At 38.7% G+C, this 72,089-nt stretch overlaps 3 protein-coding genes across 5 annotated transcripts; 1 reads left to right on the top strand and 2 right to left on the bottom strand.

The window, feature by feature from the left end:
• The first annotated feature begins 30,659 nt into the window (after positions 1–30,659).
• LOC121781150 (E3 ubiquitin-protein ligase RNF144A-like) lies at positions 30,660–32,209 on the top strand. Of its 2 annotated transcripts, none has more exons than XM_042178853.1 (2): positions 30,660–31,542; positions 31,910–32,209. In XM_042178853.1, exons 1-2 carry the CDS (start codon positions 30,737–30,739, stop codon positions 31,986–31,988), a joined length of 885 nt encoding a protein of 294 aa, XP_042034787.1. In that variant the 5' UTR covers positions 30,660–30,736; the 3' UTR covers positions 31,989–32,209. The 2 variants fall into 2 exon arrangements, with proteins under 2 accessions (XP_042034787.1, XP_042034788.1); XM_042178854.1 differs by having other exon boundaries at positions 31,870–31,938.
• A 355-nt stretch (positions 32,210–32,564) lies between these two features.
• LOC121782260 (conserved oligomeric Golgi complex subunit 3-like) lies at positions 32,565–52,739 on the bottom strand. Of its 2 annotated transcripts, none has more exons than XM_042180018.1 (26): positions 52,565–52,739; positions 43,381–43,579; positions 42,924–43,007; positions 42,719–42,826; positions 42,256–42,300; positions 42,096–42,170; positions 41,902–41,997; positions 41,559–41,636; positions 39,142–39,227; positions 38,812–38,878; positions 38,625–38,687; positions 38,430–38,531; positions 38,206–38,310; positions 37,988–38,080; positions 37,107–37,195; positions 36,650–36,869; positions 35,824–35,910; positions 35,419–35,535; positions 35,264–35,296; positions 35,006–35,092; positions 34,861–34,923; positions 34,036–34,152; positions 33,686–33,778; positions 33,206–33,325; positions 32,993–33,093; positions 32,565–32,901 (listed from the first exon to the last, which is right to left on the bottom strand). In XM_042180018.1, exons 2-26 carry the CDS (start codon positions 43,474–43,476, stop codon positions 32,772–32,774), a joined length of 2,355 nt encoding a protein of 784 aa, XP_042035952.1. In that variant the 5' UTR covers positions 43,477–43,579; positions 52,565–52,739; the 3' UTR covers positions 32,565–32,771. The 2 variants fall into 2 exon arrangements, with proteins under 2 accessions (XP_042035952.1, XP_042035953.1); XM_042180019.1 differs by having other exon boundaries at positions 43,381–43,515; positions 52,598–52,733.
• A 6,730-nt stretch (positions 52,740–59,469) lies between these two features.
• Positions 59,470–62,980, bottom strand: LOC121781083 (pectinesterase-like). Its single transcript, XM_042178776.1, has 3 exons — positions 62,628–62,980; positions 61,294–61,860; positions 59,470–60,477 (listed from the first exon to the last, which is right to left on the bottom strand). The coding sequence occupies exons 1-3, from the start codon at positions 62,920–62,922 to the stop codon at positions 59,780–59,782; spliced, it is 1,560 nt and encodes a 519-aa protein (XP_042034710.1). The 5' UTR covers positions 62,923–62,980; the 3' UTR covers positions 59,470–59,779.
• Between the last annotated feature and the right edge of the window lie 9,109 nt (positions 62,981–72,089).

Here is a 72,089-nt window from a genome sequence, read left to right as displayed (position 1 = left end):
AACAAAATAATTATAATTATTTCAATTACGTGAGTGTTTGGTTTACCACAACTCTTACCAGTAGCTTGCAACAAAGGTTTTCATGAAGTGCAAAGACTAGGCTCAATTGGGCTCATTATGCTCACTACTTCCAAAAAGAGAAAGATACAACTTCAAAGGGCTTGAGCTATACCCATAGACCTTGGAATTTTATTGTGGGAAGAGCTTGCCAGATGGAATAATTGCAAGAGTGAGGGTATGATGAATAGAATGTAGATGTCAATAATAGGTTGCCAATAATATAATCAAAATGAACATGAAGTAGAAAAGTTTCAAGTATCCCCCATATGATAACAGGAAGACCTGAGATGATTGGTTATAAATGGATTTGAAAAGAATAGGAAAAACAAACAATTGCAATTTGCTCGACACACTGTGATAGAAGATCATATCAACGAAATTTTTAGAGTTTATAAGCAGTTCAGGGAAACTAACTAATAAAGAGGGCAACAAGAGGAAACTAGCCAAGGGAGAAGCAATATGTCAGCTTTAAATATGGAGCTGCAGAAAAGCTCAAATTAAGAGACAATAGTCATATTTGAATTTAGAAGATGAGAGTACTCATGTAAAACAAAAAGCTTATCAATAAGTATGTCTGAAACACAAAGGGTCAAATTTAGAGGTTTAAAGTCTCACCATATGGCTGCTCCAAAATAGTAAGACTGAAAATGATTGGTCTCAAGTGGATTTGAGAAAGAAGAATAACAAGGAACTACCCTTTTGGGTCAGCAACATCGTGATACTATATCACGTTAATGAATTCACAAGGTTTATAGCCAAATCACGGAAATAACTTGTAGAGAAGACAACCAGAGCAAACTAGTTCGGGGGTAGATCAAATTACTTTAGACTTGGAGTTGCTGAAGAACTCAAAGCATGATGGAATAATTGTCGTGGAATTAATAAGAGGGAACTACTCATATAAAATAAAAAGCTTGTCAAGATGCACTTTTGAAAACAAAAAGGTCCACTAATGATCTTTGAGGAATATATCATTGAAAAGAACAATTGTAAACATGTTCATTCTGAAGGCTATAAATAAAGCAGCTCCGAGTATAAGAGTTTGCTGGCAAGAATTCAGAGAGTCAAAGTATTGCTTTTATAAAGAATGAGTAAAGAAGGATTGTAGTCACGGAGGTTATCAGAAAACATGAGGGAGCAAGCTCAAAACTGAAAGTGATTCACAACCTTGACATAGAAGAGGGAAAGTAATGACACATTACCTTGCAAAAGGAGTCATTTAAGTTCTTAATTCAACAAAAGGTATTTTGATCAAGAGGGGTGCGAGAAAAAATGGAATTCATGGGATCCAAGTAAGCGTTGCTGATGAATCTTCTTGGTTAACTACAATGGTGATACTCCCTTATTTAATTCTTTATAGAGGATGGTAAATGAGTTAGGGGAAACTTTGGTCACAAGCTACTTTCACTTTACGATCACGTCAGATGACCATATGTGGGGATTACGACTCTTTGGTACTCTCTATTCGTCATAACGCTCATCCTCGTAACACGTCGTTTCTGCTTACTTATTATTTGCAAGACGACTGGATTCTTTGTCTATGTTGCAGTCATTCTCTTGCTAAATATGTATATATCACTTAGTTGGATCGAAGGTACGACCCTTTGGAGTGATTGGATTGTCAAGAAAGACAATGGCTAACCCAGATTATTCATGTCTTTGGGACGTAGAAAATGGCATCCAACTTCTATCAACTTTCCAGAAACATCGTTTTGTTCTATGTTAGATTGCTTTTATCGAAGTTTCTTTCTTATCGCGCCCTTTTCTTTTCGTCGCTCGGGAAAGCGAGAAATGTTCATACTGTTCTTCTTAGTTCGAGTTCATATTTGTTTCTAGAAGGAACGCATAACTAAGTATTCTAAGTTCTGGGAAATTTCGATTTCCCCCCATACTAGCAACATGATTCGATGACTAACTCAAAAAGAGATGTCATTTCACACAATTGGTACCAGACTTGTATACTTTATACTTTCATATTTCAGTACCTTTTTTCCATTTAGGAAAGTTACTTATTTTATTCATGCATTCACAGTCTTTAGCCAAGAAAAGACATACTAACTCTTTTTTTAAGCACGCTACCAAATCAAGAAACATCAACTCTTTCTTTAAACTCAGTATTTATCTTTTCACTCAAATTAACTGCATGAGCTATTTGTCCATTTCAAACTTTTAAATATCTTGACTTTCTTTTGAAAAAAAAAAGTTACCTTTTTCCTCATTGAGCGCGATGGGAGGGAAGTGCTAAGAGCATTTTCATCGATTAGACAGTCTAGTGGAACAAGGCAAACCAAAGATTTCAAAGAAGACTCCCGGTTCAGAGCGAGGAAGAATGCTCTGATACCACTCTGTCACGACCGCATTTTCTAAGGATAGAAAACACGGTTGATCGCTACTAGGGGAGGGTTAAGAAGCGGGGAAAGAAATAAGGGGAAAATAAAATCAAGCATTGGTTGTGATACATGACTAATCAAGTGCTGATACATAGAAGAAAAGATACTCGATCATGAAAACTCGAGTAATTGTTTGTAAGAAATTTCAAAATATCAGAGTTTTGCACAAAATAGACTTGAGTCTTTTAAGATGCACAACGGAACCAAATGAACGCGGTTCCATGTATGAAGACATGAACCTCCGAGAGTCAAAATCTGACTGAATTAAATGTCTTGTCTCAATAGCACTTCCTCCACCACTTCGCTGCTCAACCTGCACATTTAGAAATATATGCAGGGCTGAGTACAAAAGTACTCAGTGAACACCGAAAATTACACATATACATTTGAAAATATTGTCAAGCCGTCATCACAGTAACACTCGGGGGTGTTATTGAAAAGACCCGAGCTTACTAAAATATTCACATTGGGTTACGCAACCCCTTTTTCCGGTACTTAGCCATATCTGATCACATTATGCCGTCGAGATGGTGTTCTCGCACGGTCACCTTCTCTGCCCATCATGTCAGGGGTTTCCATGTGCCGGGAAGGTGGCCACCTTCCACGGTCACCTGCTCTGCCGTTCATGGTCAGAGGTAGCTTGTGTACACTAGTCCGAGCGGGGACACCACCCACACTGGGACCCGAATTCGAGTTATATCGTCATTCATAATTCACTTGGACTTAGCCAAACAGATAGGCACCATACAAAAAAGTTTTGGCAAGACAACATCTTTAAAAAAATCACGAACATGTGTTCGCGTTCTCATAAAATATGATTTGTATTTTTAGTATAAGAAAGCTCACCTTGAATGTTTAGTTCCCTTAGCTTGAATCTTTCGTTCCGACTTTACTTGTGGACGTACCCTTTTGAAATATCACATATATAATAAAACACTAATTAGACTCAAGGACAAAACTACTTAAATTAGAATGCATGCACCCTCATTAAAGTCTTTTATCTCGTTTCTCGATTTTCACATATTTTTTATATTCGGTCGGCGGCCGCCCAAGCGTCGCTTGAGACTCCGGTCGGTCGCTTACGCCCATAATTACTCCATTGGCTCCTCGTATTTCCCTCCACGATATCGAATTAAAATCCCAAAAATTATAAAAGTGCACAATTAAATTATCGCAACCATTTCCCCTCGAAAATATATTTATTTCGGACTTAGAATAAAATTATTCATCCTTTGAAATATTACGTGATTATTTAAATAATTCATCACAATTAATTATCGACCCAAAACTTAATTAGAAGCCCCAAAGCTTAATTATTTCCCCACTTTATATCTCTAATTAAAAGTTTAAAGCCCAAAATAAAATAAATGGAGTCCAACTAAACAAATCATCCACTTTAATTTAATGAGGCCCAATTCTTTTAAAACCAAAGGCCCAACATCTAATTAGAGAAAGAGACCAGCCCATTTCAAAAACTAAATTAGTCCATATACTCCCCATTCCACCACACGTATCACTCTCTCACTCTCTCCCACAAATTACTATTCATATTCTTCCCCAAATTGCACAAATAGGGAAAAATCTCTCCCAGATCAGAATTTTCGTCGACCAGCCATCCCACCGGCGCCGCCTCTGCCTCCGGTGCCGCCATCATGCCACCACCACCTCCGTCTGTCCCTTCTCCTTTCTCTTCTCTCCCTCGGCTATGCTCACGCCGCCGCCGCTGCGGATCCGCCGTCGTCGCGGGTCCGCCTCCCCCCAGCCGCCGACGCCACATCTGAGACCCTTCCCCTGCCGTGCGTAGCTTCCGACAGGTAACGTGAGTTTTGCTTTCTTTATTTTCCTAGGAGTCAAATATCTTATAAGTTTTGTGTTTTAACTTTGTAGATTTGTCAAGATTTCGAATTCATTGAAAGTCATAGGGGCGTGGGGCTGCCCTCGTCGTCTCCGGGCGGCCGACTCGCTCGCGTCTGCCGAATCCGGCAATTCATAGAGATAAGTTTTTTTTCTTCTTTCTAGTTATTAAGGCATTGGGATTCTATTTATTTCTATTTACTGAATTTGGTGAATTATGAGTAGTATATGCCTTGCTATATGGAAGATTAAATGGTGAAAATAAATTATGTTGTTAAACTTGTGGTAGCATATTTCTATTTCCAAAAAAAAAATATACGTATGCTTGTATATATATGACTATGAAAGAAAAGGGAGGTTGGGGTTTACCTTATTGATATGAGAATAAAGTGTTGTTGGATTGTGGAGTATGATCCTATAATCATCTGCAAGACTCCCCCGTCTCTGATTCTTGTCTCCCTTTCGATTTGTTGGTGTGTGCAGAGAGAATAGATGGTGTGATTGTGATGTGGGGGTGAAGAAAACGATTGTCTATATGTATAAAAGATGGCGGTGAAAGTGGCGTGGGTAGGAAGTTTGTTGTGGCAAGTTGCCTGCCAGATTCCTGTCTCAAATCTCTTTTGTCAGAGGAGGGGATAAGATTTGCCTAATCTAATTAAATGCATCATTGAATGTTGGGTTAAAAAATGATTCTCCCCCCCCCCTCTCTTTCTCTTTTTCTTTTTCTTTGCTTTTATTTTATTTTATTTATTTATTAAAGGAACTATTTAAGTATTTATTCACTTGTTCATTTAATTTGGTGTAGGTATGATCGGTTCAAGTTTGTGGTTGTCCGCATTGAAGTTCCCGATTTTTACTAGAACGCAGGATGTATAGATTAAATTTTGTTGGACTTTTGTTGGATGTAACGGACATCAAAATTTTGATTTTGGGATCTTATTTATTTATTTATTTATTAAATTTATTATTTTCATATAGGTGTAATATATTTACGTGTTCTATTTACTTGCCATCGTCAAAACAAACAACGACGACAATCTATCGTGGTTCAGATTTAATCACATAAGAGTTACTTATTTAGATAATCGAGCTATAAATATTGATTATAATAATATCGGCTTAGCGGGTCGTTACATTCTACCCCCTCTTAAAAGAAATTTCGTCCTGAAATTTAGGATGTATTTAGACAAAAAGCTTGGATATTTCTCTTTCATTGTCTCTTCTAGCTCCCATGTTGCTTCTTCTTGTCCGTGGTTTTTCAACAAAACCTTCACTGTAGTAATCGACTTATTCTAAAGCTGCTGCACCTTTCGATCTAGTATTTCTACCGGCTTTTCTTGGTAACTCAGGTCAGGCTTTAGATCGATTTCTTCGTGGCAAATCACATGTTTTGGGTCGAACACGTACCTTCGAAGTTGGGAGACGTGGAATATGTTGTGTGCGTTCCCAAAGTTGGGTGGTAATGCCTAGCGATATGCTACTGGGCCCACTTCCTCTAGAATTTCATAGGGTCCAATGAATTATGGTTTCAGCTTTCCCTTAAGTCCAAATCTGGTTATTCCTTTGGAAGGTGATACTTTCAAGAAGACCTTCTCCCCGATGTTAAATTTCAATTCCGTTCGCTCATCGGTGTAGGATTTTTATTTTTATTTTTTGCCGGTCTTTCGCTTCCTTGAGGGTCTCACGCGAGGAAATTTAGATGTGGTCTAACAGTTTTAACTTTGATAGGAACTGAATTTGGGATTCCAAGAGAAATATTCGAATTGTTCTTGCTTTGTGTAGGCTCCAAGGTAGCCATGAAAACAAAATAATTATAATTATTTCAATTACGTGAGTGTTTGGTTTACCACAACTCTTACCAGTAGCTTGCAACAAAGGTTTTCATGAAGTGCAAAGACTAGGCTCAATTGGGCTCATTATGCTCACTTCCAAAAAAGAAAAGATACAACTTCAAAGGGCTTGAGCTATACCCATAGACCTTGGAAATTTTATTGTGGGAAGAGCTTGCCAGATGGAATAAATTGCAAGAGTGAGGGTATGATGAATAGAATGTAGATGTCAATAATAGGTTGCCAATAATATAATCAAAATGAACAGTGAAGTAGAAAAGTTTCAAGTATCCCCCATATGATAACAGGAAGACCTGAGATGATTGGTTATAAATGGATTTGAAAAGAATAGGAAAAACAAACAATTGCAATTTGCTCGACAACACTGTGATAGAAGATCATATCAACGAAATTTTTAGAGTTTATAAGCAGTTCAGGGAAACTAACTAATAAAGAGGGCAACAGAGGAAACTAGCCAAGGGAGAAGCAATATGTCAGCTTTAAATATGGAGCTGCAGAAAAGCTCAAATTAAGAGACAATAGTCATATTTGAATTTAGAAGATGAGAGTACTCATGTAAAACAAAAAGCTTATCAATAAGTATGTCTGAAAACACAAAGGGTCAATTTAGAGGTTTAAGGTCTCACCAGATGGCTGCTCCAAAATAGTAAGACTGAAAATGATTGGTCTCAAGTGGATTTGAGAAAGAAGAATAACAAGGAACTACCCTTTTGGGTCAGCAACATCGTGATACTATATCACGTTAATGAATTCACAAAGTTTATAGCCAAATCACGGAAATTAACTTGTAGAGAAGACAACCAGAGCAAACTAGTTCGGGGGTAGATCAAATTACTTTAGACTTGGAGTTGCTGAAGAACTCAAAGCATGATGGAATAATTGTCGTGGAATTAATAAGAGGGAACTACTCATATAAAATAAAAGCTTGTCAAGATGCACTTTTGAAAACAAAAAGGTCCACTAATGATCTTTGAGGAATATATCATTGAAAAGACAATTGTAAACATGTTCATTCTGAAGGCTATAAATAAAGCAGCTCCGAGTATAAGAGTTTGCTGCTGGCAAGAATTCAGAGAGTCAAAGTATTGCTTTTATAAAGAATGAGTAAAGAAGGATTGTAGTCACCGGAGGTTATCAGAAAACATGAGGGAGCAAGCTCAAAACTGAAAGTGATTCACAACCTTGACATAGAAGAGGGAAAGTAATGACACATTACCTTGCAAAAGGAGTCATTTAAGTTCTTAATTCAACAAAAGGTATTTTGATCAAGAGGGGTGCGAGAAAAAATGGAATTCATGGGAATCCAAGTAAGCGTTGCTGATGAATCTTCTTGGTTAACTACAATGGTGATACTCCCTTATTTAATTCTTTATAGAGGATGGTAAATGAGTTAGGGGAAACTTTGGTCACAAGCTACTTTCACTTTACGATCACGTCAGATGACCATATGTGGGGATTACGACTCTTTGGTACTCTCTATTCGTCATAACGCTCATCCTCGTAACACGTCGTTTCTGCTTACTTATTATTTGCAAGACTGGATTCTTTGTCTATGTTGCAGTCAATTCTCTTCTGCTAAATATGTATATATCACTTAGTTGGATCGAAGGTACGACCCTTTGGAGTGATTGGATTGTCAAGAAAGACAATGGCTAACCCAGATTATTCATGTCATTGGGACGTAGAAAATGGCATCCAACTTCTATCAACTTTCCAGAAACATCGTTTGTTTATGTTAGATTGCTTTTATCGAAGTTTCTTTCTTATCGCGCCCTTTTCTTTTCGTCGCTCGGGAAAGCGAGAAATGTTCATACTGTTCTTCTTAGTTCGAGTTCATATTGTGTTCTAGAAGGAACGCATAACTAAGTATTCTAAGTTCTGGGAAATTTCGATTTCCCCATACTAGCAACATGATTCGATGACTAACTCAAAAAGAGATGTCATTTCACCAATTGGTACCAGACTTGTATACTTTATACTTTCATATTTCAGTACCTTTTCCATTTAGGAAAGTTACTTATTTTATTCATGCATTCACAGTCTTTAGCCAAGAAAAGACATACTAACTCTTTTTTTAAGCACGCTACCAAATCAAGAAACATCAACTCTTTCTTTAAACTCAGTATTTTAATCTTTTCACTCAAATTAACTGCATGAGCTATTTGTCCATTTCAAACTTTTAAATATCTTGACTTTCTTTTGAAAAAAAAAAGTTACCTTTTTCCTCATTGAGCGCGATGGGAGGGAAGTGCTAAGAGCATTTTCATCGATTAGACAGTCTAGTGGAACAAGGCAAAACCAAAGATTTTCAAAGAAGACTCCCGGTTCAGAGCGAGGAAGAATGCTCTGATACCACTCTGTCACGACCTCATTTTCTAAGGATAGAAAACACGGTTGATCGCTACTAGGGGAGGGTTAAAGAAGCGGGGAAAGAAATAAGGGGAAATAAAATCAAGCATTGGTTGCGATACAAGACTAATCAAGTGCTGATACATAGAAGAAAAGATACTCGATCATGAACACTCGAGTAATTGTTTGTAAAGAAATTTTGAAATATCAGAGTTTTGCACAAAATAGACTTGAGTCTTTTAAGAAGCACAACGAAACCAAATGAACGCGGTTCCATGTATGAAGACATGAACCTCCGAGAGTCAAAATCTGACTGAATTAAATATCTTGTCTCAATAGCACTTCCCCCACCACTTCGCTGCTCAACCTGCACATTTAGAAATATATGCAGGGCTGAGTACAAAAGTACTCAGTGAACACCGAAAATTACACATATACATTTGAAAATATTGTCAAGCCATCATCACAGTAACACTCGGGGGTGTTATTGAAAAACCCCGAGCTTACTAAAATATTCACATTGGGTTGCAACCCCTTTTTCCGGTACTTAGCCATATCTGATCACATTGTGCCGTCGAGATGGTGTTCTCGCACGGTCACCTTCTCTGCCCATCATGTCAGGGGTTTCCATGTGCCGGGAAGGTGGCCACCTTCCACGGTCACCTGCTCTGCCGTTCATGGTCAGAGGTAGCTTGTGTACACTAATCCGAGCGGGGACACCACCCACACTGGGACCGAATTCGACTTATATCGTCATTCATAATTCACTTGGCCTTAGCCAAACAGATAGGCACCATACAAAAAAATTTTTGGCAAGACAACATCTTTAAAAAAATCACGAACATGTGTTCGTGTTCTCATAAAATATGATTTGTATTTTTAGTATAAGAAAGCTCACCGTGAATGTTTAGTTCCCTTAGCTTGAATCTTTCGTTCCGACTTTACTTGTGGACGTACCCTTTTGAAAATATCACAATATAATAAAACACTAATTAGACTCAAGGACAAACTACTTAAATTAGAATGCATGCACAAGTCTTTTATCTCGTTTCTCTCGATTTTCACATATTTTTTTATTCGGCGGCGGCCGCCCAAAGCGTCGCTTGAGACTCCGGTCGGTCGCTTACACCCATAATTCCTCCATTGGCTCCTCGTATTTTCCTCCACGACATCGAATTAAAATCCCAAAAATTATAAAAGTGCACAATTAAATTATCGCAACCATTTCCCCTCGAAAATATATTTATTTATTTCGGACTTAGGATAAATTATTCATCCTTTGAAATATTCCGGGATTATTTAAATAATTCATCACAATTAATTATCCACCCAAAACTTAATTAGAAGCCCAAAGCTTAAATATTTCCCCACTTTATATCTCTAATTAAAAGTTTAAAGCCCAAAATAAAATAAATGGAGTCCAACTAAACAAAATCATCCACTTTAATTTAATGAGGCCCAATTCTTTTAAAACCAAAGGCCCAACATCTAATTAGAGAAAGAGATCAGCCCATTTCAAAAACTAAATTAGTCCATATACTCCCCTCTTCCACCACACGTATCATCTACTCTCTCCCACCTAAATTACTATTCATATTCTTCCCCAAATTGCACAAATAGGGAAAAATCTCTCCCAGATCAGAATTTCCGTCGACCAGCCATCCCACCAGCGCCGCCTCTGCCTCCGGTGCCGCCATCATGCCACCACCACCTCCGTCTGTCCCTTCTCCTTTCTCTTCTCTCCCTCGGCTATGCTCACGCCGCCGCCGCTGCGGATCCCCCGTCGTCGCGGGTCCGCCTCCCCCCAGCCGCCGACGCCACATCTGAGACCCCTTCCCCTGCCGTGCGTAGCTTTCCGACAGGTAACGTGAGTTTTGCTTTCTTTATTTTCCTAGGAGTCAAATATCTTACAAGTTTTGTGTTTTAACTTTGTAGATTCGTCAAGATTTCGAATTCATTGAGAGTCATAGGGGCGTGGGGCTGCCCTCGTCGTCTCCGGGCGGCCGAGCTCGCTGCCGGAATCCGACAGATTCATAGAGATAAGTTTTTTTTTCTTTTCTAGTTATTAAGGCAGTGGGATTCTATTTTATTTCTATTTACTGAATTTGGTGAATTATGAGTAGTGTATGCCTTGCTATATGGAAGATTAAATGGTGAAAATAAATTATGTTGTTAAACTTGTGGTAGCAGATTCTATTTCCAAAAAAATATACATATGCTTGTATATATATGACTATGAAAGAAAAGGGAGGTTGGGGTTTACCTTATTGATATGAGAACAAAGTGTTGTTGGATTGTGGAGTATGATCCTATAATCATCTGCAAGACTCCCCCGTCTCTGATTCTTGTTCTCCCTTTCGATTTGTTGGTGTGTGCAGAGAGAATAGATGGTGTGATTGTGATGTGGGGGTGAAGAAAACGATTGTCTATATGTATAAAAGATGGCGGTGAAAGTGGCGTGGGTAGGAAGTTGGTTGTGGCAAGTTGCTTGCCAGATTCCTATCTCAAATCTCTTTTGCCAGAGGAGGGGATAAGATTTGCCTAATCTAATTAAACGCATCATTGAATGTTGGGTTAAAAAACGATTCTCCCCTCCCCCTCTCTCTTTTTCTTTTTATTTATTTTATTTTATTTATTTATTAAAGTAACTATTTAAGTATTTATTCACTTGTTCATTTAATTTGGTGTAGGTATGATCGGTTCAAGTTTGTGGTTGTCCGCATTGAAGTTCCCGATTTTTACTAGAACGCAGGATGTATAGATTAAATTTTGTTGGACTTTTGTTGGATGTAACGGACATCAAAATTTTGATTTTGGGATCTTATTTATTTATTTATTTTTATTTAAATTATTATTTTCATATAGGTTGTAATATATTTACGTGTTCTATTTACTTGCCATCGTCAAAACAAACAACGACGACAATCTATCGTGGCTCGGATTTAATCGCACAAAGTTACTTATTTAGATAATCGAGCTATTAATATTGATTATAATAATATTGGCTTAGCGGGTCGTTACAGTACTGCCTAATGGACCATTCGAACTCTCTGTTGTTACCCTTCTCTTGAAGGCATTCGGGGCACATGTTTTCTCCGTGTCCAATGATACCACATAAGAAGCAAAAGAGAGGGAGGCGTTCATATCGGAATTTTGCGAACAAAAAATGTGGTAGCAGGTCACCTGAACTTTTTTACGGCGGTTCAGTGGACGACGAATATCAATACCAAACTCTGATCTCATAAGCTGCAATAACATGGCTCAACTGTCTTGGGTCTAATTCAATATATGTACCAATAAAATTCCCCCAAAAGTCTTGCTATTGTATCAGCCATCAACCCAGATTGTAAGTCATGGAATTTGAAACCCAATATCAGTATGTGTGAGTGGGACTTCAAGTGGTAATTCCCGCTCTTTCAACCGGTGGCAAAACAAGCAGATGTCGATTAAAGTCCCATGGACACCCATTCAAGATTCGCTCAAGATCAACAATATGAAAGAAATGAAATAGATACCTTCTCGCTTCCAACTCTGTTATCGATATTCCGGCCCTTGAGGCTGCCACAGATCAGCTATGCTATCTTGAAATACATGAAAAACTGACTCTAGATGTGGTTAATAAGGTTCCAACCAAACATAGATGTAAGTTGCTGCTCCAGTTCTCCCTGCTGCAGATATGTCCCATTCTTCATCTTCTCCGCCTGTCAGAGAGAGATTGGCGATGTCTGCTTCAATACTCATCAGATTGGATAATGATTGGGGGCTGGATTGTGAGTAATTGATTTATTGAAGGAAGAAAATTGATTCACAAAGCTACAATTGAAAACGAGAGAAAACGGTTCATAGAGGCGGTATAATGGTTGCTATTTCTTAATTGCAAATAAGATTAGCAAATAGCTCTCTATCCTCATCTAATAATAGTTGATGTCTAGGATATATAAATTATTGTTAATGCAAAGGATTTGCCCCTCTTTGCATCAAGAATAACTCCCAAGCATTGTTTCAATTATGAATTTTTTAGAGAAATATAGAAGTGTTAAAACTTAAAACAGTAGCCGAAACCATAGCAAGATTTAGTTGCCTCAAACTTGGTTGTGCAGCTTCTGTCCAATTTAACATGAAATCCTTCATCAATTCTATTAAGGTCTAGCCATATCCTTTAATATATCGTCTATTGTACCCAGTTAACTCTTAGAAGCTTATTACTCGCTTGTCAGATCTAGGAATGGGCCATGTAGCCACGCCTTTTCCTGAATTAGATGTCCCAACTACTCCACAATCGAATATGCATTTAGATATCTTAGCAAGTAGTTTGTTAACCCTCATAAGCTGCAGAACCATTTTGAGGGTATTGTATGGTTCCTAAATTAAGATGTCATCAAAGAAAATCAAAATAACTTCCTAAAAAATGCCCTAAATACAAAATTCATCAAATTTGGAATGTTGTTGGTGCACTCGTAAGTCCAAAAAATATGAATACAAACTCATAGTCCCTTCATGAGACTTAAAACCTGTGTTTGGTATTCATTAGGAGACATCCACACTTGCCATTGTGTCCTGATCTGAGGTCGATTAGTAGAAACCTAGCTCATCTAAGAGTTCTTCTATTACTGGAATTAGGTATTGTCATTCACGAAGTGTGCATTTAGGGTCCTATAATCCACACACATTCTCCTTCTTCTTTACGAACACAATAGGACTTACATAAGGCTAGAACTGTGGTTGATACCTAGCCTCTAGCATTCCTTAATCATAGTTCACTTTGTTTGCTTGCATAATGTAGCCTTATAAGTATTATTTGTAAAGTATTATTTTGTGTAGTTAATAAGTGAGACTTTTACATATCCTACTAAATCTTGACATCTTGGGTAATCTTGAATAGCGGCGTTGGATTTTTAAGACTAGGATTTAGTAATCATTGACTAGCGCCTAGCGGGGTTATGATTGTTAAGAGTGGCAGCTTTAGAGAGAAGGGAAATGCATGTCGTTGAAGATGAATGTGATCAAGTCATTGCCCCCTGCAGCCACTGCCATCATCTCGAAACCCATGCACCACTTTACACCCCACTTATAAAATCTACACAATATCTTCATTGTTTCATATCAAGTCAAGCAAAGCAATCCAGATACTACTTAAGATGAAGAGAACGCTAGTATGCTGCCATGGCCAGCGGGTTTGGAGGGCCTCCCACATCATAAATTAACTCGAACAAAGGTTGACCCAAAATTAACCCGACCCCCCATTAAAATTGATTTGAAATTATTTAATTCTAATTATTTACTTTTAGGTTATTTTGAATATGTTAAAAATATATTTTATTTCGTATTATCAAAAACTATATATAACAAATAGAAAATGATTACTCTCCGTTTACGAAAATAGTCTCATTTGTACCATTTGCGATGTCCACAAAAAATAGTCTTATTTTCCAAAATAGAATAGATTATCTCTCATACTTTACTTACCTTTTCTCCCTCCTATCTCCCTTAGAGTGTCCACAATAGGGAGCCGCGGCTAGCTGCTCGGTGCGCGGCCCCCCATTGCAGAGAGCCGAAGAGGCGAGGCGAGCCGCTGCCCTCCACTGCAGCGGACCGCCATTCGCGGCTGGGCCGCGGAATTTTAATTTAATTTTTTTTTTAAATTTCAAAAATTATTTATAAAATACTACACTTCCATTCCATTTTTTCCAACTCCATTTTACTTCCATTTTCCTCCAATTCTTTCCAATATTTCCTTCCAATTTCGATTCAACCTTGCAACTATGGATTTCCGACGATGAACAATTCCAACAAGCGGTAGGATCTGGAGTTCCCAAAACCTTGTTGCAGCGGGTGCAACGTGAAGCCGACGAGGCGGAAGATGCGGCGGCGGCGGTGGCAGTCCCTCGGCCATTCTATCATCGGCAGGTAGTATTTGACCGTGATCATGCCGGGGCTGACCGCCGGTTGATGGAAGACTACTTCAACGAGAACGCCCCGTTATCCGCCAGAGGTTTTCCGTAGGCGATTCAGAATGTCGCAAAATCTCTTCGTCCATATAGCGACGTGTTTGGCGCAGCGGTTCAAGTGCTTCAACTTGCGATATGATGCCACCGGTCGACCCGGCTTGTCGACATACCAAAAGTGTACGATGGCAATTAGGCAGCTTGCCTATGCCGGGCCCGCTGACATGTTCGATGAATACCTACAGATGGGCGAAACGACTGCCCTACAGACGTTGAGGCAGTTTTGCAGGGGCATTAAGGATATCTTCAAAGGGGAGTATCTACGGAAGCCATCGGTCGATGATTGCCAGAGATTGATTGATATGCACGGGACTGCACATCATTTTCCAGGGATGTTGGGGAACATCGATTGCATGCACTGGGAGTGGAGGAACTGTCGGTGGCTTGGAAGGGACAGTTCACTTCTGGTTTCAAAGGCAGACATCCCACGATGATTCTGGAAGCCATTGCTGATTACCGCTTGCGAATCTGACATGCGTATTTTGGGGTCGCTGGATCGAACAACGACATCAACGTTCTACGATCGTCACACCTGTTCAATGACGAGAGCCGGGGTGAGGGTCCGCAAGTTAGATTCATGGCCAACGGCATCAGTACAACATGGGGGTACTATTTGGCCGATGGGATATATCCTCGCTGGCCCGTGTTTGTGAAGACGATCAGACAACCCGTTGGGCCGAAGCAAACCTACTTCGTGAAAAAACAAGAGGGTGCTAGGAAGGATGTTGAGCGAGCTTTTGGTGTACTCCAAGCGCGATGGGCCATTATACGGTGCCCGGCTCGACAATGGCACGGAAAATGATGTCGCACACATCATGACTGCATGTATCATATTGCACAATATGATCATAGATGACGAAAGGAGTTGCTGCAGAGCGATGGACACCGGAAGATGGTGCTAGTTCGCGCTCGGGTATTGCCATGGAGCCCCTGCAGATGGGTGTACCACGTAGTAATGAATACCTTGATCCAGCGGTACAACCGATATGCGGAGCCAAATATCGCATACATCACTGCAGGCTGATATGGTTGAAGAGGTCTGGAACCGTAGACGGGGCACCGCAGAGTGATATGGGTTTTCGGGTTGTTGTTTTTAAATTAGAAAACTTTCGTTGTATAATTTTCCTATTTTAATATAATTACAACGAAGTTCTTGTTATATTTTGATTTTAGGTTGTGAATTTTTTTATTTACGATCCAAATTATTTTATTTAATTAAATTTATAATTATCATAAATTTAAAGTTTAATAAATTTAATATAGTTAAATTAAAAATAACATTAAAAAAGAAAACAAATTAATTTTTTTTTATAGAAGGCCACATTTGGTGGCCCTTGTTAATTTTGTTAATTTTGTTACTTTACCATTGCGGAGGGCCACATGAGAGCCACGAATGGTGGCCGGGCCACATTTGGTGGCCTTCAAGGGCCACCACCATTGTGGACACTCTTACTCTTTCTTATTTTCTACTCCCCTATTTGTTCCACAGTAATAGAGCCATTTCATTTTGAGCACTAGTTTTGAAAAAAATGATAATAAATAATTAAAGTAAAGTAAGATAGAGAATAGTGTAGAGAAGAGTATTGTCTACCATATTCTCTATCTTACTTTACTATTTCTCTACTTTAACTATTTATTATCATTTTTTCAAAATGAGTGCTCAAAATGAAATGCCTCTAATACTATGGAACAGAGGGAGTATTACATTATCAATTTTCTCATTAAAACCTGGCAGCCAATAAATGCGACTTATTTTTTGTGGATGGATGGAGTAATTCTTTAGAAAAATTCATCCTTTTTTTTACAAGTTACTTCCTCCATCCCAACTAAGATAACATACTTTCTTTTTTAGTTTGTCTAAAATAGATGATACGGTTCTATTTTTGGAAACTTTCTCTTTTCAATTAATACATCCTACCACTTTTTCTCTATCCTCATTAATATATTCAACTTACTTTTTCTTCTTACATTTACTACTCACATTTACCTTTTTTTCCCTCAATCTCATTAATCAACAACTCCTAAAATCCCTAAAATCCCGTGTGACTAAAAAATAAGTTATATTATCTTTACCAGAACAGAGAGAATACACATTTTATTTTTGAATTGAAATAATGTTATTTAATGTGTATTCATTTATTACTATATAAATCTATCACTAGAAAACTTTTATTTCAAATATTATACTTGTATCAATTTTTAAAAATCGGCCCAATCAGATAGTCCAAATTCCAAAAAAATATAGGTTATAGTTAAAAATTCATAATTGGTACTATGAGAGTGTTTCGAATAGCCCACATAATCGTCTATTAACAGCCCTATTAATTCCATGGATATATATAATCGGTCATCGCAAATCTTGCTTCCGAAGTTACATCGAAAAAGGTAAAATCTATTAAAAAAAAAAAACGCTCACTCCCCCAGTTTCAACTTCAGTCGTCATCAAACCACGCAATGGAGGGTTGCAATAAAATTTTATGCTTCCCAAGGAAGGGAAGTCTCTTCCAATGGGATGGAGTGAGTAGGGTTTTTTAATAGGTGATTCCTTAAGTTTGATAATAATTGCATAATATAATATTCTCCCCCGTCGTCACAAAATTGATAAATTTGTAAATGACCCGGATTTTACCGTGCAATTGTTAAGTAAGAGATAAATGAAAAAGAAAGTATAGAAAGGAAAAAGTAGTGTTAGTAGATGCCGGCTTCATAGTATTAGTGATATTTAATATATTAAAAACTTTCTATATTAATAGACTTGGTCAATTTATTTAATATATAAAAATAATTTGTTTAATATATTAAAAAATTCTATATTTAGACTTGGTCTAATTTTGAGGATGACCCAAAATGGTATAACTAGTCTATATAAATTAGGATGGATGGAGTATAATATCATGGTAGGAATCCATGCAGCATCAGTATTGCTCTACAACCCATATAATCCATTCATTTCAATTAAGTGAGTCAGTATTCCGTTTTGGGATGTCTCAACTAAGTTGAGCAATTTTATCTTTGACAAAAAATAAAACATTCAACACAATTTCTAATCTTTATTTCTACTTTCCTACTTTATCCTCCCTCCTATTTTCAACACAATTTCTTAATTTTTATTTTGACTCATCTTAGTTGGGATGGAAGAGTACCTCTTTTTGTTCAGTATAGTCAAGATTAGACATGATATAATTAAGTACTGGTTTATATAATTCTTGGTTTCTCTTATTACAAAATTAAGGTGATGTTATGTTTTTATTTTTAGGTGTGGGAGTAGGTTTTGCTATTATTGCGGAGCTAAGACCGGATATAATCACACCTACATAAGACGGTATTAATCAAAGCCTACAGGGGCGTAGCGCAGTTAGCAACGGAGGGGCAGATCCTGCTGCAATGAGCCTGGGTTCGAATCCCACTGCTGTCGTGTAGTTGCTTCCATCTCTTAGGCACAAGTGTGAGGCCTTGGGAGATGGGCTTCTGACAGCCAGTGGGTTATGGCCTCTCCCTTAACGGGCTACTGCGTACCCTGATTGAACCCCCTCACATGATGTCGGGCCTGAGTGTGGGGGCCGCCAAGGCGACGGAATCGCCTTTTTGCTGCAGTGGTATTAATTGTGCTTCCCCTGTTTTGATAACCTAGATCTTCCATGATTGCTCCACACATGTAATTAGACTATTTAATTGGAGTTGTCGCTTTCCATTATATTTCATTCAATGTTTATGTATCATCTTGGTGTGAATGATGAAATTATATTTGAAGGTGATCTTTGATAATTGTGTAGTCTTTTCTAAAGACTCTTTAATACTTATCCGGTTCTGAAAAAATGTCTCATTTTGTCATCTTTAGGTATCCTCTATTTAAAGTCTCATTTACCTTTTTGCATTTCCATTTTTAGTAAGTAAACCCCATCATTCAACTAAATCATTTAATCATATTTTGTTATAAAATTAATATATAAAACTCATTTCCTTATTTTTCTTCTCAAAGTCAATTTCTTAAAACCCATGCCGAGTAAAAGTAAGACTATAAAAGACGGCCGAAAGGCATATAGGATAAGATGGATAACGTGAGTGATGAATGACAAGATTCGACTTGTTTATACAATAATTTTGATTAAGATTAAGGACTTTTGGAAATTGAATACTCCGTATATAGTAATTTTTTAAGTGACATGCGCTTCCATATGATCTTAGAATTGATGAAGGTAATTTGATACGAGTTTGCATGGTTTTTCCCTTTGGTTTTATACAATTTTAAGCGTTTTATAGACTCATTGTGTTGTAAGTTTGCTTTAATAGAAATAACTTAAGACATACTCCATCTGTCCCAAGTTACTTGAGTCGTATTTCATTTTAGGTTTGTCCCAAGTTACTTGAGTCATTTCTCTTTTTGACTAAAAACAAAACATATAATCACACTTACTTTATTCTTTCTTTTATTTTACTCTCTCTCATCTCTCTTATTTTACTCTCGTTTTTCTACTTCATTAACTCACTAAATACAACTTTCTTAAATCCCGTGCCGAAAAGAACGTCTCAAGTAATGTGGGACGGAGGGAGTAATATAAATAATAATAGCCTATCAAGATAATTTCCGAGCGCTCTTATAAGACCACTAAAGAGCTTTGCGTGGGTACCTTGACATGCTTCAATCTGAGTCCGTTAAAGAAAGTTATGGTCCTTTTACGAAATTTGCGTTCACAGTCAAGAGAGAGACAAAATTTTGGCGAAAAGTAGCGGGTTTAGAGATATACATGTCTTTCGAAGTCAAATCTCTTTCCTATTTCTATCAATTTAACTCTTATATGTGGTCCTTGTGTTTTATCTCTATAAGCTATCACACGGCTTTTGAATACAAATAGGGGCCTTAATTTTTATGTATCTTTACTGGATTAAGGACTAGACATAGTTAAGAAACTATTGACTAAAACTGTTCAGGGAATAACTTGAGTGTAGATAAAGGGCGTTTACCTATTTTAGAAATTAATTAGTAGCCTACTGTAATATATGCATAGGTGAAAGGTTAGTGAGTATAGACTTTGAGACGTGTTCAACTTATCTTAGTCGTACCATTTCTTTACCAGTGTTCACCTGCGGGTGACCGTAAACTAAACACGATCCTCAATGAAAAAGATTGTACTTACTCCCTTCGTCTAAAAAAAATAGTCTCATTTTGCAAGTTTAGGGTGTCCACGAAAAATAGTGTCATTTCAAAAATGGAAACTTTTTTCTCATACTTTACCACCTTTTTCGTTCTTTCTCTTACATTCTCCTCTTTTCATACTTTACCCTTTTTTTTTCTTCTTCTCTCTCTTACTTAATCTATTTTTCATTAAAAAATATGTCGTCCTAGTGATGATATGTTTGTCTTGTTTTTATTGCTTTAATCATGTTTTATTTTCTAGAGTATAGATCAAAATTGGTCATAATCATATGATCAAAATACGAAGTTGGTCCAAAGCAATTAAACCTATTTTGATTTTGTTAGGAATGGAAAATTAATTAGAAAATAATTAGGTGACTAATAATCCAAGATTAAGCCTAATCGGTCAAAAATTCACTAATCCGGTTGACCGTCAGAAATTGACGGAACGTAAAAAAAGGACCGGATCAACAATGATTTTAGTTGTTATGGACCCGATTTTCAAAAAAGAGAATATTTGGACCAACTTCATATTTTGATCATATGTTTAGGACCAAAATTGACTTTTACTCTATTTTCTATCATCAACTTACCTCTCCTTTTTATCGAATTTTAGTCTCTTTTTAGGAGCTTTTCATCCAAACCGTCTCCTCGTGGGTTCAATCCCTAGGTACTATTTTTGACAATGTTCCTTTGCAGTTTAGAAGTATATTTTGGGTATTTATTGCTAGTTCGTGATTATATGTTCTTATATTTTACTCCATCCGTCCCATATTAATTGTCCATGTTGTACTCGGGTATTAAGAAAATACTTCACTTGTCCACCATTTAAAGAGTCATTTTGGGTTGTCCCCGATTTAAAGAACACTTTATTTTTTTCACTGTTGGTATGCGGACCACATATTCCACTAACTTTTTACACTCATAATCTATTATAAAACTAGTAAATTTTCTTTACAAAATCAAGTAATTTATATCAAAATAGCTCTTTAATAGTGGACCGAGGGTAGAAAGTGGGTGAAAAAGTTAGTGAAATGTAGATCCTACATTTATATATTAGTTTTCTAATAAAATGTTAGCGCAATAGGGTACTGGAATGAGAGTTCCACTACTAAAATTATTAAAAGTAAGGATATTAATTAATTGGGGATTAACAAAAGTGTTTAGTTAATCGAGAGTCGTTAACTGCTTAACATATTTCATGTTATTAGTTGGATTTGATTTCCTAGTCCCTTTATTTTTTGAATTAAATAGTGATGCAAAGCATTCATTCCGGCATGTCTAAGGATTGTTGGGACCAACGATTATTTTTATATTTAATCTCACAATTTTTCCTTTTTTATTTCCTTGAATTCAATCTTCTTTATCAAATGAATATATCCTATTACTCGTTTTTCATTTTATTAATAATTAATCTAGGTTTTACCAAATACTACCATTGACGTTGTATTCTTGCAACTAAGTTGTGTAAGTTTAGAAACTTTTTAATTGAACTTGAGTAGAGTGTTCTTGCACGTAAAATGAAAACTCTAATTTTACACTTCTACCAAGCCTGCTTTGTTGAAGTGGTCAACTTTTGTTCCATCAAATACTGTATCCGTCCCACTGAAGATAATGTCACGACCGCACTTCCTAGGGATAGAAAGCACGGGAAATCGTGACTCGTGGGGGATTTAAGAAGCGGGGAAGAAGGGGGAAAACATACAATTCAAGGCAATACGACTTAACAAACAAGGATGAAGTTTCATTTAAACCGGTCAACGTTTCAACAAAAACCCAAGTCTCAAAGTAAACGATAGCAGAGTTCGGCAATAACGAAAATAACAGAGTTTCTTAGACATTTGATAGCGGAAGCAATTTGAGAGTATAGTTACTACTACGTATGAAGACATAATAATAACCGGACCAGTTCTTGAAATCATCACTCAACATTCTCCGCCTCCCGACCTCGCTCAACCTGCACATAGGGAAAACATATGCAGGGGCTGAGTACTTGGTGCACCCAGTGAACTCACGCCCGAAAAACATTCATCGTTAAGATATGTCAAGCCATCATCGCGTGAATCCCGGGTTTTACTTTAAGAAGAACCGGGAAGCACAAAAATATTCAATTCCATAAAAAGTGTCCGCGCGGACTAACATCATCCCCCCATCATATACCATATCTGAACCATCATGTGAAACGAGACTGTGGCCACAATCTCGATCACTGGACCGGCCGACCTAGGGGACGGCTCACGATCCCCATCAGTGCACTAGTCTAAGTAGGGCGTAGCCCTAGTTAGACCCGAATTCGTTAACCATCAAAGTCTAGTAGAGTATTATTCTAGTAGACAATCAGATAGGCAGTTTCAAAGCATAAACACGGCATGACATACTTTATAGAAACATCCTTATAACACCATAAACATATCAATTCAAGAATAAACATTTAAGAATAAAGCCCACCTCAAAAGCTTAAGATTTCCGTAAAAATTCCTCGTTCCGACTTTTAGCGTGCGTGCGAACCACCTTTTCGGAAAACACATAAAATCATATCAATTCCCGATAACAACGATAATTAGAATGCATGCACTCTAATTAAATTCTTTTAAAATTCTTTTTCTCGATTTTCGCGCACTTTCGGTTATTCGGCGGCCGCCAAGGCGTCGCGTGCGACGCCGGTCGGCCGCTTACGCTCGTTCTATCCTTCGTTGGCTCCTCGCATTTTCCATAACGTCGAAAATAATTTCTAAAAATTATTTAAGCGCTTACTTAAATTTTCCGTAATTATTTACCCTTAAAAAGAATTATCTCGAACCTCGGTAAAATATTCACTCGATAAAAAGAACTTACGGAAAATTAATTAAATAATTCTCCCGATTAAATCTTAATTAACGGCCCAAGCGAATTAATTTCTTAGCCACTTTATTCCTCAAGATAATTAATTAGGAAGCCCATCGCTTAAAAGAAGAGTCCACGATTAAAAAAAGTCTTCCAATTTAATTATAAGGCCCTACTAAAAGATTTAAATCAAGGCCCAAATTTTAAAAAAAAACACATGGCCCAAAAAGCATGGCCCAACTTTCATCATCTTCTCCAATACACTCTCTCTCTCTCTTCTTTCTCTCTCACCGTCGCCCTCTCTTTCTCTCGGCAAACACACACAGCCGACCACCACCACTGTCGTCGCCGTCGTTCTCCCTCCGGCTCGCCACCGTCGCGGCTGGAGCCGCCTGCCGCCACAGCTGGAGCCGCCGAGGAAGCCGCTGCCTTCGCTGCTCGCCGGCGGAAGCTGCTGCCGCGGAGGACACTCCACGTCGCCGCTGCCGTGCGGCTGGGGCTGCTGCCTCGCCGTCGCGTCACCAGCCGTGGTTGTCTACCGTCGCAAATGGAGATGCCAGCCGTCGGGGAGACGTCGAGCGGCTGTCCGCCGCTGCCCGTCGCCGGCGGTGGCCTCTCCTCCTCCGAAACCACCCCGAAACGTCCCGCAACACACGTTATGGTTATAAAGTTTCGTTCTTTCCTAGATTCGATTATGCGCGGCGATCGTTCGATTATTTCTACGTCGGTTTCTACTTAGTTGATTATGGAAGAAGGTCAAGCTATATGCATACAAAGCTAATAATAACTCATGCATTGAGATGGAGATGGATTATACCTCCTAAAAGAAAAGGTTGGACTTGATGGTGAATGAACAAAGATGTGAAATTTCCTCCTCTTGCTTCCTCTCTCGGCTTCTCTCTCTCGCCACTTTTCCTTCTCTCTTCTTCTTCTCCCTTTTTTTCTTTGCAAAGTGAAAGTGAGAGGGTGGCTTAGAGGGGTGGATATTGATGGGGAAGTGGGGAAAACCGATCGATCATGGGGAAAAATGAAAACCGTCGGCCATGAAGCAAGAAGGAAGAAGAAAAGAAAGAAAAAGGAAAAGAAAAGGAAAAAGACTTGGGCTTGGTCCAATAAAAAAAAATACTTGGGCTTCCACAATTAAATTCCAATTGGGCTAAAGAAATAGAATACGAGCCCAAATTAGTGAAACCACTACTTGGTGGATTTAAAGAGTATTTAGACTCCAAGATTAATTTATTTTTTTAATTGGACTTCGAATTTATTTTGAAAAGTCCAAAATAAATTCATACATTATAATTTTGTATTTTTCCTTCGTTCATTAAAAATTCACGGGTCTTCATTATATTAGATTTTGCTATCTCGTTCCCCATAAATACCAATTAAAGTACGAGAAATCGTACAAAATTTATATTTGGTGTTGTTCCAAATATAATATCCATTCATCCGTTCCTCGCTTACGCGCGTCGTTGCCCATATATTTCCTTCCATTTAATACATTCGTCTTGCTAATGAATAGCAATTTCATCATCGATCTTTCAACGAGACCTTAAACGAGTCTCCATCGTTCATACTTAAAATAACATAAACACATTCTTTTTCCACGTTAAACACATAAACCATATTCTTTTCATATCACACCTATCGAGAGGCATAACATTTTGAAATAATTTTATCCATTATTTCATTACATAAGATAAATTTCTAACTTAAGGTACGGGTGTTACAGATAACAACACTTTCCTATTTTTACTTTGTCTCAACTAAGAAGACACATTTCTAAAAATAGAAAACCATTTATGTTTACTTTATTCTCTCTTTTACTTTATTCTTTTTAAGCATAAATATGGATAAAATTCATGTGGCGCCCAATAAAAGGGTCATCTTCCTTGGGACAGAGGGAGTACCTTAAACTCCGATGATCAGTTAAGATAATGGACTTTTTAGCTTGGAGATAATGGTACCATTTCTTGATTGCAAATAAAATAGCAAATAACTGTCTCTCCTAAGCTAATAATAGTAGATGTCTAGAAGATAGAGATTTACTGTTAAATGCAATTGGATGCCCCTCTTGTATCGAGATAGCTCATATTCCTTACCCTAAAGCATCAGTTGCAATGGGGTATTATTTAGATAAATATGGAAGTGCTAATGCAAGATCTGAAACCACAACAAGGTTTAGTTTCTCAAAAGCTCTTTACGCAGCTTTTGTCCAATTGAACTCGGAATCATTAATCACTTCTATTGGAGATTTGGCTATTATTTCATATCCTTTAACAAATCGTCTATAGTACCCAGTAAACCCCAAGAAGTTTCTTACTTGTTTGTCAGAACAAGGAATGGGTCATGTAGCCACTGGCTTCCACTTTCTTCTCACATGTGGCTGCACCTTTTTTTGCAATTAGATGTCACATGCACTCCACCTCTTCTCAATCAAATATGCATTTAGATCTCTTAGCAAGTAGTAGTTTGTTATCCCTAATAAGTTGCAGAACTAATTTGAGGTGGTGAATGTGTTTCTTATTATCCTTGATATATACTCCCTCACTCCTACTTTAAATCACATATTTTTATTTTTATGATGTCTCACTCTAAATGACACATTTTTTAAAACAGGAATATCACCCTCTCTACTTTTTCTCTCTCTCCACGTAACTCACAAAACAACAATATATAAAATTTTTTGTCGAATTAGATATGCTCTACTTAGAGTGGGCCGAAGGGAGTATTAAGATGTCATCAAATTTACCCTAAAAATGTCTTAAATACAATATTCATCAAAGTTTGGAATATTGTTGGTGCATTTTTATGTCCAAAAGGCATGACAAAAAAAAAACTCATAGTGCCCTTCATGAGACTTAAAAGCCATTTTTGGCAAATCATCAAGAGCCATCTGCACTTGCCAATACATTGATCTGAGGTTTAGAAAACTAGCCACATAGACTGACTCATCCAAGAATTTTTTTCTATTACTGGAATTAGGTATTTGTCCACCCATAGTGAGTGCATTTAGAGTCCTATAATCCACACACATTCTCCACTTATTATCCTTCTTAACTAGCATAATAAGATCTTCATAAGGGATAGAACTATGCCTGATTACCTCAATCATGGTTTCAATATAATCCTTGATCTGACCTAATTCGGGTCAAGACGGACATCCCAGGAACGTTCAAATTACTTCAAGATTTTCAATGGATACCTTGGCAAATAGTTTTTTTTTTTCGACGCGATGCGTGACGCCCAGTCAGAATACCTTGGCAATTTCTCAAACATGTGAGTGCAGAGAATTGGCTAACTTGAATTTGGTGGATTTGACAAATTCCGGCCATTGGGCCGAGGTGCGAGACTTGTTGAGGTGATGGAATGGATGGGCACAGTCGATAGAGATGTTGGGCTTTCGGCGAGTGGTTGGACTTCCTTGTGTTACCTAGATCGGACAAAATTTGACAGAATGGTTGAAGTAGTTGGTTAGGAACGGGATGGGATGAATGCCACGATTTTGGATTTGGAAGGGAATAATGAGTGACGCCCCAATCCAATATAAACGTTCGATTCAGAGTTACTCATGCGTAAATACTTACGAATAACTTAATCTTTTTATTAAACAAAACATTTTCCCTCTCCATTGTGAGTTACTTGGCCTTTTATAGGCAAATTGTAATCCAATTTATACTAATCTATTAACAAGATAAAATATACTCCCTCCATTCCCTAAGAAATAAAATACATTTGAAACGGCACTGGAGTATTGTTAGTGGAGAATGAGACTCGTCTCATTAAAGGGAAAAAAAGTTTCATTGAATAGAATTGGTCTATTTTTAAGGGACATCCCAAAAATGGCAAATGTGAACTATTTTTAAGAGACGAATGGAGTAACATATTCATTATTAAAAAAGAGACACCAGATCTAAGGTATGAAATATTTCCGAGAGACGAAGGGACATCCCAAAATGACAAATGTGATCTATTTTTTAGGGACAAAGGGAGTAACATATTCATTATTAAAAAAGAGATATCAGATCAAAGGTATGGAATATTTCCGAGACTTTGTCACTTTCATCAATAAACTCATCCTTTTGCATGCATATCTTCTCAATATCTTCTTTCAACTGATTTGAAACTTGGCCCAAACACAATTATGATGTCAAGCGTCATATTTAACATTCTTCTTCTTTTCGTATTCAGCCAACTCAAAACTTCCACCCACTCCATTTGGGCTCTTCTCGAACTGGACATCAATCCTTCTGTTCGACGGCATACTAATATGGTCTTATGTTCATTGGCTCAATTCATCCGATAAATCTTGTACGTTTTTGCCATGATTGCCCTTCTTGCTGATTTTGACATGAACCCTAAAACTCATTCTCTAGCAGTTACTATTTCATCTCATCTTCAAATTTTCCTTCTTCTCATTGAAAGTGATGAGAATAAAGAAAAAGACGGTAGAAAAACTATTTGTAATATACATAAATTCCAAGAGAGACCCCTTTGATAACCATTGCACTCCTAGTATCAAAACATAGGTATCCAGTATTATTACATGCAAGTCGGTTACAAATGAGGCCCCCTGCATCTCCTGGTGATGATGAAACTCCACCATTGTTATTCTGAAAACTCTCCATCAACTCGGTTTGTTGAACGCTCACACCACATATGATTGGAATAGATAGAAAGAATATGATCGCAAGTTGTGTAAATGATTGCAATCTCGAGTATATATATATATATATATATATATATAGCTACAACTTGTTATCATCTAACTAATTCAAGTAACTGTTGAGTAAGCTAACTAAATAGTACTCTCGGTACACAAAAAATAATTTCATTTCTGGACTGCACGAGTTTTAGTGAGAAATTGGTAAAGAAAGAGAAAATGAGAATAAGCAGGTAAAGTAAGAGAGATATGGAGAAAAAGTAAGAGCATCCACAGGAAGGACTTCCCCACGGACTAGCACTAGGACTTCCCAAAATCACTTTCTGCCACGTCACTAGGACTTCCCACCCCACTGCCACATCACTAGGACATCTCACTACACAATAGTGGACAAACACTAGGACATCCCGGCAGACAAGTACAATAATAAAAATTCACAAATTCACAAATAAGCAATTACAGAACTTAAATTTCAACACGAATACGGGCAGAGAAAGTGCAATAATAATTTTATTAAATAAAAAAATTTAAAATAATACAATGCAACAAAAAAACAACAATTTAGACAAAGTTTAGTATGCCTTGAATCTTTATAGTTTGCCTCTAGCCGAACGGGGGTCCCGACGGAATGATATGTTTATGTTTTAGGCCTTCATTTTCGACGATCGTTCTGCATGATATGAAATGTAAATGAAATGAAGTGCAACGAGCCCGATATATATAAAGTTGAAATTAAAAAAAAAATAAAAAGTAAAAAAATCAAAAAATGCTCTCGTCCGTCGGGTGCCCGCAATAGCGGACGAGACGGCGGACGAGCGTTAAACCCGACGGACAAGGGGTCGTCCGTCTAACTCGTCCGCGATGCGCTTGCCGGTCGCAATAGTGGACGAGCGCGACGGACGAGCGGCTCGTCGGTCGCTCGTCCTCCGGCTCGTCCACTGTTGTGGATGCTCTTCTAAGTAAATTATGGAAAGAGGAGAAAAAGTGGGTAAATTACACAAAATGACAAAATGAGACTATTTTCGTGGATGGAGGGAGTAACTATTATTGCCAGCTCAGCAGCTAACTAACAAATTGCTTTCTCCCTCGTAACCACCTTTAGCTATTGGCAAATACTCCCTCCGTCCCACAACATGCAACGCTCAAATTTAATTAAACTATTCTAACTAAACTATTCTAGTTGATGCTATTATTATCTATAAATTTGTCGTAATAAAAGAATTATGACAAAAATAAAAATAAATAATAAAAGATAAAAATAAAGAAAAGTAGAAGACAAAATAAAATTTTGTATTTCACATTGGAAAAAGATGAATGAATGATGTAAACATGTAGTTATAAAAGAAAATACTTTAGCATATTTTATCCCACGTCGAAAGTGAAACATAAAATATTAAATGATGTCTCTATAAAAGAGAAACAACCAAAAATTGTTTCTTAAATTTCAGAGGCCCAACAAATAAATATGGGTTATTATGAAATTATTGTAAGTATTTATTTATTTGTGAAAATTGAATTTTACATATAAAATTTTAAATTTATAAATAATAAATATTTTTTTATTTTATTTGAACCGCCTGTTCGAACTATTGAACTGGCGGTTCTAATTTCTCAAATTCCCGAACCTGAACCGAATCGTCCGAACCGCCCAACCGTCTCACGGTTTGAACCGCCACTCCCGGTTCCGGTTCCGGGTTATGAACTGGCGGTTAACTGCCGGTTCGGTTCGGTTTGTGCATGCCTAGCAATACGAGAATTTATGCAACTTTATTTTGTGTGTACTGTGAAGTAGAGAGTAAAGTAAGATAGAAGGAATAAAGTAGAGAAAGTGTGTTTCTATTTTTAACAATGAGTTATCTTGATTGGGACAAACTAAAAAGGAAAGTGGATCATCTTTAATGAGACGGAAAGAGTAATTAGCATCTTATTTCCTAACGTCAATTAATAATTGCTATTAATTAAAATTTGTCAATTAAATAATATAAACTTTGGGTAAGGTGAATATTGATAAATCAATTCAATTCGAAACTCATGGATTAAATTGAGATTTAGAGTTAGAAAATTTATAATCCAAACAAATCACAATTCGAATATTTCTAAATTGAATAATTTGTAATTAAATAAGGTTGAACTAAAAATAAAAAGAACCTCATATTGCCCCGAAATACTTAGTTAATTCTCATTATTGAATTTTCAATTTTAATTAGTTTTCAAACATTTAAAATTTAGGCAAATAATCATTGTTTTTTAAATATACGTGGAAATATATTTGAAATTAAACATAAAATTTTATTTTACTCTTATAAACCATTACATATATTTTTTTAAATAAAACTGTACTTTGATCTTTATGAATTTCATTATTACCTCTGTCCTAAAAAAATAGACCAATTTTATCATTATGGGCCGTCCATCAAAATTAGACTAATTTCTAAATAAGAAAAGTTTGTAACATTTAAATATTTCTAATAATGTGAACTCCACAATCCACCATTACTACTTCTCTCTTATAGCATTCTTTTCATCTCTTACTTTACTAATTGCACATTAAAACTAGTGTTGTACACAACTAGGTCTATTTTTGATGGACGGCGTAGTATTACTTCAAAGTTACTCCCTCCGTCCACTAATATAAGACTAATTTGATCGGGCACGAGTTTTAAGAAAGATAGTAGAAATTGAGTGAAAAATGTTAGTGGAAGGTGTATCCTAATTTTATATTTGTATTGAAATGTGAGTGAAATAAAGTTTATGCAATGTAAGGTCCGCTACCAAAAGTAGTAAAAAAATAAATGAGACATTCATTGGTGGACAAATAAAAATTGCAAAATAAGACACTTATTTGTCAACGGAGGAAGTATAAAACTTTCCATGCCTAAATAGTCCAATCAACTACTCCATCCGTCCACGAAAAATAGATCACATTTGTCATTTTTAGGAAGAGACGGAAATGAAAATAAGTGACTAATTTTCAGGGACGGAGGAAGTATTACTAATTAAAATTTTAAACTCAATTGTTTTTTTATGTAATTCGAATAGCCCATATAACAAAATAGCCCGAAGACAAGTCATGCTTAGAGTGTCCACTATGGGGGCGGCGCGCCGGCCGCCCCGTCCCGCCGGATTATAGTGTGGAGGACGTCCGCCCCGAGGCGGACAAATTTTCCGGGGCGGACGAGGCTTCGGCGAGAAATGTGCGAGGACGCGCCGGCCGCCCCCTTCGAATATTTTTTTAAAAAAAATTCGACATTTTTAGAGGGAGAGGGGGATTGGAGAAGGAAGAAGGAAGAAGGAAGGAGCCGTTTCGATTTTTTTTAAAATTAAAATGAAAATTGGTTGTAAAATTTTGGAGCTATTGAAAGTGTCCGCCTATAGTGATGGAAACTTTTTTTTAGGGCGCGGACAAAAAAACTAAGGTTGTAGGCAAAAAAGGGGCGAGGTTATTGTCCGTCTTATAGTGGATACTCTACCCGTTACATCCGTATTAATGCCTTGTAGCGTTCGATATACTCACAATTATGCACAGTATTCCTTCCTAATTTGAAACTAAAAAGGTTAAATCTTGAACAGCCACTCTCTCGCTTTCTACTTCAATTTTCATCAATTACGCAATGGCGACCGAAATCCTCCAAATCGGAGACGTCGACGTCGACGACGACGAACTCACCATCCTTTACTCGACGCCGCCGTCGTTAATCAAGTCCGGCGCAACGAAATCGGACGCAATCTCCGTCGAAACCTACCGCCCCACTTCCAAAATCATAATTGACCTCGACGACGTCGTCGAAGTCCCGGCCTCCTCCTTCACCAAGCGCAATAAGAGCCGCTTCTACAGAGGCGAATCGTCCAACTCCAAGCCCCGCCGCCTCTCCTTCTCCTGCGAAATCTGCGCCTGCGAGAAGCCGATCAGCGACTCGTTCCGCATCCTCGGCTGCGACCACTCCTACTGCACGCAATGCGTCTCCAATTACGTCGCGGCGCGCCTGCAGGAAAGCATCACGTCGATCGGCTGCCCCGTCCCCGGGTGCGCGGGATTCCTGGAGCCGCAGCACTGCCGCACGATTCTGCCGCGGGAGGTCTTCGATCGGTGGGGAGACGCGCTGTGCGAGGCCCTGATTTTGGGGGCGGAGAGGTTTTATTGTCCGTACAAGGAGTGCTCGGCTCTGCTAATTAACGATGGGAGTGAGAATGTAGTGCAATCGGAGTGCCCTGAGTGCCGGCGGTTATTCTGTGCGCCGTGCAAGGCGGCGTGGCACGACGGAATTGAATGCGGTGAGTTTCAGAGGCTGAAGAAGGATGAGAGAAGCAATGAGGATTTGAAGCTTATGAAACTTGCAAAGGATAGTAAGTGGATTCGGTGCCCTAGCTGCCGAATTTATGTCTCCAAGTCTGAAGGTTGCTTATACATGCGATGCAGGTTTGTTCCCCTTTTTTTTTACTCCGATTTAAGAAATTGTTTGAAAAAGTTATGTGAAATGTAATCTCATTTTCCAATACTATTATTATTATTATTATATAATTATGGAATTAGGTCTCCGCTGCTGAATGGTGGATAGTCAATGTCAAAACGTGCCCGAAATGGGCCATACTTTTTTTTTTTTTTTTTTTATTTCAGCTTAGGAAGTCGCGCATGCGTGTTAAGTATGGTATAATTGATAGATTCTCAAGATTGCTATGTTGTAGTGCGGGTTTATACAAGTCTTGAAATCAGTAGTAACAAATACTCCATATAATTGTTATGTAGGTGCTATGGTAGATTGGTGATGTTATGTTTTTGTCGATAGGTGTGGAATGACTTTTTGTTACAACTGTGGAGCTAAGATGGATGTACATCTTCACTACTGCACAAAATGCAAGCACTGAGATTGGTTGATTTGGTTTTGATTAGTAAGTAAGTAGTAAGCCTATTTCTTTTTTATAGGCAATGTGATGTGCATATTTTCATGGGTGGAGGCTTGGGCTCTGTGTTAAAGACATGAGACCATATTTTGCTTTTCAGTAAATTTTCATTATTCTAGTTTAGCTTCCATGGCTAATGATATGGTTGCCATCAATACCATAATCCACATCAAAATATTTCTTTATTTACGAATCTTTTGCTTTTAGCACTTTCGATTTCCTTATTCTGCTATTGAGGTGTTGCTGACTCAAGAACATGTCTAGTGCTATCGACCTTGCCAATTCAAAGAAAGAGAAAGGAGAAAAAATTGTATTTTCATTTTATCTTTATTTTTACTATCCAACTCGTCTTGTAATGAAAATTTAACTACTCAAAATGTCATTACATTTCTATGATGTCTCATAATTCCATTTCCCGCAAACTTCAATGATTGAAATAAACTTGGAACAAAATGAAACAATATTCGTAAAAAATTTAAAGGTTGGGTCAAAATACTAATCACACTCAGGTTGGATAAGTCAACTATATGATATCAAAAATTTATAATCCCCAAAAAGAATCATGACATTACTATAACACAACTATAAATGTGACAGAATGTTACAAAATCTCCATGCACAGGAATGGACTTACTCGATACTTCTCCGAATTAATAACATAACTATAAATGTAATATTGCAGTTGAATATTTCTAAAAATGTATAAATTCCAGGTTTCAAAAATCGATAACTCGAGTACATTCTGCGTTACATAAGATCGTCGAGTTGAGCCTGCAAGTCATGTATTGAAACCATATTAACATTTTGCATGTCTTCAGGAGAATACTCAGCCTTGAGCAAATTTAGCACTTGAGTATGCGCTTCGACAATATTGGTCCTGTAAATTGGAGGCAACAACAACTTTCATAAAGCTTGAAAATGAGGATGACTCGTACACACTCTTGAAATGTGAGGAAGAGTATCTCTACCTGATTGGTTTGAAAAGTATAGAGCGTGTGGTGGGGTTCTGGAGATAAAGCTTCATTTTACCCGCAACTCCTGGCAGCTCTTGTTTAATAGAAGATCCAACCTGTTTTTAAGAGAATCCAGTATGTATGTACCCAACAGAGCACATTGTGTTATAGACCTTTAACAAAATTAAACACGTCGTTGCTTTCAAAGCAGTGAAGTTGCATATATACCTTCTGAACTAGTTCGGATATTTTCTCTGGAGTTGCAAAAGCCTGATCTTTGAGTGGCTTACTAATGGCAGACTCCGGTTTGTGACTGCCCGAGGATAGTGCAACTTTGACTGCAGTGACCTTCAGGGATAAATGATACAGTGTTAGGACTATGTCAGAATTTTGTACAGTGGAATTGTATTGTATACAGAATGGGCCAAAAATGGGAAAATCCATCTATGTAAGAGAGATTATTATGCCTAAAGCAAGTTCTTTTCCAAAACATGCAGAGAATTGAATCCCTGCCATACCATATTATCTAGTATTTCTCTCTCTCTCTCACTCTCCAATGAAAAGATTTCAGAATCAGCACAGCTCTAAGTTACCATCACTATATTTTCAGAAATCAGCCATTTAACTGTTCATGTAAGCTCAAAACAAAATATGACTAAGTTTACTGATTAATAGTATTAGAAACAAAAAGATTCAATATGCAAAAACCTTGGTGACAAAAGACAACATAGGGTCCACAACCAGCTTGGTCACCGACATAATAAACTCCTCACAAGTAGCTTTGAGGTTTTTCTCCAATTCCTGTATGTGAAGCAAAATAAAACTCTATTTAAATGGTGAAAAACTTTTTCGCACAAACTGCCTGATTTCTGTTTCTAATGTATAATGAACAATTCATACTACTAATCGGTATAATTTAGCAGAAATTAAAATGAAATACATGGTGTCAGAATTTTTATTTACCAAATCTAGACAGATGGAACATATGAGAAATCATCTATATCAACTAAAGAGTGGTGGTGAATGAGAGTACAAAATTTTAACAAATTTTAGTTTACCTTCTTGGCATCTATTTGACTTTCCAAAACTCGGGGAGAGAGAGTTCTGGCCAGGGACGTCGACCTTGACCAGTCAAATAGCGAGGCCTGACCCCTAAGAATCCGTCTCAAATGCTCCTAGAAAATGAATTGAAGAAGGTGACCATTCCACCGCAAAGTAAAATATAAACCAATCTTTGCAGTCGCATACTAATCACTGAATAATGTGAACATTGAGATTCCTTCTATCATGTACCATGGCAGATGCCAACATCCTTCAAAGTTCAAATTAAGGTAGTGCATATCTCCTGATTTCAGACAATTTCTGAATTGCCTATTCGGAAAGACTTTTATGATAAAACACTCTAACAATCTTTCCAATTTTATCAAAGTTTTAAGACTAACTTAAACAAATTCTTTTAACATTTGAAAGAGTTATTATTGATCTTTTTAAGCAGATCCAAGTTCAGCAGACCACAGCAGCCACTAGTCTTTTTTTCCATACAGATGTGATTTCTCAATACATGTACCGGGTTGACAAATTAGAACACAGGTGATAAAAACTCATGATTTGAACTTATCATGAAACTACATAAATGTATTTTCAGAGAAGAACTAAATTACAAGTGTTAGAGAAGTATTAATGCAAGACTAATGTGCCTGCAGAATAAGTATAATCAACAGAGAAATCATAAATGGTCAATGTGCAAAAACACAGGCTTTATCCATGTTAAAAGAGTCACATATAGATAAAACAGAGAAAACAAAACAATCTCCAATGCAGATCAGCTTATACCATCTGTTTCTATATGTTATAAAACAACCAGCATCAGTAGGAATCAGTACCAGCAAATGAGAGAAGTCAAGCTCCTTGTGTGTGACTGAGAATTCAATATCAAATGGGGCAATCTGCAAACAGAATACGAGTATAAGATAATAATGAATTAAACTACAATCACCATTCTAGTCACAATCAAACATAAATTACTACCTGCTCTCTAAGTATAAGAAGATACTTTATGAGGAATAATTGCCCATCCATTGTAGATGACCTTTTTGCAATTTGTTTGCTAGCTTTCTGCCAGATCAGATATAGAAACTTAAGTTAAACACATCTATTAATGATGAGTAGAAGTGCCTAAAAGTTCCACACCAAGTAATTTTTCATAGATAAATCTCAATTTAGTCGTGCATGAGATGCTTCTTGTAGAAAATCTTAAAAGTGAGGTCTTCTCCTTGAACCACGCACCTGAATGGATGATGCACAGACTTCTACAGCTTCCTGGTATAAATAAACAGATAAATAAAAAGTGAAAGAAGTGAACAGATAAATAAAAAGTGAAAGAAGTGAGTAGCCAGAAAATTTTATCTCTAACTGTCTGGAAGATAGGCAAGAACTAATACCTGTGCCAAACCAGTAAAAACTGCTGGTTCTAAGCATCTGTATAGTTTGGACAGACAAGATATAGTTTTCTCAAGCGGAGGGTACCAAGTTCTTGAAACATCTGAGCTTTGAGCACTCTGCAGACAAGAGGAACATATTACTAATCTCTGATTCTTTGACAGATGCATGGTATATAAGAAAAGCAAGCTAAATGAGCTAGAAAAAAGGAAAAGGAATGGTTGGCATCCATGTTTGAAATGCTAAACACACTAACCGAGCAAATTAGAGACCAAGAGTCAAATAAAGGTTCGCATTCTCAAAATAATAGAACACACGGTAACCGAACCATGAGAAAGGTTGAGTAGAAGCTAGTGAAGTCAACAAAAGGAATGAGAATAAATAATAACAAGTAATTAAATACTTACAGATGATGTTTCTGACTTTGTCTCGGCTGATTGCTCCAACTTAGCAGGATAATCCAGGTCTTCATCCGTAGGAAGGTAGTTTGCAATCTAAATGGCAAACATACATGTTACTTTGATCGAAGTGGTAATTACTGTAGCAGAATATCTTAAATGTTAAGGTTATTTCTACTTGTATCGGTCAATCTTTCTTTCATCTAGAAAAGGATGGTCATTTTCACTTTAAAATTTAATTTACGTCCTATATTCTGACATAGCTACTTTTAACATTTTACCCACTCCACTTCTTCCTGTTCTTGCATCCCAGTACTAAAGTACTCAAATTAGCAACAAAAACTTTCTATTTAAGACCTTCAACAGTTCAACCAAATGGGTCAAATCTCAAAACTGAAAATCTTAAGCAAGCTTTATTTGTTCTCAATGAGTGCTGCAAAGTGACTTAGCTCACCAGCATGAAATTCCACTGTAGGATGCTTTTGCTTACATAGTACATACATAAGGAAAACTATCCCAATAATTTAATGAATCAAAGCTCGTCAGAAACTAAATGTCTCAACTAGGATATACAGAGATATTAACCACTTATTATACTTCAAACAAAAAAAGTTATGTTCTCTTTGAATTTCTTAAGAAAGAGACATAAGTTGTTTGTGTCCCCTTTAAACTTGATTCACTATACCCTCGTTTTTCTCCATACAATAACAGAATTGTGAACAGAATATAAAAGAATGTATATCCAAAAATATTAGAAAATGAAAGTAAATGTGTAGAACATGATAATAAGATATGGATCATCCAGTCCGATTAATTCTTAGGATGCAGTAGTTACCTCATCATGGATGTGGGTTCTAGCACGAAAAGTCAAACGCTCATGAACATCTGCCAAAATCCTCTCCAGTGTTGGTCGTAATCCTGCTAGCGATTTACCTCGTCTACTTACTTGTTCAGCTAAGACTTCAACTTTGAGTATGTCCACAAGTTCGCAAAGAATATCAAGGTTTGCTTCATGAATGAGTTTTGGACGTAAAGTATCATATAAGTAAGTACACCTGTCAAATAAATATTAGAAAAGAGACAAGTGTAATGACATGCTACTGTGATTGGTGCATCTATGGCCAGCAAAGATCAGATAAGGATTATGTTTATCCACATGGAAGATGGTGAGAATTATGTACAGTAGATGTGGATATTTTACAGTACAGATATATGAAAACTTGTTTTCTGTTTAACTCGCGAATGAATAAAATATATGACTAATTGAAATACATTAAGGTTCAAGGACTTACAGTGGATCTATTAGAGGAGCCAAACTTGAAACATCCTCCGATGATGAAGGGAAGAAATGATCAAAAAGCTGATGCTCAAGTTGACATACCTGCAGTTCCATTTCTCTTCATAATCATTGAGCCATAATATGAAATATCTGACATAATGCGTTATGATGAAAACTATTCCAAGGAACAATCATCACATATAGAACAAGCAACAGATTCCACTGTACAAGCACAAACCAATCAATGATATTTTGCATTTTTTATTTTCAAAGAATGAAAAAACTCAGAAATGTGACTGTTTTGAAATAAAATCTACATTTTCAAAAGAAGTCATTTGGTCGCCATCTTCAGCTTTGATTTGCTGAGAATGTGATTAATCAGCAGCAATGAATCCTAATAAATTTCAGTAGGACAACATGTTTCTTTGACCATAAATGCCACATGCAAACTCAACCACAGATAACCAGCTTTTTTATGCAACATTTCCTTGTGTTCTTTATTATAGTCACAGATAAAGTTGTGAACCCAGTTTGAACTTTGAAAAGGTTCCCAATAAAACAAAATTACTCTGTTCTTATTTTTAGGTATTGTCATCCTATATCAAGCTTCAATAAAACAGTGCACAGCAGAAAACATGTTCCTATATGGCCTGAAACTGTAAAACCTTGAGTCATGGCAGATCGACTAGTAAGTGAGGTCAAATATCATTATCAAGCCCCAAATGTCATAACTTAAAAATTAAATACAAGAAAACAAGGAAGTTTTATGTTCAATCCCACATATTGAAACTACCATCCAACTTCAACAAAGATTTCTAATTACCGCCCAACTTCCACAAGTTCTCTGAAACAAAACAAACCAGTACAAGTTTATAACTAAGTTATGAAACCAACCTGCATGAGGTATGCACAACCAGATCTAGTCAATGATGGCAAAGCTTCTTTTTTTGCAAATTCAGAGATTCGTTGCTGAACAATGCCCCGAACCTGGAGCCACCAAAAAAAATGGAAACAATAAAAATCTTGTATAATAAAGAGGAAGAAGAGTGATATAGAAAAATAATTAACTAGAGTGGATTGATGGCCAGGAACAAGGATCTGATTCCACTCACCAGTAAGAGCCTTTGTTCACAATAAATCTTGTGGCATTCCATGAGCATCTGGACATATTCCTTTCTTGGTTTTCTACTTTCAATTTCCTCCAATACTGGCTTAAGCTGAAATTTTCACTTCTTTTAGCCTTTGAAATTAATACCATCCTAACATTTTTTGCAATTAATACAAGTACAGAAAAGTGTCCAAATGAAAAAAAGGCATGACAGTCTACATTCCTAACCTCATTTGCTGCCGCTTTGAACCGAACATATATTATAGACGCCTCCACACCCTCAGAGACAGATGCTTTGTCACCAGAGCTGCTTTTGATTGCAGCCTGGACCTACAGTGAACAATAAAATTGTAATGGATACATCCATTGTCCACGTTACAGACCTAGAAACACCAAAACCAAAGCAATGCGCTGAAAGTTTACCTGAGCAGAAGTGTTTTTTAGAATAGAGAGTACGTGAGAACGAATCATCCCTAGAGCACGAGACTGTAAAGTTCAGAAAACAGTTGCATATATTAGAGGCTAGAAGTCCACATAAAGCGTAGTGAAGGACAGAACTAGCTATCCCATATAACAGTTTCCCTTGTGCTGCACTAGATGTTAAACATACCTGGAGTTGTCGAAACTTGACTAAGTAAACATTGCACTCGGCATACTGTGGGTTGTTTTCAACATACCTACACATCAACAAAGTATTTTATAATTGAATAAAAAAATGGGGTACCAATAATAAAATTCAACATAGTAGCAGCTCTGTTGAACTCCAGCATTATTTAGTTCAGTCCTATTTTTTCAGAATCTTCATATTTCAGTATTCATATGTCATATGACCACATTATGCATAGAGTGATATTTAACTCAATTGGCAAATCTGACCTGTGTGATATATAATATAGTACCAACAGCAATAAATAAGTTTGCTGAATTAATAATCACTTACGATATGCAGTCGTCAAGTCTTTTGAGCAAAGGGAGGAAATTCTCATGTGCTACATTCATGCTTGGTGCATAGAAACTGGTTGCAACCTGCGTAGAGGTGGCATTGCCAATCCGGAAAAATAAGTCTCTCATGTTCCATGTTTGCAGACTTATGTAAGCAGACATGGCTAAGGTAAAAAATACTCAATGTGATGACTAAAGCAAAGGCAAACTAGGAAGGATATGATCAAATGTATTTTAGCTACTCATAACGATTGGGTGTATAGCTCCACTTTCAGGTGTAACGGGAACTTCTAAAAAAAATTCATCAAGGAAGGGATGAAGGTTTTGGCTCATAATGGATTACCCACAGGAAACTGTTCATGGCAAGGTAACCCCATATTTATTTATCTAAACAAGGATGGTGGTCCATTAGTATATGCCTATATGGATCAATCTCACAAATGATTTCAACCTGAAGTTTAAGATCACAAACTCCGTACTTGGCTTATATCAATCTCTCACCCACTCGTAATGAAACATCACTGTAAACTAAGGCCAAACATATGTCAAACTACATTAACATGAAAGACTCAGGAAAAATAAAATAACCATTGAAATGATGGTAAATAAACAGACAATTCATATTTGTGGCCTATACTGGAGGAGAGCAGGAATTTTTTATTTTCTGTAGAACCCGCAGAGTAAATATGTTGTAGACAGTCTTACAGACAAAAACTGGGTCTGGTAGGTTCACAAATACTCCATCCGTCCCACAAGAATATGCACTATTTCCTTTTTAGTCCGTCCCACAAGAATATGCACTTTCCAATTTTGAAACTTTTTTCCCTCTATTGAGGTGGGACCCATTCTACACTAACAATACTTTAATTACTTTTTCTCTCTACCTCTCACTTACTTTACTAATTTTACATTAAAACCCGTGCCGAACGACGGAGGGAGTAATTCATAAAGTTGGGTTGAGAGTGATGAATGATCAAAACACTAAATATCAAATGGGATGTTAGTCCGCTCAACAGAAAGACCAGTTTCTGATTATACACATGGAAACTTAAACAAGTAATACTCCCTCCGTCCCACCTAAGGAGAGATGAATAAGAAATTGTGTTGAAAAGTAGGAGAGATGAATAAAGTAGAAAAGATAAAGAGAGTAAAATACTTGATGGAATAAAGTAAGAATGATTGAATGTTTTATTTTTTGTCAAATAAGGAAATGACTCAACATAGTTGGGACATCCCAAAAAGGAATACGACTCAACTTAGTTGGGACGGAGGGAGTACCTATTAAATATAATGTGAGATGAAGACTTCAGTGATGCAGGACAGAGAACCATAAGATCTCATGATTCGTGCATGCTTCAAAGATTTGGTAATACTATGGTTAATGGCAGAATTAGGAAAGTTAAATTGATTTAATGTTTTATTATATAGAATTACACTCCCTCTATCTCACTCTAAGTGACACATTTCTTAATATAGAAACATCAATCTCTCTACTTTTTCTCTCTCCTAATTTATTATCCGTCCACTTAACTCACAAAACAATCCTACATAAAATCCTGTGCCGAATTAGAAATGCTCCAATTAGAGTGGGATGGCGGGAGTAACTGATTAAAATTCCAATCACAAGTTTCTAAGTGAACTATAGGTGAGTGAAACAATAGATACTCCCTCCGTCCGCCATTAGGAGTCCCATTTATGGACGGCACGGGTTTTAAGAAATGTTAAGAAAAGTTGGTGAAAAAAAGTTAGTGGAATAGGGGTCCCACTTGCATATATTAGTTTTAAATGAAATGTGAGTGAAATGAGTTAGTGGAAGGTGAAACTCTATTACCATTTATGGTAAAAGTGAACCGGGACTCCTATTCGCGGACGGACTAAAATGGAAAAACGGGACTCCTATTCGCGGACGGAGGGAGTACAAAATTATAAGCTAAGAGAATATTCGTCAGTTCTGCAGCTCTTTCCTTACTTCCATACAATCTCAATTTTAGAAATTTTTTCATTAGGGACAAGTCATCCCCAAAGAAGTAGTAACATTAAGGATTCTAGCTACATCTGCAACATTGTTCTAGATTTTACACAAACAAATAAACTCTAAACTAAACACTGCCCTACACCAGCACTAAGGATTCTTCGTAGTCCTAATAAGACTGCCAATTCATTTCAAGACAGAGTGAGTCAGTGAATAATAGTAAACTAGAATGAAATCCATAATTTACTATGATAGTAAGCACAAACTGCAGGATTTTCCTATCTGGAGTGCAAGAATAAGGATAATGTCAAGGACTGTAACAGTAATAACAGATCATGCTTATTGAACATGTTCATTTTTCCAGGAAAATAAATAGGAGTTTAGAATAGCTGAACATGCATGTCAAAGATCATAAATCGATCCTAATTAAATTCAAACCATACATTTTCCAGCTCATCGAAGTAGTTGAGTTTAGCACGAAGTGATTCAGCAAACTCGATCAGCCTTTGCTTCTCTACTACCTGCAACATGAGTGACAAATAAACATTACAATTTATAATTATACTTCCAAGTTTTAACTAGTCACCAAGCCCATTTCTTTATTTGATTTATCACCCTTTTAATCAATTATTTTACATGGATCAGGTAGCTAGAACTAGCATAGAGCCTGCTGGATAAAATTGATGGATGGAATTCCATAAACCTTAAAATGTTATACCTCCAAATCTTAACTACCCAAAGACACTGTTTCACTAGATCTGAGATAAACAATAATTAGAAAAGTACCAGCCGGTCACATGCATCATGTAGAGTTTTTGTCTTTGTTGCAACAGCTTGATGCTGCAGTTGTAGTTCATTAAATAATTCAAGTGTTTCATCCACCTGTATCAAGTCATCCAAGCAATCATTAGTTGATAACTGAGTTTAAACATTAAGATAGAACTTAAACACACTACGACAATAAGAAAATAGCATATTGCCTGATTGAGTATGGTGTCACATGTCTGTATTCGCTCTGTTAGAGTCCTCACATAATGTTGATATTTCTCTTCTGTCTAAAGAAAGAAATGAGCACATTAATTGCAACAAAAAGAACTTTCAACCAAGGGATTCACAAAAACAGTAGAAAACTAAGGTAACCTCTGATTTCATAGCTGCTTCCAGATCAGCAAACCATTTGTAGAACTGCAAGAAAGAAAATTGAACCAAAAACTAAAGTAATTCATATATAATCTTCAATGACAAAAAAATGATACAAATGTACAAGCCATCCTTAATGTTCATAATAATCTAATTATAAAATAAAATTCCAACATAAGTCCCCAAATTCTTTAGGTCCAACTGGAAAAATGGAGAAGGTGCTGGAACCATCCCACAAAAAATTTCTCATTTTCTTTTCCATTAATCTTGTGATACCTCTAAACACACAAAATGTCAGAGACAAAAAAGAATTAAATCTGAAAATTTTAATATGGTTGTTAGGTTTACCCGTAATATTTTGAACATTTTAAGGCACGAGTTACAAATTTTTGTATCATGTAGATCATGCAATCAGATAGAACTCTAAAATTTTAGTAAAAACAACAAGGACTGTGTGAATTACCTCATTCGTATTGACCAAAACTGCATCAATGACACCTGAATCTTCTGCAGTGTTGTGCTTTGTTTTAATAGTTAGACCATTTTCCAGTCCAGCTACTTTATCTTGTGCCTTGTGATCCCCAATAAAAAAATAAACAGACAATTCCATTCATTCGAAATCTAATAGTGAAATTTAGACAACTACAATCTATTGACGAAAGCCCTACCAAATTTGGAGGAAATGGTCGTTCAGCAACAGCATGGGAAAGTGCAACAATTGCTGCCTGCTGTTGCTCTGTCAATGGAGCATTCTAATGCATTAAGAAAGTACAGCAGAGTTAGCAACAATTGAGAAACTTCGCACTTTATCAGAAATCATATTCTCAAGAGGCCACATATGACCAAGACATACATGTACATCATATCAGATAAAAAGTAACTTGAATCAGATCCTTACGTAGTGTTCAAAGGATAACTGCACTAAATTAGGTCAATTACATCAACTCGAATCGAAAAACTCACAAATAACTCAATTTGATTATGACTTCCAGACAAGCAATTTTAATTCTGAAGCAGCATCTGATCTATCAACACACAACAGCTTTAAAATTGACCAATTAAATAGTAGGAGTACTAAGCATAAGAGATCAGAAATCGATGTGAAGAGAGGGAAAAGGCAGCAACCTGTTCCCAGGTGGAGGCGAAGTTGTAGCCTTTGGAGATTGCACCGGATTTAGCGAGACCAGCCATCCCCGCGCCCACCGGCGGGGCTGCAGCCATTTTCAATGTTCAAGCGGAAATCTCGTACCCGATTACCAACTACAGGACCATGAAATGCGTAGTAGAATGAGATTGGGCAGGATTTCGCGATGTGGAACAATATGATGCATGGAAATGAGATTTGTAGAATACAAACCGAAGACGAACTGAATAAAAGCCGAAGACGAACTGAAATAGAATAAAAGCCGAGATTAATAGAATAAAAGCCGAGGACGAGCTGAAACAGAATAAAAGCCGAAGACGAGCTGAAAGCCGAAGACGAGCTGAAATAACAAGTAAAGGCCGAAGACGAGCTGTCATGACATGTGTGCACTCGAGGGAAGCGGAGAGAAGATTGACACGTGGCATGAAGATTAGTTAGGAATGAGTTAGTTATAACTGCCAATTCAAGTTAGTTAGCTAGCTCATAGCTTTATAATCTGTAACTTCTCCAATTTGTAGGTCATCATCGAAATTAATGCAAAACACTACTTCTTCTTCATCCTACTCTCCTTCTCGAGGTTCTGATACCACTTGGCTAGAAACTCTGGGTGACATTCAGTGGAATTTCAAAAACTTAACCATGGAATTCACATTGAATGGAAGAAGACATGGGCTGAGAGGGGGGCATAATGAACAACGGGTACAAGCTGCTTCAGAAAAAGCTATGAACAAAATTCTGAGTCAGAGTGATGGAGTCCAGTTATGCTGCATACAGATGAATAATGAAGGCCATTCTGAGCTGTTTGCTGTGCAAAGTAATGAAGTACAACAGCAAAACCCTAAAGCTATTCAATCATTCTTAGATGAGCATCACTCTGTTTTTGCAGAACCAACCACACTGCCTCCTATGAGATCTCATAACCATAAGATATCCTTAGTCCCTGATGCGTCCCCAGTAAACTCCAGACCATATAGACACTCGGCCATCCAGAAGAATATTATTGAAAAGCAAGTAGCTGACCTATTGAAGCAAGGTTTCATTCAACATAGCTCCAGTCCCTTCTCCTCCCCAGTAGTGCTGGTAAAGAAAAAAGATGGCACATGGAGAATGTGTGTGGACTACAGGAGGCTCAACAAGCTCACTATTAAAGATAAGTACCCCATTCCTCTCATTGATGAATTATTAGAAGAACTTAGAGGAGCTACAATATTCTCAAAAATCGATTTAAGAGCTGGGTATCACCAGATTAGAATGGAGACTCAAGACATCCCTAAAACTGCCTTTAAGACACATGATGGACACTATGAATTTGCTGTCATGCCTTTTGGTCTCACAAATGCCCCAGCTACTTTTCAGAGCTTGATGAATGACATATTTAGACCATTTTTGAGGCAATTTGTGCTGGTCTTCTTCGATGATATCTTAGTCTATAGCAGAGACTTGGATTCTCATCTGCAACAGCTTCAGTTAGTCTTCCAAAAGTTGCATGAGAACTCCTTATTTGCTAAAGCTAGCAAATGTGAGTTTGCCAAACCCCAGATAGAATATTTGGGGCATATAATTTCTAAAGAAGGAGTCTCTACTGATCCAAAAAAGGTCCAAGCTATGCAAGAATGGCCTACTCCTACAGATGTCTCTAAATTAAGGGGTTTCCTTGGTTTAACTGGATATTACAGGAAGTTTGTGAGGAATTATGGCATCATATGTAAACCCTTGACGGATCTCCTACGCAAAGATGCATTTCACTGGGATGCAACTGCTGATAAGGCTTTTCTAGCATTAAAACAAGCCATGGTCTCTCCACCAGTGTTGGCCCTCCCTGATTTCTCTAAACCATTTGTGATAGAAACTGATGCTTGTAGCTACGGTATTGGTGCAGTACTCATGCAAGATAAACATCCCATTGCTTTCATAAGCAAGGCACTCTCACCAAGAAATAGAGGCCTCTCTGTCTATGATAAAGAACTCTTAGCTATTGTGTTTGCTGTGACTTACTGGAGTCACTACCTGAGTCTAATGCCTTTTGAAGTTAGAACGGATCATAAGACATTGAGCCATCTGATGCGGCAGAAGCTAACTACCCCGGGTCAGCTCAATTGGCTCTCTAAACTCATGGCTTTTGATTTTGAAATCACCTACAAGAAAGGTGCAGAAAATGTGGTGGCTGATGCATTATCTAGGGTGCATTCCTCTGAAATTTTGTGTATGGCTATCACTACAGTGGATACTGATATCTACCCTATGATCAAAACCTTATGGGAAACTGATCCAGCTTTACAACTCCTCATTAAAGAAATGCAGCTAAATCCTACATCAGCTTCAAAATACTCTTGGGTAGGAGGCCAACTACGAAGGAAAGGGCGTTTGGTGGTAGGCAATGATGAGGTTCTCCGCTTAAAAATCATCAACCTATTCCATAACTCAAGCAGTGGCGGACACTCTGGAGTCCTTGCTACATATAAAAGACTATCTTCTCTGTTCTATTGGTCTAATATGGAGAAACAAATCAGAAATTTCATCCGGGAGTGTGATATATGCCAACGTTTCAAGTATGATAACAGTGCTTCTCCAGGGTTGCTACAACCACTACCCATTCCTGAAGCAGCATGGTCACAAGTCAGCCTCGACTTCATTGAAGGCCTCCCTCTATCTCAAGGGAAATCAACTATACTTGTAGTGGTAGATCGGCTAACCAAATATGCTCATTTTATGCCACTCACTCACCCATATTCAGCTCTATCCGTAGCTCAAGCCTTCCTTGATCAGGTGTTCAAGCTCCATGGTCTTCCCACCATTCTCATCAGTGATAGAGATAAAGTTTTCCTCAGCCAATTCTGGTCTGATTTCTTTAAATTGCAGGGTGTGGAACTCCATATGTCTACAGCCTACCACCCTCAATCCGACGGCCAAACCGAAGTAGTAAATCGATGTCTTGAAACTTATTTGAGATGTATGTGTGGAGATCAACCGACACACTGGAGTAAATGGTTAAGTCTAGCCGAGTTCTGGTACAACACCTCCTTCCACTCAGCTATTGAGAGCACTCCCTTTGAAGCTTTATACGGATATCCACCTCCACTCCACATTCCCTATTTCAGGGGTGATTCAACGGTACATGATGTGAATGAGAGCCTTTTAGCCAGAGAAGCTATGATGGAGGTGCTTAAATTTCACTTGACCCGAGCCCAACGTCGCATGAAACAGCAGCACGATAAACACAGATCAGACCGACGTTTTGCTATTGGAGATTGGGTATATTTGAAGCTCCAACCCTATCGTCAAAACACCTTGCGCGATAGACAATTCCATAAACTTAGTCCTCGCTTCTTTGGACCCTTCAAGATCGTCGACAAGTTTGGTGAAGTGGCTTATAAACTAGCTTTACCGGCTGATGCAAAGATTCACCCTGTTTTTCATGTATCTCAATTAAAGAAGAAAGCAGGTCCTTTATCTCAACTCCACGGCACGCTCCCAGCCGTGGGTAACTCCACCTTTCTCGAACCAGTACAAATCCTTGAGCGACGCCTGGTTAAACGGGGTAACAAACCAGCAACGCAAGTCCTAATCCATTGGGCCAACTCTTTCCCGGAGGATGCTACATGGGAATTTCTTCATGATATCCAAGAACGCTTTCCGCATTTTCAACCTTGAGGACAAGGTTAATTGAAGGGGGGGAGATTTGATGCATGGAAATGAGATTTGTAGAATACAAACCGAAGACGAACTGAATAAAAGCCGAAGACGAACTGAAATAGAATAAAAGCCGAGATTAATAGAATAAAAGCCGAGGACGAGCTGAAACAGAATAAAAGCCGAAGACGAGCTGAAAGCCGAAGACGAGCTGAAATAACAAGTAAAGGCCGAAGACGAGCTGTCATGACATGTGTGCACTCGAGGGAAGCGGAGAGAAGATTGACACGTGGCATGAAGATTAGTTAGGAATGAGTTAGTTATAACTGCCAATTCAAGTTAGTTAGCTAGCTCATAGCTTTATAATCTGTAACTTCTCCAATTTGTAGGTCATCATCGAAATTAATGCAAAACACTACTTCTTCTTCATCCTACTCTCCTTCTCGAGGTTCTGTACAAGTAGGTGCAATTCCGGTCACTATTCCGATCATCGGTGACCCCAATTCCGCACCAAGTGGTATCAGTTGTCAAGTTCGATCACCAGCGATGGTCGAAACACGTTCTGGCGACATGCGTCGCTGGGAAGAGATGCTGACGGCCGCTTTGGCCGAATTCTCGACAAAAATCTCGGAATCCGATCGTCGACGTGGAGAACTCGACGCAATTCGAGACAATGCTGATCAGACGCGCGATACGTCGATGAAGGAACTACGCGAAGCAATCCTTGCTCTGCAACTTCAACATACTGAGATTATCAATCGATTCGTGCCAAATTCTAATGCATCTACTGGAAATCAATTTGGAGGTGGCATTCCTCATACTCAATTCGCCGGGAATGGCCTCCAACGTCAACCGTATTTTGCTACTCGCCAATCTAAGGTCGGCTTTCCAATTTTCTCTGGTGAGGACCTAGCCGGCTGGATTCTCAGATGTGATCATTTTTTTACGGTGGATCTAACCCCCGAGGAAACCAAAGTGCGATTAGCTGTGATTAATTTTGAAGGACGCGCATTGCAATGGTTTCAAAATTGGTCTAAGTACCAGGAACGAGCAATGGCTACACCTTGGCCACTATTCCTTCAAGCACTCGAAGGAAGATTTGGAGATCAGCTTCTCGGTGATCCAATGACAGAGTTACTCACCTTAAAACAAACAGGTTCCTTCTCTGACTATCATGACCATTTTGAACTACTCTTAGGCCGTGTCTCTATATCAGAATCCTATGCTGTTAGTCATTTTATCAACGGCTTGAAACCTTATGTGCAAAAAGCTGTACGCATGTTTATGCCGCAAACTCTTGTGCATGCCTATGCTTTAGCTCGCTTACAAGATATGTCTACACCTGTTAAAGAAGGAACAACTCAACCTAGTAGACGATTTAACACATATGAGGCTAAACCTGCACATACACATACCTCTGCTCCATTACTTCCCTACTCCTATCACACCTGTTTTAAATCTAGACGACTTCTTACTGAAGAGGAAATGGCTGACTTGAGAGCTAAGGGTTTATGTTATGGATGTAAGGAAAAATTTGAAAGGGGACACAGATGTGCAAGGAAACAAATCTACTTACTTGAGATAGATGATGAGTTGCAGGCTGTTAATGATGAATCTAAGTTCATTCCTGAAGAATTAGGTGAAGATGATAATCCATTAATCTCTATTCATGCTATACACGGCTCTGCTACTAGAGGCTTTCGTACCATGAGAGTCACTGGTCGAATTGGGAAGAAAGATCTGCACATCTTGATAGATTCGGGTAGTACTCATAACTTCCTTGATTTGCAAACAGCTAAGAAACTAGGATTGACACTCACTGGGGTGAATCCTGTATCAGTGGATGTAGCGGATGGTAATAGATTAGAATGTAAATGGCTGTGTAAAGGCTTAAAGTGGTCACTGAGGGGTACTACCTTTGTTACTGATGTACTTCTCTTACCATTGGGAAGTTGTGATATGGTTTTGGGAATCCAATGGCTAGAAACTCTGGGTGACATTCAGTGGAATTTCAAAAACTTAACCATGGAATTCACATTGAATGGAAGAAGACATGGGCTGAGAGGGGGGCATAATGAACAACGGGTACAAGCTGCTTCAGAAAAAGCTATGAACAAAATTCTGAGTCAGAGTGATGGAGTCCAGTTATGCTGCATACAGATGAATAATGAAGGCCATTCTGAGCTGTTTGCTGTGCAAAGTAATGAAGTACAACAGCAAAACCCTAAAGCTATTCAATCATTCTTAGATGAGCATCACTCTGTTTTTGCAGAACCAACCACACTGCCTCCTATGAGATCTCATAACCATAAGATATCCTTAGTCCCTGATGCGTCCCCAGTAAACTCCAGACCATATAGACACTCGGCCATCCAGAAGAATATTATTGAAAAGCAAGTAGCTGACCTATTGAAGCAAGGTTTCATTCAACATAGCTCCAGTCCCTTCTCCTCCCCAGTAGTGCTGGTAAAGAAAAAAGATGGCACATGGAGAATGTGTGTGGACTACAGGAGGCTCAACAAGCTCACTATTAAAGATAAGTACCCCATTCCTCTCATTGATGAATTATTAGAAGAACTTAGAGGAGCTACAATATTCTCAAAAATCGATTTAAGAGCTGGGTATCACCAGATTAGAATGGAGACTCAAGACATCCCTAAAACTGCCTTTAAGACACATGATGGACACTATGAATTTGCTGTCATGCCTTTTGGTCTCACAAATGCCCCAGCTACTTTTCAGAGCTTGATGAATGACATATTTAGACCATTTTTGAGGCAATTTGTGCTGGTCTTCTTCGATGATATCTTAGTCTATAGCAGAGACTTGGATTCTCATCTGCAACAGCTTCAGTTAGTCTTCCAAAAGTTGCATGAGAACTCCTTATTTGCTAAAGCTAGCAAATGTGAGTTTGCCAAACCCCAGATAGAATATTTGGGGCATATAATTTCTAAAGAAGGAGTCTCTACTGATCCAAAAAAGGTCCAAGCTATGCAAGAATGGCCTACTCCTACAGATGTCTCTAAATTAAGGGGTTTCCTTGGTTTAACTGGATATTACAGGAAGTTTGTGAGGAATTATGGCATCATATGTAAACCCTTGACGGATCTCCTACGCAAAGATGCATTTCACTGGGATGCAACTGCTGATAAGGCTTTTCTAGCATTAAAACAAGCCATGGTCTCTCCACCAGTGTTGGCCCTCCCTGATTTCTCTAAACCATTTGTGATAGAAACTGATGCTTGTAGCTACGGTATTGGTGCAGTACTCATGCAAGATAAACATCCCATTGCTTTCATAAGCAAGGCACTCTCACCAAGAAATAGAGGCCTCTCTGTCTATGATAAAGAACTCTTAGCTATTGTGTTTGCTGTGACTTACTGGAGTCACTACCTGAGTCTAATGCCTTTTGAAGTTAGAACGGATCATAAGACATTGAGCCATCTGATGCGGCAGAAGCTAACTACCCCGGGTCAGCTCAATTGGCTCTCTAAACTCATGGCTTTTGATTTTGAAATCACCTACAAGAAAGGTGCAGAAAATGTGGTGGCTGATGCATTATCTAGGGTGCATTCCTCTGAAATTTTGTGTATGGCTATCACTACAGTGGATACTGATATCTACCCTATGATCAAAACCTTATGGGAAACTGATCCAGCTTTACAACTCCTCATTAAAGAAATGCAGCTAAATCCTACATCAGCTTCAAAATACTCTTGGGTAGGAGGCCAACTACGAAGGAAAGGGCGTTTGGTGGTAGGCAATGATGAGGTTCTCCGCTTAAAAATCATCAACCTATTCCATAACTCAAGCAGTGGCGGACACTCTGGAGTCCTTGCTACATATAAAAGACTATCTTCTCTGTTCTATTGGTCTAATATGGAGAAACAAATCAGAAATTTCATCCGGGAGTGTGATATATGCCAACGTTTCAAGTATGATAACAGTGCTTCTCCAGGGTTGCTACAACCACTACCCATTCCTGAAGCAGCATGGTCACAAGTCAGCCTCGACTTCATTGAAGGCCTCCCTCTATCTCAAGGGAAATCAACTATACTTGTAGTGGTAGATCGGCTAACCAAATATGCTCATTTTATGCCACTCACTCACCCATATTCAGCTCTATCCGTAGCTCAAGCCTTCCTTGATCAGGTGTTCAAGCTCCATGGTCTTCCCACCATTCTCATCAGTGATAGAGATAAAGTTTTCCTCAGCCAATTCTGGTCTGATTTCTTTAAATTGCAGGGTGTGGAACTCCATATGTCTACAGCCTACCACCCTCAATCCGACGGCCAAACCGAAGTAGTAAATCGATGTCTTGAAACTTATTTGAGATGTATGTGTGGAGATCAACCGACACACTGGAGTAAATGGTTAAGTCTAGCCGAGTTCTGGTACAACACCTCCTTCCACTCAGCTATTGAGAGCACTCCCTTTGAAGCTTTATACGGATATCCACCTCCACTCCACATTCCCTATTTCAGGGGTGATTCAACGGTACATGATGTGAATGAGAGCCTTTTAGCCAGAGAAGCTATGATGGAGGTGCTTAAATTTCACTTGACCCGAGCCCAACGTCGCATGAAACAGCAGCACGATAAACACAGATCAGACCGACGTTTTGCTATTGGAGATTGGGTATATTTGAAGCTCCAACCCTATCGTCAAAACACCTTGCGCGATAGACAATTCCATAAACTTAGTCCTCGCTTCTTTGGACCCTTCAAGATCGTCGACAAGTTTGGTGAAGTGGCTTATAAACTAGCTTTACCGGCTGATGCAAAGATTCACCCTGTTTTTCATGTATCTCAATTAAAGAAGAAAGCAGGTCCTTTATCTCAACTCCACGGCACGCTCCCAGCCGTGGGTAACTCCACCTTTCTCGAACCAGTACAAATCCTTGAGCGACGCCTGGTTAAACGGGGTAACAAACCAGCAACGCAAGTCCTAATCCATTGGGCCAACTCTTTCCCGGAGGATGCTACATGGGAATTTCTTCATGATATCCAAGAACGCTTTCCGCATTTTCAACCTTGAGGACAAGGTTAATTGAAGGGGGGGAGATTTGATGCATGGAAATGAGATTTGTAGAATACAAACCGAAGACGAACTGAATAAAAGCCGAAGACGAACTGAAATAGAATAAAAGCCGAGATTAATAGAATAAAAGCCGAGGACGAGCTGAAACAGAATAAAAGCCGAAGACGAGCTGAAAGCCGAAGACGAGCTGAAATAACAAGTAAAGGCCGAAGACGAGCTGTCATGACATGTGTGCACTCGAGGGAAGCGGAGAGAAGATTGACACGTGGCATGAAGATTAGTTAGGAATGAGTTAGTTATAACTGCCAATTCAAGTTAGTTAGCTAGCTCATAGCTTTATAATCTGTAACTTCTCCAATTTGTAGGTCATCATCGAAATTAATGCAAAACACTACTTCTTCTTCATCCTACTCTCCTTCTCGAGGTTCTGTACAAGTAGGTGCAATTCCGGTCACTATTCCGATCATCGGTGACCCCAATTCCGCACCACAATATTGATCCAAATATGATCAAATTACGAGGGTTTACAGATGCGGGGAAGAACAACGAACAGCAGAGTAAGCTGATGATGAATTCGACTACGAAACCGAAATGTGCGTAGACGACGATGGTGAAGTGTTGTAGATCGGGTGAAGCTCAGGGATATGGAACAATTTAACCGAAAACATTTTTCTTCAAAATTAAATTGTCTTGTCAGAAAAAACTAAATAAAGGTTTTTTTTTCCTTCAAATGAAATTTTCTTTAAATTGAAATTGATTTATTTAAGTTTTTTTCAAAATTAAATTTTCAATAATTGAAATTGACTTATTCATTGTAAGTGCTAAGAGCATCCACAATGGATGCCCGATCTCACGCCCGATCGCCCGATATCGGGCTCGGGCGTCGTCGGGCATCCATTGCAGACATCGGGCATCTTCGGGCGCGACCGAAAGATCGGTCTCGCCCGATCCATCGGGAGTGAGATCGGGCATCCATTGCAGCCCAGAGCCCGAGCTCGACCGGGCGATTTTTCATTTTTTTATTTTAATTCTTTAAACCCTAATTAAACCACTATAAATACTCAACTTTCTCTTCACTTGACACACTAATACTCTCTACTTCTCTCACTTTTTCTTCTCTTTTGTCATTTTCACACTTTCAAGAATGGATCCGAGTCAATTCCCAAACCCCCATGGTGTCGACGATGATATGCCGATGTTTGGCAGCGGCGACGGCAGCGGCGTCCGGTAGCCCGGTCACGAAGACTACCAGGTTGAGATGCTTGGATCTGTAAGGTCCACTTTTGTTTCGGACTCTGAGTTCGATCAGTTCTTCGACTACGACGCGTATCGGGTTGAGGACATGGAGCCTAGTTGTGGGAACCTCCTGCCCCTGAGCCGCCGAGGAGGAAGAAGAAGATGGCGCGGAAGGAAAAGGCACCGTCCGTCCCAGTCTCAGTCCCATCCAACGAGCCCAACGAAGAGTACGCAACAGGGCGTACTGACTACGAGTTGGAGGAGTACGTAAAGGTGGCTCAATGTTCGGTCGATATATCGGAGGATTCGGTATGCTCCAACAACCAGACTTCGGCCAGGATGTGGGATCGCATTGAGACCAGATACAACGAGGTGAAACCGGGTTAGGCGTACAAGCGGACCAAGGTTTAGCTTCACAAGCGTTGGGATAAGATCAAGCTCCACGTCAACAACTTCTCCTATATCTACAACAGGAACAAGGACGCAAGGGGCAGCAGTGAGAGCATGGAGGATGTCCTCAAGAAGTCGATGTCCGAGTATCATTCGCAGTTCGGGCAGTTCAAGTTGTACAACGTTTGGCTGATCTTGAAGGACAAGGCGAAGTTCAACGAAGGGATACTGGTTGGATCCTCCTTAGCTGCGAAGCGGACGAAGACCACCGCCGCTGGCGGTTACACGAGCAGCAGCCCATCTCCTGTGGATCTGAACGCTGAGCCGGAAGGGAGTTCCGGCACGCCTACGTCTACTTTTAGACGTCCCATTGGCACCAAGGCTGCCAAAGCCCAAGCCAAAGGGAAGGCAAAGGCGGCCGCGTCTGGATCGGCTCCCCCGCAGGCTGCGCCTCTTCTGTCTACTTAGCTCGTGGCCTCAACGATCGAGGAGTTCGGTGGTTTTCGAGAGGTGGTTGAGTATAGGTTTATACTTGACGCACAAAACAGCCTTCACACCGAATCCGATCCGGATGCCCGAAGGAGGATTGAGAGGATGATCAAGACCCTGAGCCAGAAGTTGAACTTAGATGACTAGTTAGGTTTTTATTAATTTAGCAATGTAGTTTTTTAAAGTTTTTTTAAGTAATTTAGTAATTTAGTTTACTAATGTTTTTTTTTGGCTAAATATGATGTAGTTTTTTTAATTAAGTAATGTATGCGTTTTTTCAAATTTGTAATGTTTAATATAATATATTTTGATATTTTATTAATTAAAAATAAAAAAAATAATGATATTAAAAATTAAAAGCAAATTGAGTTTAATTGATAGGGCATCATCCACTATGGCTTCCACTAGGGCCAAATCGTTACAGAAAGAAGGGGCATACTGATGTGGCAACTACTAGGGCTTCCACTAGGGCATCCATTGTGGATGCTCTAATGCGAAAACTGCAAGTATTAAAACTGCATATTTCGAATAGGAAAGGGCAATTTATTTCGAATTACACGAAGTTTTATTTCCATCAAAATTTTAGAATTATTTTAATTTTACTAGATTTTTAATAAAATCATTTAATACTCAAAAGTTTTTAAACTAGAAATGAGTATCTAGGTGATCAATTGCTAACTAATTAGCAATCTAAAATTAAGATTAATGTTTAACTATTAGATTAGGAGATCTAATGATTATGCCAAGTGGATTATATCTTAAATTTAAATAATTATTAAATAAAATTAAAGGGTAATAATGTCAACTCTCTCTTATTAAAATTATACTAAAACTTTAAATTTACGTAACTCTATCAATTTAAATTATTTTTTCGTAAAAAATATATCAAATTAAAGGTAATTTTATGAGGATTGTAACTGGATCTCAATTGTATATGTTCTGACGACGTTTGAATGATGAAATTTGATGATTTTTATTTTAGTTTTCGTATATGATGATAATCAGATTTTTTTATCAACAAATACATCAAAAAAATCTCAATATAATGCATATAAAATCTCAATATAATGCATGTGAAATGTGAAATCTCAATATAATGCATATGAAATCTCATTGTGTTAATATTTGCAATACACTATGTTGATATAACAGAACGACGATCTTACCCTTTTGTTGATATTTTGTTTACTATTTATTGAGATTAGTAAGATTTAATCTCATTCATTCCTTTTAAAATCTAAGGGTTAAGATGTGGTCTTGATTTTGGATTGTAAATATAAGTAATATAAGAGGATCCTCTAAATATACCTCTATCTATATTTATAAAAATATATGGGAGTGTTTGTCCACCATTAAAAATCCTATTTTAAAAAATAATATCAATTAAATAAAGAAAATTATATACTCAAATAAAATTTATGTGCCAAAGTTTTATATAATCATATTAAATCACAAAAAATAAAGCATTACAATTCATTTGGTGGGAAAAAGAATATCAACTCCGGTGATGATAACTTATCTTGATTAATCCAAGATAATGTACTCCCCCGTTCCCTCATAGTTGAGGCGAAACTTTTCGGCACAGAGTTTAAGAAATGAATGTTGAGTGTGTTAAATAAATAGATAAAAAAATAAGAGAGGGAAAAAAGTAAAGAGAATAAAGTAAAAGAGAGTAAAGTAAGAAAGAAAAAAAAGCTACTAGAAATGACTCAATTATGAGGAAACTTATCAAAATGGAAAACTGACTCAATTATACGGAACGTATGGAGTAATAAGAATGATGTTTAGTAGATCAAGATTTCAAAACATATGGAGTAATTATTTATGTATTTGATAATCAAAATTAAATTTAAGATAAGATAAGATGTAAAAAGACTTTTATATCCGTACGAAATAATTATGATTACTAATTTAGGTTCATATTGAATTAAACTTAATTAACCATTAATCTATTTAATTATTTTGTCAATCATTTGATTTAATTTCATTAACATATTTAAATAAGTTTAATATATAATTAATTAAGTCATATTAAATACATCCTTTTCCGTCCTTTAAAAATAAAAATTAGTATTTCTATTTTTGGTCGCCCCTAATAGAAATTTTCTAAACTTGTATTTAATGATGTGGACCTTACAATTCACTAACACTAATTTATTCTTTTTCTCTTTTCTTTTCTATTTTATTAAATCTCCTCTTTTACTTTATCAATTATGCATTATAATCAGTTTCATTTCAAAAGTTTCTATTTTTCAAGAATCGAGGTAGTACATGTTTTAGGAAAAGAGTTTTGTAGGACAAGAACCAAAATTAAAATCCAATAACAATAGCTTACACTGATTTTTTGCGTGAAAAAAGGGTCACTATGATAGCTTAACCAATGATGAACAAAAATCAAGAAAAAAAAGCTCAATATCATTGTCTCACATGCACATAGTACCAAAATGTTAGCGATGACGGTCATGGAAAAGCACCACCGCCCGCACACAACCATTAACAGCGAAAATCGAAACATTTATTCATACTTAACACACAAAACATTATTACTTAATACACAAAACATCTTTTAAAATCATGTACCATTATTCAAGTGTGATAGTATCTATTGTGAAATAGAGAGTGTAATAATAATGAAATAAGATATATTTAAAGGAGAAGATAACATATTAAAACTCCAATTAAAACATAATTTTTGTATTAGGATCTGTTGAAACAAAAAATATACTGAATTCCTTTGCATATTCTCTCTAGTTTATTGTAAGTGATTCACAACTATTTTCACAATTAGAGCATCCGCAATGTGGCGGACGATGCCCGATGCATCGTCCGCGGACGATAGGGCATCGTCCGCCCACTGTGGGCGGCGCGGACGATGCAACGCGTTTTTGTTTTTTTTAAATTCAAAAATTATTTTTATATAAATACCCCCTACCCCACATTCACATTTTTAACATTTCTATTCACATTTCAACTCTCAAATTACACTATTTTAAAATGGATTCCGGTGAACACCCAAGTCCGAATAGTCCGATGTTTGGGATGGTGCATGTTGGCCGGGTGCATGTTGGCCGGGTACAGACCCTGACGAATATCGGCCCTTCGACTCCAACACGCAGTATGATCCCGAATTCAGTACGGATTCGTATGGTCTGTCCGACATGGAGCCGTCTCCAACCCGCCCCGCCGCCCCTTCCCGCCGCACCGCCGCCGCCGCCCCTGCCAGAAAGAAGCGGAACCGGCACCGGGCGTACAAGTTGCCACCTCCGGAAACGAATGAAGAGTACGCCCCCTGGAGGACGAACTACCAACCTGATGAAACTCTCATCTTGGCGAGGTGTTGGGTGGATATTTCGGAGGACCCGGTATTTGCGAACAACCAAAAGCAGGTTGCGTACTGGGAGCGCATCGCTGAGCGCTACAATGAGGCGAAGCCGCCGAGCGCGTACAAGCGCCATAGGGAGCAGCTCTGCAAGCACTGGGATCAGGTGAAGAAGCAAGTCAACCTGTTTTCGGCGGAGTACGAGAAGTGCTTGAGGGAGCAGGGAAGCGGCGAGAGTTTGAGCGATGTGCGCGATAGAGCGTTGTTGTCGTACCAGTCATTGTACAGCGACTTCAAGCATTTCAACATCTGAGTGCTCTTGAAGGACAAGCAGAAGTTTCAAGGAGGGATTCTGCCATCGGCTGCGCCAAAGAGGACGAGGACCACCGAAGCCGGTGCTTACACGAGCAGCGAAAGCGGCGCATATCCGGTGGACCTCAACTGGACGATGTATGAGGAGGAAGAGAGTTCCGGGACACTAGTGTCCACCCGGCGTCCCGTTGGCGTCAAGGCTGCGAAGAACAAGGGGAAGGCGAAGGCGACATCCTCCTCACAAGCTGCGACCGCCCCCCATCGCCTATCCCGACCCCGACCCCGACGTCACTTGCCTATGCGGAGTTGGTAGCGGCCGCCAACTGGAGGACGTTGTTGGACACGCACAACGCCCTCATGCAATGATCGATTAGCTGCGCTGTAAGTTGGGACTTTTGTAGAGTAGTCAACTTTTTTTTCATTTCTAACTCGTGTAATTTTTTTTAATCAATGTTGGATTTGCCGTTTTTAATTAATCGTGGTGTTTTTTAATTATTTTGGCGAGGTGTTGGGTGGATATTTCGGAGGACCCGGTATTTGCGAACAACCAAAAGCAGGTTGCGTACTGGGAGCGCATCGCTGAGCGCTACAATGAGGCGAAGCCGCCGAGCGCGTACAAGCGCCATAGGGAGCAGCTCTGCAAGCACTGGGATCAGGTGAAGAAGCAAGTCAACCTGTTTTCGGCGGAGTACGAGAAGTGCTTGAGGGAGCAGGGAAGCGGCGAGAGTTTGAGCGATGTGCGCGATAGAGCGTTGTTGTCGTACCAGTCATTGTACAACGACTTCAAGCATTTCAACATCTGAGTGCTCTTGAAGGACAAGCAGAAGTTTCAAGGAGGGATTCTGCCATCGGCTGTGCCAAAGAGGACGAGGACCACCGAAGCCGGTGCTTACACGAGCAGCGAAAGCGGCGCATATCCGGTGGACCTCAACTGGACGATGTATGAGGAGGAAGAGAGTTCCGGGACACTAGTGTCCACCCGGCGTCCCGTTGGCGTCAAGGCTGCGAAGAACAAGGGGAAGGCGAAGGCGACATCCTCCTCACAAGCTGCGACCGCCCCCCATCGCCTATCCCGACCCCGACCCCGACGTCACTTGCCTATGCGGAGTTGGTAGCGGCCGCCAACTGGAGGACGTTGTTGGACACGCACAACGCCCTCATGCAATGATCGATTAGCTGCGCTGTAAGTTGGGACTTTTGTAGAGTAGTCAACTTTTTTTTCATTTCTAACTCGTGTAATTTTTTTTAATCAATGTTGGATTTGCCGTTTTTAATTAATCGTGGTGTTTTTTAATTATTTTGCATTGACATATTTGAAAACATTTAAATTAATTAACAAAACAATAGTGAAATCTATAGGGCGGTTTATAGAGTGCCCCACTGCAGGTGGAAGGGTAGGAGAATAAAATAATGATGTAACGGTGCATAGGGCACCTCATTGCTAATGCCCTCGTAGAAACAAGAAAAAAAAAGTAAACTCTATTTTTTGATAGACGAGCACATAAATTTAAGTGATTCTCAACAACTTTTCCTACTTAGAAAAACGAGAAATAAAATAAATCTCTATATTTTTTTATAGACAATCACATAAATTTAAAGATTATGTCACCCCACAGTAAGACCTCTATATATTCTGCCACTTGATGATGTAACCTTGGAACACAAAATTCGAACTTTTCACATTTCATATTAGAAAATTCAAATAACATGCTGTACATGTCAAGTAAAATACAACAGAAAACCAGAAATCCCTAATACAATCAACTTTCCCTTCTTCATCACCAAAATAAAATTTCACCTGCACTAAAATTTATTGCTTTCCATCAACTTAATTAGTATTTGCAGTATATAGACATCTCACACACACACCCAATCACATATTTATTGGTCACAACTAGTATTTTTTTTACAGTTCCTTTTTCTCTTATGGTTATTTGTAATTTTAAATTTTAGTAATTTTTTAGTTATAGGCCGGCGTCAAACGGGATGCCGGCCGAGGGCAGCCAAGAAGTACCGCCAATGAAGTTAGCCACCGTAAATTTGGTAGCATCCGGCGTGGTAATAACATGAAACCCGGGCCAGCCCACCCTGCCAGCGGTGGCGGCCCCTGGCCCCATATTCCCGTACTCAGCAAAATACAGCGTCTTGTAGGTGGAGCCACTGGAGCCCTCCCACTCGACCCATCCCCGGCGGGAGACCTCGCCGGCGATGTTGCTCTGCATCACGACGGCCCTGGAATACGCCTTCCACGGCCGCCCCAAATACAGGGCGAAGGATCCCTTGGAAGTGGAGAAGTCGGGGCCCACGGTGATCCTGCAGTTGTGGACGGAGAAGCCCGTGTTCTGGCCCGGGTCGGTGCGGCCGTTGGCGAGGATGGCGTTGAAGGAGGCGCCCGGGCGGGGGCGGCGGAAGATGAGGCTGCAGCTCTGGAAGACGGCCACGGCGTTGCCGAAGATGTAGTCGATGGTGCCGCGGATGTCGCACTCGCGGTAGAACTGGCGGAGGGAGAGGGCGTAGAGGGTGTCTTGGTAGCTCGAGATGCTGCACCGGTACAGGACGGACCGGTCCGAGGCTAATGCAAGGGCGATGGCCTGGTGCCCCTCCGGCCCCGCCGTGTTCTCGAACCCGATGTCCCGGGCTATGAATCCGTCGCCGTGCACGGCTGTTCAATGGAGAATATGGTGTTAATTAGCTCTAAATGATCATCAGTTAGCTACTTTGGATTGCCCCAAAGCTACTCCTAACTTTTTACTTTTTCATACTATAACCACTTCAAAAAAAATTGAATTTCTAAATTTAGTCTTTTCAATTATTGGTGTTTATATTATTCCAATTTGGGAAACTAGTAATTGTGCAAATAGGATAATATACTCTCTTCTTCCTATAAAATTTGTCATAGTTTGATCATGAGTTTTAATAAATAGAGTTATAATGTAAGTGAGTTCGAAAAGTTAGTAAAATAAGTTTTATATTCCTTCCGGTCCCTAATAGAAGTCCCATTTTTGACCTGCCTAGTTTTAGAATATTGTTTGATTTTGTAAATGAAAATGGTAGAAAGTTATTAGAATATTAGACATACTTTTATATATTATTTTTTTATAATAAAATGTGACTGGAGTGAGTTAGTGGAACGTAGAGTCCAATTGCCAAATATAGTAAAAATAAAATGAGACTTCTAATGGGGACCAGACAAAATGACAAAATGAGACTTCTATTGGAACTGGAGGGAGAATAAAATGTAAGTGATAATTAATTAGTGGAATATGGGGTCGACTGCAAAATAAAAAAAAAAGTAAAAATGAAATGTAACAAACTTTGCGAGATAGACAAAAATAAAAATAAGTTAGATTCACGATTAATAAGGATAACTCCTACTCTATTAATAGAACCGTGAACACTTTGCCTAGAACAGATAATATCATACTAGTTTGCATTGCTGAACCCTGATTAAAAAAAATGAAAGAGAGAGAGAACATACTAAAAGTGGCGGAGCCCTTGAGTGAAGCCCCCTTCCCCACACTTGTCCCAGCAGTGATGATGGTAGCATATTTGCCATCGCCGATCAAGGTGATCCCATCTTTGTTCGTACTGATTTTCTCATTATAAGTCCCGGCCTTCACATATATCACATATCGCCCCCCTCCGGCGGCGTTGATCGCCTCCCCCACGCTCTTGAAATCCCCACTCCCGTCCTTGGCCACCACCGCGTCCGCCTTCACCGTATTGCTCTGCAGCAGCTTCCTGTCCGCGGCGGACACCCACGCCGGGAAATCCCCCCCCTGGAGAAGCCTCCGCCCCTTCGCCGTGATGCGGTTGGCCAGGGCGAGGGAGTTGCTGGTGAGCTTGGAGAGATGGTCGATTTTGGTGTACATCTCGGCCGCCTGCGAGTGGTCGTGGATTGTGTCTCGGCAGGTTTCTTGGAAGGTGAGGGCGGCGCTCAGCCATGTTTGGATGTCGGATTTGTGGGTTTTGGGAGATTTTTGGATTAGTTGTATTGCTTGGTTCAGCCGATTCAGAGACATCTCCATGAGTTCGTGGCAGTAGTCTATACATTTTTCACATGGCGAGAGGAAATAATTAAACAATCAAACTGAATAAGATGAAGATATTATGGTGAAATATGAGTCTATGACTATAATAAGTGAGAGCAGAGTTTTTTTTTTAAAAGAATAGTACATTTTAAGTTGAAATGGATTTCAGAAAGAAACAGAGTTATTGGTTGGTGACTTTGGACGAACAAAAAGTAACAATAAGTGATTGTTTTTATAATATTTGGTGTAATTAATAAAGTATAAAACAAAGAGGCCATGTCCTAAAACAGAAACACAATACTTTCAGTACACAAATCATTACTACCATAATCCACTCTAGACAAATCGAATGGAGGATATAATAATAGTATAGACTAAATTGCATGATATACATAGATCATGGACTAAATTTCAGTTTTTAACCAACTCAAAAAATTAGGTCAAGAATAAATGAATTACTTCTTTCTTCACACTCGTTTTTAAAGAATAAAAATAAGTAAGTACATTGGAAAGAAAGTAATGTAATTGAGAGAATACTATAAGGAATAGTTTTCACTATATTATTAAGTCTCTTACTTTAATTTCTCTTTACTTTAACTATTTAATTATATTATTTTTCTAAAATGAAGTGGGTCAATTACCGTGGAATATATAGAGTACAATTTATCTACTACTATTATATACTCTATTACGAGTTATGATGTTAAATAAACATATTAAACAAAAGGGGTATATAAATAAATAAATAAATAAAATATAAGAGAGGAGGAGGGGTGTTTACCCATGGCAGTTTGGACGAGTTGGTAGTTTGGGGAGATGGAGTTAGAGGCAAATGAATGGATTTGAGGCATCTTGGTCTGTGAGATGGTCTCATTAACAAGAACTGACAAAAAATCAACATTTGGATCCCTTGATCCTAATCTTGTCAAAGTTTGGCCACACAATGTTGGATATCTTGTATAACCACATTGACCCCTCACAACCTCTTCATATGCTTCATTCCCTGCCCATGACACTTGACACAAACATGTTATTGCTAAAAATAATACAAGTACAATATATTTAGATGGCTCCATCAACCTCCAAATGAAAGCTTGAAAACTATTTTTTTTTCTTTGAAAAACAAATATAGACTTGTTTGAATAAATGAATTAGTTGCTGGCCTTTTTATAGGGTGAAAGGTGAGTGCATGCATGTCGATCTCACCAATTAGTTTAGGAGTCAATTTTTATTGAGCTTGACATGCATGTCGAATCACTATGGCCTAAGCTATTCGGATTGATTTATTATCTCATTGATATACAAATGATAAACCAAATTTTGATGTGTGAAAAGTTAACAAAAACTATTGATTTGATTATTAGAATATGATTGTTGTGTAACAGTGTAAGTACGCATTTGTTACCCACTATAATTATTTGATTAGAAAGACTATAATTATTTGATTAGAAAGTCATATATTATTGGTCAAGCCATAACAACCAATCAAATGAATTAAAGAATCTAGATGCATGCGTAGCATATAGTATATACGTATAGCTATATAACTATATAAGGCGTACAGAAATAGAAAATTTGCGTCCAAACTCTAGGGACTTATTTGATATCACAGGTTGGAAAACGCACAAGTGTTAATTCCATCACACTGATATTAAGGTAAATCCGTATATCACGTCCAAGATTTCGTGATGGTAAAAAAGTTATTTCTCTCTTGTTGGCATACTCAAAAGCGTGGGCTTCAATCTTAAGATTGATTGTGATAATGTCAATGCAGTCTGCAACCCGTGGGCTGACCCGAATAGTCCGCCAAATTTATAGGGTTAGGGTTGAAAATTTCTTGCCCGAAAAAATTACAACCCGATTAGCCCGCACCCGATTAACCCGCAACCCGTTAAGGTCAGACCATAAATTTTCTATTGTTCAATTTTTTTACTCCTAATTGGAAACTTTCATTGATTATTTTTACAATATGGATAACTAAAAAAAATAACTTTCAATTTTATATTAAATATACAAATTATATATTAAATTTTTATTAGTATAATAATAAATAAATAACTAAGAAACTTTGAATTCATTGAAAAATATTTAAATTTCTAAAACATGCTTTAAAATATTTAAATTTATGTTTTATTTTACACAAAGCTCAAATATTAGTGTTTGATTATGTTTTTGTTCGAGTTTAAGTATATATCTCAAATTTATAGTTAAATATTTTATATTCTATAAATATAACTAATTTTCGTCATTATTTATTGGATTGATCGCATGTTAATTTTATCGGTAGCAATCCGATTAACCCGTTGGGCTAGCCCAAAACCCGAGCTTTTTGGGTTAGGGTTGAACTTTTATAACCCGAAAAAATCACAATCCGATTAGCCCGCACCCGATTGACCCGTAGCCAGAGTAGGGTTGGCCCGAAACCCGGTGGGCCGGCCCAATTGACATCCCTAGTGATAATGAACAATAAGAACAAATTGATAATACCATTGTGTTTAAGACAACGTGGTGGGTTTGTGTTGTGGTTATATGTGATGACAACGCACGCTACATGTGTTTCACGTCGTAACCTATATACGATGACCGTAAATGAATACTCCCTCTATCCCATTAAATATTTGCTTTTTGGCACAACATTTTATGTAATTTTGTGTTTTGAGTTAATGAAGAGAGATAAAATTAAGAAAAAGAAATAGTGGAGTGAAGGTTGTGTTGAGGCGATGTGTGTGCGGTGTGCGTTCTAATGTTCTAGGTCGACCTACTAACTCCAATGAATCCACTAGATCACTAGGTCTAGTAACTCAAGGGAATATAGAAGACTCAGTCGTTGGACACACAAAGCTCGTGTTTCAAATATCCCTCAACCCGTTATACTATAGACTAGTATAGAGAAGCAGGGGTCGATCCCACGAAGATGGACTCGTAAGAAAGCATCTAAAGACTTTGGTTTAGGAAGCGGCTGCTGCCACGCAAATTGGGTTGAGGTTAACTACTATTAGACCTAGGAACTGTAAATATCACGCTGGCAACGAACATAAAAAAAAACTAACTTCCTAGACTGAGCAAACAACTCCCTAATATAACCAAACAGAAAGCGAGTAACAGCGGGGACCATATTCCAGAAATAACAAGTACGGAAGAAAAAGCTGCAACTAACTAACTAAAGTTTTAACTAACAGCAACATGCATCTCATCGACTGAATTAAACACGAACATGAAGAAAACAGAGCACGTACCCAGATTCGAACAGAATATAAAAATTCGGACGTCGGAAACTTGCGACTAGCAGGAAATAAAATAGATCTACATAAACTAGACGGAATGAAATGAAAACACGAAAGCTAGGCATCAAATCCGATCACCCTGTTTCAGATCCAACCACGGGATGCTTAATCCACTCCGGATCCAAGCATTCCGAATCCAACAACAACCAAAATCAACTCCATAACTTCTGATTCGAACGATCTTCTCCGATCAACACAAAAATCAAACATCCAATTCCACAACATCATCAAACTCAAAATAAATGGCATCCATGATCAAAATTAATCAACAACTCAAAATTCGAAAAACAAAAACTTCATAAACAACGGAAATGCAACAACAAACAGGGCCGAGCTTCGAACGATGAAGCTCGGTGAAATTCACGACTGTAAAGTAAAATGAAAGCGATTAAATTGTTTCTTCGCCCTCTGCAAAGACGGTGCTACCCAATTACTAACTAGCAAAGTAAACCCGAGAATCCCCCACAATTTCCCGATAAAACCCAAAAGTATGTAGAAGTAGTGAGCTAGAGCTACAATATGGTCATAAGGCCTCCCCCGAGAAGGTCCCCTCTGATTGCATGTTTTCTTCTTTATATAGGTGCGGACATAATCTTCTAGAAGCCTTCGTAGAAATCTCCATTCTACCCTTCAACTCCTTGATTTCCTCTGTCTTGTAATTTTTCTTCAAATTGCTCACTAATTCGCCAGTTTCCTTGGGCCATGCAAATGTCCTTTTCTTTTCCTGGGTCTGGCGAAAATCTTCTACATACTTGGCTTAAAACATGTGTTAGACCCCGCAAATACAAGAATTTTACCCTATAACCTATGCATGAAATTAGCCTTATCAAACTGCTCACACTTAAACCATACTTGTCCCCAAGTATAAAGACAAGAAAAAGGAATAAGGCGAATTTCAATGCATGATTATCCTATGACCTACTCTAAAAAAAACAAAAAACTCCTAGACCTAGACATAAAACAGACTCACAAAGAAAAACACGAAGAAAAACACAAAGGCATGAACCAGCTTCAACTTTTAGGCAGCCGTCCCCATAAGTTTAAGGTCAATCCGATTCATCTACAGTTTTCAAATCCTCCCCTTTTCCTTCTTCTACCTAGTCGGTCTGTCAGTTCGTCAAGATAGCCTATTGACTTCCCACTTGTTGGATTCATTCGATCACTCATTCCTCCTCACCAGGGATGTTAGGATCGAATCACTCTTAAGTCAAAGTTATACCACTGATGCGTTGGGTTATGAGAGTTTCTTCTTTCTACAATCTCCTCCCTTGTTAACTCCTGGGTCAGGTTACTATTGCTTCCTGCCCTTAGGTATTATTTTCTCTTTTATCCCCCTTTTTATATTTTCCCCTGGACTTCGTCCAACTTATGCCTCCTATTATTATTATTTTTTCCCTAGACTTCGTCCAACTTATACCTCCATTCCTGGACTTCGTCCAGCTTATACCTCTATTCCTGGACTTCGCCCAGCTTATACCTCCATTCCTGGACTTTGTCCAGCTTATACCTCCGAAACCCATTTTTTCTTTTTCTCTTTCATACTCTACTCCCTAAGCATCAAGTGGCAGCCCCCCCATTTTTTACAAGTCAGCTCTCAATGTATAGGCTTATAACTTACTCTTAAAGTGGGGCTTCACAACTAGGTTATCTAAGGCATCTATCGTCCTTACTTCATTCAGACCGCATTCAGCTTATTAAGGGAAAAAGACATCAAAGTTGACATGCATCCTATCTTCAATTGCTCTTACTAAAGGGATCTTGCCTTATTATATCCACTTGCTCATGCGGTACACAAAAACACTAGACTTAGAGACTCCTAAACACAAAAAACACATACTGCACTGACTTCCTCCCCCTCCCACTTCACTCAAGCTTGTCCTCAAGCTATCCTAGTGAAGGGAGGAAACAGGGAAGTATGAACAGCACAAAACAAGCAAACAAACACAAAACAAAACAAACAACACCCATAAACAACACAAACTTCTCACACTTAGACCGAACATCGGGCTAAGTGGGAGAAATTCCAACAGAACAAAAACCAAATCATGCTTGAAAAGAACACAAACTTCTCACACTTAGACCAAAGATTGGGCTAAGTGGGAGAGGACAATTATAAACGCAAGCAAATATGGACAGAGCATGCTGGAAAAAAAACACAAAACACAAAACAACAAATAAACACACATAAGAAAGAAAGAAAATAAAAGAAAGAAAAACTGAGAGTAAAGTTACTTGGTCAAGGAGGGTTTATTTCGGGGTTTGGCTCCCACGATGTAAATAGGGGTTTCCCCCTCCACCAACTGTTTCTCCTCCTGGGCTTCACCGCCCACAATCCTTACCGGGGTTTCCCCCTACCAGCATTACTATCAAGAACAGGGGTTCCCCCCTCCAAATTTTAAACATGGGTTTCCCCCTCAGACACACCAACAGTAACATCAGGGGTTTCCCCCTGCAAAACTTTAACAGGAACAACAGGGGTTTCCCCCTCACCAAGACTGACAACATTAAATGGGGTTTCCCCTTCAGATAACCCAGTAGAAACAACAGGGGTTTCCCCCTCAACCACAAACGCTGACCTTTGGTCTACGACGGCTAAACACTCGAACCCAGCCACCAGATCCGCCTCACCCCTTATTTCTTCACCTTCCGCCGCGTCCGTCCCGCTGGTGGTATGCTCTGTTATTGTTTGCAAAACGTCGTGCCGAGTCGCCGAACCTTCGGGAATAGTGGGTGATGGTGGTGGTGCGGTTGTTACGGCGGGCGGTTTGGTTTGTCCCATCATTGCTGTAAACATGGCGAAGGCTTTCATCGCCTCTTCAGGACCGCCGAACTTCTGCATTACATCTGACATAAACGCTGCCGCACCGGCGTCGGCAGATGTGGTAGGTTTCCCGGCTTCCGATTTGTTTTCCATGGCTTGAATCTGAAAATCACTAAAAAACTTGGAAGAAAATTCCGATTAGGGTTAAAGAAATGTGGGTATTGCGAGAGAGAAGTTTGGGGATTTTTTTAGAGTGAGAGAGAGTTTGGTTTGAGAAATAAAGAATAAGGAAGGAAAATAGGTAGTAGATAGGAATGGGTACGGTTGCAGGCGGTTGCAGGCATGAGGTCAGCAACCGTACGCCTTCCCATAAAGTGTGACTTTGAAATTCGAATTGTACCATTTCCCTCCCAAACTAAAACTCTCTGCCCCATGTAAACGCTCCCTTCTCGCAATACCACACTTAGGCAAAAACAACAAAAATGAAACGTCAGACTCCTAGGTCAAGGATTCAAAGGCGACAAAGCAATTTCCCTAAAGAAATCTGGCGTTCCGAAAATATTTTTGGAAGATTAGAATTTTTTCTTTGTTTGGTAATTTTTTATTTTTAGAAAAGCAGTTAAACTATTTACACATTCAAACGAGTGCTCTTCGAGATCCCCTGGTTCAGTGTATAGGTTGAAAATGCATTTCCATTTACCTGACCCAGGAATTCATCGAAAGCACTTACTCATCAGACCGATTAGGCGATAACAGAGAGTGCGCGTAGTGGCACTTCGTCCACTACGCACAACTCAGAATTATCCCTAAAAACTTTTACCCGATGACCATTCACAAGGAAAGGAGTAGAGTTTGAAGTACTGCCCTGAATTTCCACAGCTCTGTTTGCTCGAAGGCAAACAATAGTGTATGGCCCGACACATTTAGACTTTAGCTTCCCGGGCATCAGCTTGAGCCTGGATTGGAAAAGGAGCACTCTCTGCCCTACTTGGAGTTCCTTGACCCGGAGGTTTTTGTCGTGCCAGAGCCTTGTCTTCTCTTTGTACCACATTGCGGACTCATATGACTCCAGTCTCAACTCTTCCAACTCTTGAAGTTGCAATTTTCGCTCTTCCTCACAAGACTGGGGTCGTATATTAATTTCCTTGACCGCCCAGTATGCTCTGTGCTCCACTCCTACGGGCAGATGGCACATCTTGCCAAAAACTAACCTGTAGGGTGACATTCCTATAGGCGTTTTGTATGCTGTCCGGTATGCCCACAATGCATCTCCAAGTCTCTTACTCCAGTCCTTCCTTGACGGATTCACCGTCTTCTCCAATATCGACTTTATCTCCCTATTGGAAATCTCAGCCTGTCCATTAGACTGAGGATGATACAGGGTAGAAAGCCTGTGGTGGCCCCCGTATTTCCTCATCAGAGCTTCTATTGTCCTGTTACGGAAGTACTTCCCTTGGTCAGAAATGATTGCTCGCGGCACTCCGTATCTGTTGAAGATGTTGGTTCTAAAGAACTTGGCCACTTCTTTGGCTTCACATGAAGTGGTAGCCTTTGCTTCTATTCATTTCGAAACGTAATCTACAGCTACAAGAATATAAGTGTTCCCATATGAAGATGGAAATGGTCCCATGAAATCCATTCCCCAAACGTCAAAAATCTCGCAGACAATCACTGGGAATTGCGGCATTTCATGCCTCTTCAAAATTCCTCCCGTCCGCTGGCATCTTTCACAGTTTTGGCAGAATTCGAAAGCATCCTTGCGTAGCGTAGGCCAATAGAAGCCACTATCTAACACCTTTCTCGCAGTTTTCCTTGGTCCAAAGTGACCTCCACAAGCTAGGGCATGGCAATGATTCAGCACATCCCTCTGTTCCCAATCTGGAATACACCTCCTTATTATTTGGTCGGCTCCCATTCTCCATAAATGTGGGTCGTCCCAATAATAGTACTTGGCTTCACTTTTCAGTTTCATCTTCTGGGTCCGGGTTATTTCTTGAGAACTAGGTACTTCTCCAGTGACCAAATAGTTTGCTAGGTCTGCGAACCAAGGTTCGGCGTTCAGTTGACACTTCCCTTTTTCAGAATCCCCTGGACCTGTTACTGCCATAACCGTTTCCCAGCTGATAGGTCTAGGAAATTTCCCTGTGTAGTACAGATGTTCCTCAAGGAATGCATCAGGTATTGCTTCGTCTGTCTCTCCCTGGAAAATTCTACTCAAGTGGTCTGCCACTTTATTTTCTGTCCCCTTCTTGTCTCTGACTTCCCAATCAAATTCTTGCAAGAGTAGCACCCAACGGATTAACCTTGGCTTGGATTCTTTCTTCGCCAGTAAGTACTTAATAACTGCGTGATCAGTGAACACTATCACCCTCGACCCCAGTAAATATGGTCGGAACTTTTCAAAGGAATACACGACCGCCAGCATTTCCTTCTCCGTGGTGTCATAGTTTTTCTGAGCTTGATTGAGTGTTTTCGAAGCATAAAAACTCACATAGCTTTTCCCATCAATTCTTTGACCTAGCACTGCCCCTACTGCGTAATCACTTGCGTCACACATTATTTCAAACGGTAGACTCCAGTCGTGCGCTCTAATGATAGGAGCAGAGACTAGTTTATCCTTCGATAGCTGAAAAGCTTCCTTGCACTCCTCATTGAAAACGAAATCAACATCATTATGCAACAGATGGGTGAGCGACTGAGCAATCTTTACGAAATCCTTTATGAATCTTCTGTAAAACCCTACATGCCCTAGGAATCCCCTAACTTCTTTCTGATTCGTAGGGTAAGGTAATTTCGAAATCACATCGACCTTTGCTGGGTCCACCTGTATGCCCTTCTCTGAGACTACATGCCCCAGGACGATTCCCTTGGGTACCATGAAGTGACATTTTTCAAAATTGAGGACTAAATTCTTCTCCCGACATATCCTCAATACTACGTCTAAACTTGCCAGACAGGAATCTAAAGAATTCCCATACACGGTGAAATCATCCATGAAAATCTCGATACAATCCTCCAGCAAATCTGAGAAGATGCTCATCATGCAACGTTGAAAAGTGCCTGGCGCATTGCACAGCCCAAACGGCATCCTTCTATAAGCGTACGTGCCAAAAGGGCAAGTAAATGTAGTCTTCTCTTGATCTTCGGGATCTACATAGATCTGGAAGTATCCACTGTACTCGTCAAGGAAACCGAAATATTGTTTTCCTGCCAACCTTTCCAGCGTCTGATCAATGAAAGGTAGGGAAAATGGTCCTTCCTGGTCGCTTCATTCAGCTTCCTATAATCGATGCACATCCTCCACCCAGTAACTAGTCGAGTGGGCACCAATTCGTTCTTGTCATTCTTAACTACCTGTATTCCTGACTTTTTAGGTACCATATGGACCGGACTAACCCATTCACTGTCTGGTATAGAGTAGATGATTCCCAGCGAAAGCAGCTTCAAAACTTCCTTCAAAACTTCATCTCTCATGTTCGCACTTAGCTTGCGTTGGGGATCTCTACATGCCCTCGCACCTTCCTCCAGCCTAATGTGGTGCATACAAAGATCAGGACTGATTCCAACTAGGTCTGAGAGAGTCCATCCTATTGCCTTCTTATTCCTTCTAATTATTTCCAGTAACTCCTTTTCCTGTTCCTTGGTCAAGCTGTTGTTGATGATTACTGGAAATGTCTCATTTGCTTCTAGATAAGCATACTTGAGTTCCGGTGGAAGCGTTTTCAATTCCTTCTTGGGAGTGCTTGTTTCCTGGGGCAAGGGATCATTTTCTTCATCAGTTTTTATTCCCATCCCAGACCTGGGAGTAGTTTCCATACTTGCCACATGAGCTGATCCTTTTGACCTAGCTGACTCCGGATTTGTGCAGAACTCTGAAATAGCTTCGGCCAGCTCTTCATCTGACAAATCCCTTGTGTTCATTGCCTCGCACCATCCAGCTACCTCTCTGTCAATAGAGTGACTTAATTCTGAATTAACCACTTGCTCCTGCATCAGCTCAGTCTCAAGATATTCCTGGACCAGGGGGTTAATAACATCGATAGCATGCAAATTTTCAACATCTAATGGTTTCTTCATTGCTTCATCGGTGCTAAATGTATATTTTTCCCCATTATAATCCAGGCATATGGTCCCATCAAAAACATCAATTATGGTCTTAGCGGTACAGAGAAAAGGTCTCCCTAGGAGCACACCGCTA

This window comes from Salvia splendens, chromosome 20 (genome assembly GCF_004379255.2).
Source record: "Salvia splendens isolate huo1 chromosome 20, SspV2, whole genome shotgun sequence".
Lineage (NCBI taxonomy): Eukaryota > Viridiplantae > Streptophyta > Magnoliopsida > Lamiales > Lamiaceae > Salvia > Salvia splendens.
This window is presented reverse-complemented; position numbering and strand designations above follow the sequence as displayed.

What these genes read in the sequence shown, in the direction of transcription:
- LOC121781150 (XM_042178853.1), top strand. Translation starts at nt 30,737, where the DNA reads ATGGCGACCGAAATCCTCCAAATCGGAGACGTCGACGTCGACGACGAC. An exon ending in TGCTTATACATGCGATGCAG is followed by an intron (nt 31,543 to 31,909) that starts GTTTGTTCCCCT and finishes TTTTGTCGATAG; the next exon opens with GTGTGGAATGACTTTTTGTT.
- LOC121782260 (XM_042180018.1), bottom strand. Translation starts at nt 43,476, where the DNA reads ATGGCTGCAGCCCCGCCGGTGGGCGCGGGGATGGCTGGTCTCGCTAAA. An exon ending in ACTTCGATGAGCTGGAAAAT is followed by an intron (nt 39,228 to 41,558) that starts GTATGGTTTGAA and finishes ACCTCTACGCAG; the next exon opens with GTTGCAACCAGTTTCTATGC. An exon ending in AGACTTGACGACTGCATATC is followed by an intron (nt 38,879 to 39,141) that starts GTAAGTGATTAT and finishes GTTGATGTGTAG; the next exon opens with GTATGTTGAAAACAACCCAC.
- LOC121781083 (XM_042178776.1), bottom strand. Translation starts at nt 62,922, where the DNA reads ATGGAGCCATCTAAATATATTGTACTTGTATTATTTTTAGCAATAACA. An exon ending in ACTCGTCCAAACTGCCATGG is followed by an intron (nt 61,861 to 62,627) that starts GTAAACACCCCT and finishes AAAAATGTATAG; the next exon opens with ACTACTGCCACGAACTCATG. An exon ending in CAAGGGCTCCGCCACTTTTA is followed by an intron (nt 60,478 to 61,293) that starts GTATGTTCTCTC and finishes TCCATTGAACAG; the next exon opens with CCGTGCACGGCGACGGATTC.